At 45.7% G+C, this 70,628-nt stretch overlaps 5 protein-coding genes across 6 annotated transcripts; 2 read left to right on the top strand and 3 right to left on the bottom strand.

Annotated features, from left to right (window-relative positions):
- The first annotated feature begins 36,102 nt into the window (after positions 1-36,102).
- On the top strand, positions 36,103-40,416 carry LOC123147449 (pentatricopeptide repeat-containing protein At1g53600, mitochondrial-like). The gene has a single exon (XM_044566698.1). It carries the CDS (start codon positions 36,122-36,124, stop codon positions 38,174-38,176), a length of 2,055 nt encoding a protein of 684 aa, XP_044422633.1. The 5' UTR covers positions 36,103-36,121; the 3' UTR covers positions 38,177-40,416.
- A 1,259-nt stretch (positions 40,417-41,675) lies between these two features.
- On the top strand, positions 41,676-44,020 carry LOC123147446 (cytochrome P450 703A2). Its single transcript, XM_044566695.1, has 2 exons — positions 41,676-42,728; positions 43,219-44,020. Exons 1-2 carry the CDS (start codon positions 41,802-41,804, stop codon positions 43,885-43,887), a joined length of 1,596 nt encoding a protein of 531 aa, XP_044422630.1. The 5' UTR covers positions 41,676-41,801; the 3' UTR covers positions 43,888-44,020.
- Positions 44,021-44,871: 851 nt separating this feature from the next.
- On the bottom strand, positions 44,872-48,737 carry LOC123147447 (rRNA (cytosine-C(5))-methyltransferase NOP2C). Of its 2 annotated transcripts, none has more exons than XR_006473205.1 (9): positions 48,175-48,737; positions 47,921-48,068; positions 47,386-47,476; positions 46,681-46,878; positions 46,349-46,584; positions 45,851-45,982; positions 45,641-45,668; positions 45,449-45,510; positions 44,872-45,362 (listed from the first exon to the last, which is right to left on the bottom strand). XR_006473205.1 is itself a non-coding variant. In XM_044566696.1 (9 exons), the coding sequence occupies exons 1-9, from the start codon at positions 48,324-48,326 to the stop codon at positions 45,235-45,237; spliced, it is 1,215 nt and encodes a 404-aa protein (XP_044422631.1). In that variant the 5' UTR covers positions 48,327-48,720; the 3' UTR covers positions 44,872-45,234. The 2 variants fall into 2 exon arrangements, 1 of the variants encoding a protein (XP_044422631.1); XM_044566696.1 differs by having other exon boundaries at positions 45,641-45,708; positions 48,175-48,720.
- A 292-nt stretch (positions 48,738-49,029) lies between these two features.
- Positions 49,030-53,139, bottom strand: LOC123147448 (probable sugar phosphate/phosphate translocator At3g14410). Its single transcript, XM_044566697.1, has 8 exons — positions 52,896-53,139; positions 51,552-51,659; positions 51,370-51,404; positions 50,610-50,722; positions 50,251-50,512; positions 49,902-50,170; positions 49,497-49,679; positions 49,030-49,411 (listed from the first exon to the last, which is right to left on the bottom strand). Exons 1-7 carry the CDS (start codon positions 53,049-53,051, stop codon positions 49,540-49,542), a joined length of 1,083 nt encoding a protein of 360 aa, XP_044422632.1. The 5' UTR covers positions 53,052-53,139; the 3' UTR covers positions 49,030-49,411; positions 49,497-49,539.
- Positions 53,140-56,270: 3,131 nt separating this feature from the next.
- Positions 56,271-62,626, bottom strand: LOC123147445 (uncharacterized). Its single transcript, XM_044566693.1, has 16 exons — positions 62,076-62,626; positions 61,909-61,991; positions 61,183-61,339; positions 60,963-61,101; positions 60,503-60,596; positions 60,208-60,342; positions 59,985-60,085; positions 59,775-59,888; positions 59,273-59,511; positions 58,645-58,703; positions 58,383-58,568; positions 58,177-58,300; positions 57,990-58,045; positions 57,346-57,491; positions 57,047-57,217; positions 56,271-56,797 (listed from the first exon to the last, which is right to left on the bottom strand). The coding sequence occupies exons 1-16, from the start codon at positions 62,348-62,350 to the stop codon at positions 56,516-56,518; spliced, it is 2,361 nt and encodes a 786-aa protein (XP_044422628.1). The 5' UTR covers positions 62,351-62,626; the 3' UTR covers positions 56,271-56,515.
- Positions 62,627-70,628: the final 8,002 nt, after the last annotated feature.

Raw genomic sequence — 70,628 nt, 5'->3', positions numbered from 1 at the left:
TTCCAGGAAGAAAGTGGTTAAGAAGGAATATAGCACTGCTGCTGCCACCAAGCCAGGCATGAAGCAAAAGGTTCCTGCAAAGAGAATTCCAATGTCTAAGGCCAGAGCATCTACTCAAGTCCATTTGGAATCTGAACCCAAAGAGGCTGCTGCAGAAGGGAAAAAGAGGAAGGAGAGGGTCAAAAAGACCACTGCTAGAGCGCTTGGAAGATCCTCAATCATGAGAGATTCTGAAGAGGAAGAGGAAGAAGATGCTGCAGCAGCACCCAAAGCTCAGAAGCTTATGGGTGATGCCATCAGGGCAGGGGTTGTTCCATCTAAGCCTAAGACTGCTCCAAAGGCTGCTGCTCCAGCTCCAAAGCCAAAACTGAAGAGGAGCACCAGGAACATCCCTTCTGAGGAAAAGAACAAGGCCCCAGTGCCTGCAGCTGAAATGGAAGAAGAAGATGATGAGTCGCATGTATTGAGGAAGCAGAAGCCAAAAATCCCAGATCACAATGATGCTCATCCAGTAGCTGAGAACATGAAGATAAGGAAGGACTCAGGTCTGAGTCTATGGAGAGAATCTGATCCATATGCCACCAGGAGGAGGACTATTGTGGATTACAGGTTCCATACAAAGGAACAGCAGGACTTCTATGAGACAGTGTTGCTCGACAAGAAGCCCATAGTGTGTGACATGAGATTGGTCGAGTGGGACTACATCAAGGAGAATGAGGATCACTATCCAGGTGTACATGATAGTTTCAAGGCTTGTGGAGTCGATGAGTTTGTGGCTCAGAAGCTCACAAAATGGAATGATGAGCTCATCATGCAGTTCTACTCCACAGCTCATTTCTACCCAGATGGAAGGATTGTCTGGATGTCTGAAGGTACGAGATACCAGTCCACGGTTGCTGAATGGGCGAAATTGATCAATGCCCCAAAAGAGAGTGAAGATGACTTGGACGTCCATGCCAATAGGAAGAAGGAACACAACACAATGGCACACATGTACAAGGAGATCCCAGATGCTGCTCTTGAGACACATAAGTTTGGATCTGTACATTACCTTCTGTCAGGCTTGCCAACCATCAACTGGATCCTCAGGCACACTCTCTTGACAAAGTCAGGTCATCACAAGATGATCAGAGGCCATGCAATTAACTTGCTTCACATCTTTGATGTCCCACAGAAGCTCAAAGTCATGAGCCTAATAGTTGAAACTATCAAGAGGACAGCTGCAGATCAGAAGAGGAGTTGTGGGTATGCCCCACAGATCCAGGAGCTAATCAACTCCAAGATGGGCACTGGTACATATCTGTTGGACAAGGAGCACATGCCTATCTATCCAGACTTCGAGGACAACACTATGGTTATGAATGAGGATGAACCATCTTCTGTGCACGCATAAGCCAAGAAGGAGAAGGCAAAAGCTGAAAAGGCTGCAAGGATGCCAACTACTGAAGAAGCATCTCAGTATCTCCTGAAGAGCAAGCAAGATCAGCTTGGCTACCTGATTGCATCCACTCTGAGGATTAAGAAGGGACTGGCCACCCTGACTCAAAACCAGGAGAGCTTGGAAAGAATCATGGAGCAAAAATTCTATGACTTGGATGTGAAGGTAACTGAGATTCAGTCTGTTGTGGAGCAACTTCAAGATGATATGCAGGAGAGGAAGGGCAAGACAACCACTGATGCATTTGCCAGAGTGCCTAGAGCTTAGAGGTCTGCTGCAGTGCCTGTTCCAGACACCAGAGCCATGTCATCTGCACCAGCTGCAGCTTCAGTGCCACTAGCTCCATCACCTACTCCATCAGCTCCATCTACTTCGACTGAAGCCTTCGTTCTTGGAGTTATCCGGACACCACCACCTGAAGACCAAGCCTGGGAGATGATTTAATGCTATGCATTTTCTAGGAACTTTTTGGTAACTTGTTGCCAAAGGGGGAGAAAAATGTATAGATCATAGGCTTCGAGAGAGAGCGTTGCTTTTTATTCTCTCTTGCTTTGGTGGTTACACTTTATTTGCTTTGCTTGTTTGAGATACCTTTTGTCTATGTGATACTTGGATGATCATGTGTTTGATCATATGCTACATTAATGCTTGTTGGATGACATTATCTCTTTATCCCTATATAATCATTCACTTTGCTTGGTGATGAGTGCATGCATTTAATTATTATCATTTTGAGCGCTCCACCAAGATGTATGTGACATGGAAGAGTAACCCATGAGCCTAACTCTTTGTGCATTTGCAGTCCAAAGCAAACCATAAACTACGCACAAATTTAGGGGGAGCTCTTGCCTTCCATATACTTCTCAAAGCGACAATGTTTTTCACTCTTATTATCATTTGTCGAAGCTTTGATCTATATGTTGTCATCAATTACCAAAAAGGGGGAGATTGAAAGTCCAACTATCCCTAGGTGGTTTTGGTAATTCCTAACAACATATAGCTCATTGAGTTAATGCTATTACAAGATTAATATTTGAGGAAAAGCTCAATGAATGGCATGGCATGAATGAGGAATGTGGACCCCTCAAAATATTAAGGACAAAAATATTGGCTCAAACTCAAAGCTCAAGAGTCTATATTTTATATTTTAGTGATCCAAGATCACATTGAGTCTATAGGAAAAGCCAATACTATCAAGGAGGGATGAGGTGTTGCTTAATGAGGTTCTTGCTTCATAGTGCTTAGTGATATGCTCCAAAACCCTCAACTACCTTCCCACATTCACATATGACCTAAACCAAAAGTCAAAGTCGTCCCTACCGATTATTTCTATCTGGCGCCACCGAGTTTCAAATGTCATAGCCACTGCCACAAACCCTAGGCAAATCGGTCTCACTGATAGGGATTTTGGTCACACCGAGATGGGATTGTAATCTCTCTGTTTCCCTTCATAACGTTTCGGTCCTACCGAGATGAGCAATCGGTCCCACCGAGATTGCAATGTAAACTCTTTGTTTCTCTTTCGTAACATTTCGGTCCCACCGAAATGAGCGATCGGTCCCACCGAGTTTACCTGACCAACTCTCTGGTTAGCTTATTACCAAAATCGGTCCCACCAAGTTTGTGTAATCGGTCGCACCGAGATTACGTTATGCCCTAACCCTAACCATATCAGTCCTACCGAGTTGCATCTCAGTCCCACCGAAAATCCTAACGGTCACTAGGTTTGCTAAATCGGTCCGCCGAGTTTTTCACTTCGGTCTCATCAAGATTGGTAAATTTTGTGTAATGGTTAGTTTTTGTGTGGAGGCTATATATACCCCTCCACCCACTCTTCATTCGAAGAGAGAGCCATCAGAACATACCTACACTTCCAATACACATTTTCTGAGAGAGAACCACCTACTCATGTGTTGAGCCCAAGATATTCCATTCCTACCATATGAATCTTGATCTCTAGCCTTCCCCAAGTTTCTTTCCACTCAAACCTTCTTTCCACCAAATCCATATCCTGTGAGAGAGAGTTGAGTGTTGGGGAGACTATCATTTGAAGCACAAGAGCAAGGAGTTCATCATCAACACACCATTTGTTACTTCTTGGATTCATCATCAACACACCATTTGTTACTTCTTGGAGAGTGGTGTCTCCTAGATTGGCTAGGTGTCACTTGGGAGCCTCCGACAAAGATTGTGGAGTTGAACCAAGGAGTTTGTAAGGGCAAGGAGATCGCCTACTTCGTGAAGATCTACCGCTAGTGAGGCAAGTCCTTCGTGGGCGATGGCCATGATGGGATAGACAAGGTTGCTTCTTCGTGGACCCTTCGTGGGTGGAGCCCTCCGTGGACTCGCCCAACCGTTTCCCTCCGTGGGTTGAAGTCTCCATCAACATGGATGTACGATAGCACCACCTATCGGAACCACAAAAAAAACATCCGTGTCTCCAATTGCGTTTGAATTCTCCAAACCCTTCCCTTTACATTCTTGCAAGTTGCATGCTTTACTTTCTGCTGCTGATAGACTATTTGCATGCTTGCTTGAATTGTGTTAAGAGTGCGTGACTTGTGGTAAGATAGGTAAAATCTGCCAAAGACTAAAATTGGGAAAAGGATAGATTTTTATTTGGTCAAGTAGTCTAATCACCCCCCCCCCATTTCGATCCTACAGCACGTGCTGGCGAGATTGGGAACGCCGACGCGTCCACCTCGACGCGTCGCGGCGAGGAGCGGAACGCCGACGCGTCCTCCTCGACTAGTGGCGGCAAGGAACGGAACGGCGACGCGTCGCGTCGCGGCAAGGAGCGGAACGCCGATGCGTCCTCCTCAACTAGTGGCGGCGAGGAACGGGACGGCGACGCGTCCGTAGCAGCGAGGAGCGGAACACCGACGCGTCCTCCTCGACTAGTGGCGGCGAGGAACGAACGGCGACGTGTGACCGTCCACGCGGTGTAGCGAGGGGCTCCTAGGGCTTGGGAGGGGCGATGCCATGGTGGTCGACATGAGAGGGAGGGGGAGGAGATAGCGATGAACGTGAACGTGAGGGGGAGGAGATAGCGATGTCGTGGGAGGCGCAGTATTTATAGCGAGCAATGGCACACCTACGTAAGATATGGAGTGAGCTGCACTGACTTAACTGCAGGTCCAGTTGCATAACTGACATGTGGGCCAGACCCCTGTTGGGCCCATATGTCAGTGACCCAATGCACCTGCAGCTAAGTAACAGCTACGTGGGCATATTTGTTGGAGTAAATAATGGGGGAGCGAAGGGGTGGAAATATTGCTGGTCACAACGGATTGGACGAGCGTGGGGGAGGAGAGTCATGCATGCAAATTAAATTAACCCCGCTAAAAAACGATATTTTAAACGTGGCTACTCGATTTGTGGCAACTGGCGAGCCACCGCACTCCAAGTCGTTCACCTGTGGTCCCGACCATCAACTCCTACGGATCAAATTATCACGCGAGCTGACTATTCATACAAAGGTGCTCCACCACATACCAGGTACCCGCGAATGCAGCAATCGTGCACCTAGGGTTTTAGGGTTTATTTGTTAATGTCGCCTTTACGTAACACTCATGTGTGCGAGACAGTGAGAGGCCGATTGCGTGCGTGCGCCTCTTCTCTTCGTATATGTACTCCACCGTTTGTCTGGTGTCCAAAAAATTATGATAACTACTAGCAATGTGCCAATGCGTTGCCACACGATCAAAGTAGATTAATACATATTCACTGATTTGATAGGAAAAAAAAGTCTAGTTTTGAAATACGTATATCACTAAAAATATGTTATGTTTCACTCAAAATATATTCCTTTGGCGGTTTTGATGAGATAAGGGAGGAATGTTGTTGGTTTCAAGATTCGAGAAGTGGCATATGTCTAATTTCTACTCTTACTAGCAAGATGTCCATGCGTTGCACGGAACATCAAGATCTTGTGGGAGAAAAGGATGAACGAGGGAAGGCCTTATCTGCAAATGTGGTGAAGAGTGCGGGTAAATTGCCATATTTTCCTTCCTATCCGTCAGATATAAATCGGGCGACCTACATTGCAGGATGGCAGGCCCACCATCATCACCAACTCTATTTTTTATCCCTACTCTTATAAAAAGAATTGTCGGTGATGATCGTGTGCCCGCCATCCTGCAATATAGGCCATCCGATCTATATCTGACAGATAGGAAGGAAACTATGGCAATTTTGCAAAAAGATACCCACACCCCTCTCCACATTTGCAAATAAGGCCTTCCCTCATTCATCCTTTTCCCCCACAAGATAAACTACTCATACAAATGCATCTTGATGTTCCATGCAATGCATGGGCATCTTGCTAGTTGTTGCAAAAAGCCCATGTGTGTGTGAGAGAGAGGGAGAGTGGAGGAGGACGGAGTGCATGTGTGACAAAGACACAAGGAGTGTGTGTGCGATAGGTATCAGCTTAAAATGAGGCGATAGTGTGTGTGTGCACGATCGAGAGGGCGTGCCTCAAGAAGGTAAGAAAATCTACATAGATACAAGGAGCGGGAGAGAGACATGTATGCGATGGTGGAAGCACAAGTGTGCGGGTGTATAAACCTATCTAGAGGCTAGCTAGTAGATAAATGTTTGTGAGAGAAATACGAGTCGGGATGCGAAAGCGAGAGTTTTGTGTGTGAGAGAGAGAGACGGTAGTCGGGAAGGGGAGTGGAAGTGGGAGTTGTGTGTGTGTGTGTGTGTGTGTGTGTGAGAGAGAGAGAGAGGAGACGGTAGTCGGGGTTGTCTGATCAGTAAACAAATGAATAATGTCAGTCTGGGATGGAGATGAAAAAGAGACCGCAACAAATGTTGTGTCTACAGGAGAGGGAGAGAGAGAGAGAGTAATTTTAGTGGTATGAGTGATATGTAGAGACATATAGGGTGTGTGAGAGAATCCCATAGAGAGAAAGACAAAGTGAAAGACGAGTGGAGACTGTGTGTGTGGCGGTGAAAAAGAAAGCTTAGGTACCGAGTGATACCAGAGAACAGTAGAGACGTGAGAGATAATGAAAACCGTGTAATGTATAATGATAGGGAGAGTGTGTCTCAAGGGAGACGTCGAGAGACCATGTTTGCGAGGATAGGAGAAACATGAAGTGAGCGTGCGGGTGAGCTGGAGAAAAGAGAGTGATAGCTACCTGAAGGAGCATGCATGCGAGAGAGATGGGAGTGAAAGGAGTGAACAAAAAAGGGATTCAAATATTTGAATTCGAGATGATGATGATACATGTAATCCATACTCGAACCAAAATTGATCTATCAAACATGCATACTCATATGAATTCACACACATCTATGTTATTTAATATGTAGATATTAATGATCCATACATTTTAGTAGAACATAATTTGGTTAAATTTTTTCAAGTTCAACCTTAAGGTTTCGAGATCGTTGTATTTGTAAATCATATTATACATATAAAGGAGCAGATTTCTTTGTTGTGCTTTTGAAAGTATATATAAAAAATGATGTATATAGAATGTAATTCCAATTGAAAATGGATCCCGCCCGAAAAAAATAGAATACAAATGGGATTCGAATTGAGTTGGCACTGTAAACGTGCACTCTGCAAAATTTGAATGAAGTGGGGAAAGTCGCAGTAACCACCCGAAACCAAAATCTGCGAGATGGAAATCACTACTGCCTATCCCTGCCACGCAAAGCCTATCTGCTGGATTTCTATAGGTTTCGATAGGAGTAGGTTTGTAATTTCACCCAAACGTGATGTAACCGCCTCTCACACGGATTCATACATGGTGGGCGCCAAAACACAGTGTGTCCTCGGCCGAAATTGACTCCCTCCCCGATTCATATTCATACATGGTGGGCGCCAAAAACAAACTCTCGTCGGCAAATATTCGGTGTATGCGAGATTATCGTCCTATCCCCAACCGACTAATGTTGTTTTGATGTAGTAGAAATTTGAAACGGGGGCTAAGTTTGTAAATTTCCTCGCATTTGAGACAAGCGCGCCCTGAATACATGGTTCCCCCCTTCCTCTCTACCTCCCTTTTTCCCATTCATACTCCGTGGGTGCTAAAACACCCTCTCCACCCCACCCTCCTCCGTCCGCCGCCGTCCGCCACCCCATCCACCGCCGTCCTCCTCCACCATGTCGGAGCTAATACCCCGACGCCGCCTTCCATTGCAAGAGATCGACCTCTCTCATCCATGGCTTCGAACCGGGATCCTTGCATCCCGTCCTCTCGCTTCATCCCCGCCGTCGTCCACCTTGTTGGCGCCGCTCCTACGACCGTCTCATCCACCACGCCCTGTCACCACTGTCTACCCTCCTAGATCTGCTTCCACGCTGCCGACGGCCATCGCTACCGCAGCACCGTCAAATTCTCAGCAGATGCGTACACGGCGCCACACCAGAGGCAGTACTCTTTCGTATCTGCTCAACTTATTTATCACAGCAAGAAAATAGATCGCCACTGCTTTACTCTGATTTCTTGTCTTGGTTGTGAAGTTGCCTTTGTCCGGTTTGCGCCTTCATATCCTCCATGGCACGCTCAACACTATACTCCCAATGCTTATGGTTTTCCCCTTTTATATTCCACACTAGTTAAATCACAATAGACTAAATTTCAAAATTGGGTCAATCGATTTTTCAGAGCTTGCCGGAGTTTGCCGATGCGATTGAAGGGGCTCGGGCGGTTGTGGGGCCTCGCCGAACAAAGAAAACTCGACGCGGGTGGGGTTGGGGTGGGGTGGGGGTGGGGGTGGCGGAGGAACACAGGCGATAGGGGCGGTGGTCCGGCCGGTGGCCCGTGCGGTGTTCTGTATGGGAAGAATCAGAGACGAGGAAGAAGAAGGGTTAGGAGACGTAGGATCTTCATCCAACCGCCTGAAATGGTCGAGAGACAGTTGGGAGTTGCATTCTTAATGTGCTCTGGTTCATCATGTGTGGGCACTGCGGAACCAACATTTTATAATCCAAAATCTGCTTGCTCTTCTTTACCATGTTCCTCTTCTGTTCTTCTTTAATATGTACTCTCTTCATTCCTAAATACAAGTCTTTGTATAGATTCCACCATGGACTACATATGGAGCAAAATGAGTGAATCTACACTCTAAAATGTATCTGGATACATCTATATGTGATCCATAGTGGAAATCTCTACCAAGACTTATATTTTGGAATGGAGGGAGTATGATAGTAGTACAATATGTTCCTTGTACTGAAGATGAGCAGGGAAATTTGTAGTGTAGAGGTCTATATGGTCGGTTGTGATGGACACTTTGAGCCTCTTTGATTCGTAGGATCTTGTAAACATAGGAATAGGATTTGTAGTGGCCTGCCCACTTGAATCCTATAAGAATAGCAAGGAAATGCGGGGAGCTGTGTCGCCTTTGAGAGTTACACTGATATTAACAGTACCGCACCTTCACTAGAAGAGAGCTGGCATCCAAAGCCTTTCTAGCCGTACCGGCAATACTAGCACATATATTCTAGCAAGTTCCACTTTGCTGATTTTACTCTGATGCTTAAGGTTTTCCCGTTATATCTACACTATGATCTGTGTAGCTGCTTTGTGTCGCACTAGCAGCAGTCCACTCTTGAAGCTAAACACTGCAATGACTTACAAAATTGGCACCAAGGCATTGAGTGCCATTCTGGATGCAATGAAACTCATACGCTCACCACCTGTTGAATCTTGTTCAGAATATGATCCTAATGACTATTCTAACCTCGAGGAGTCAAAGGCAGATGGCCTGTCCTGTTCACCCATCAAGGTGCCTGTTCTAATTTGGCAATGTTTTATTGATTGTGGGTATCTTGCACATATTGTATTGCATTTCTTCTACTTTGTTGCACCGCCATCTGCTTAATTTACTCATCATATATGTCGAGATGCCATGCCCATCCATTATCAATACATATTCCATCTGTCATCGTACCATGTTTTTCCACTCAAATGTTGTTCTTGTGCATCAGACATCAAAAAGGAAGAGGGTGATTGCCGAACCTGAAGGAGCACCAGCAAAGTCCTTAAAAAACGTGGTGGTGCCGGAGAAATCAGATAGCACCCCACTTATATTGGCTATACAACAAGTGACACAAAACGTAGGACCGACTCCAGTAGACTGTACCCATACTTCACTGGCCACACCACTAGCCCCACCACACAGGACCTGCACTCCAGCAAAAGGTATACCGATTTCATTTGCCATAGCACCAGCTGTACCACAGAAAAATCCCACTCCAGCAAAAAGTACAGCAAGTCCACCGGCCGAAGACCTATCCCAACTGCAGAGACGGCCAATTCATGTAGATTGGAACCCCATTCCATTTATTCCCAGTTTAAAAGACAATGCTTTCAATGTTGTTAGGGACTACGTGCATATATTCCCATCATGGGAAGATTATTGTGAAGACAAACACCATTTTCACATCTTCCTGTCCAACTTACGTGTAAGTGCTATTATTCATGGTTATTATTTTCTTGTTTTCTGCTGATTGAACACATCAATGATTTACATTATATTGTTGTAACTAGGCGAGGGTCAATCTGGATAGTCATGACGAGCAAAGCTTGCTTGTGCTTTTCAAGGAAGCATTGCAACAGTATCGGTGTTACCTGAGGAAATCACACTTTGATGGCAAGTCTATAAATGAATTTCCGGTGAAGTCTCATGTGCTAAATTTAGAATACATTGAATGGAAAAACCTTGTTATGCACTGGTCTTGTTCCCAGGATGAGGTACTGTCTATGAAATCACATGACAATTTGAACTTCTATTTTTCCGCATGTGCCTTACGGATCTTTTTGCAGGAAATCTGCTCGAAGAAGAATTCCGGTTTGACAAGAACGATAGGATATCGCAAATATGCTGCCCGCTGCTTTGCTCTTGTTAGTACATGTTGTCCTGTATCACTGTACTTGCATACATACCTGGTTCATTATGTGACAGCAGTATGCATGATAGCTTGCTTATCAATTGTTCGCTCCAAATTATCTGATCTGTATGAATGGTTACATTAGTGTAGAATATATCCAATGCAAATGTTTTTAGCCCTGCATTGTTCTTGTAAGTACATGATGTCCTTTATTAGTGTACTTATAATGACAGGTAGTTGTTCATGTACCATCACTCTGCAGCTTATTTTCCTTTGCCCTCCATTTTCTACACATCAGATCTATATTTACTCTTACCATAAGGTTGGTACTGAAGAAGTTTAGTTGTGCATTGCTCTTGGCTGTACCTTTTGCTTGTATCGCTGCACTTACATTTATAGCTACTTGGTTATGTAGCATCACTCTTCATCTTATCTTAAATATTCTCCATTTTTTTGTATATTATCACATCTATATTTACTCTTAACAAAATGTAGAATAAAGGCAATGCTTTTGAAGAAGATTCTATGGTAAACTTCTTGAATTGCCCCCCCCCCATCAGCATGGACAAGGCCTTTATAGAGCCTGTCTTCACCAATAATGTAAGTTTGTCCATCTCAAGCCTTCAAACTTTGTTGTATATATTTGGTTAGGCATGAATACAACAGCTGTTTATTTTTGGTGTTTGCATCAAATTGCTTGTTTAAAGTTTATTATGTCGTTCATAAACAAAAGTTTGTCCTTTCTCAATTTAAGTTTTCAGTTGTACAACCAAGTTCCTTCTTCATACCATGTAAATTAAACTATACAGAGCAAGTGATCTTCTTTTGCACTGCATGTATGCTTCTGTTCTTCATCCGTAATCCAGTGGTGTGGTGAACCTACCCACTATAGCACAATGTCATATTCTGCAATGTCTTAACTATGAACAATGTCATATCATTCTACTATTATTTAAACCGTCTCTTTATTTGCCAATATGAAATGGTATAAATTGACAGCACACTAACCATTGATACTTATGAGTTCTTGATATGTAATCAAGTGGTGTCGTGAAGCTGCCAACTCCTTCACAATGTCATTTCCTGCCATGTCTTGACCTGAACAATACCATATTGTGTTAATGCAATTTTAAACTGTGTCACTTTATTCGTCAGTAAGAAATGTGATGAATTGTCAACACTGATACTTTTGTGTGCAAAACCTGTCATCTGTCTGCTTGTTTATCTTTCAGAGTGAGGAAGATTTAAGTGTTGAACGAGCGAAGTCTCATCATCTTGCTTAGCTGCTTGCGCTGCAGCTCCCCAGCAGGGCTAACCTTTCTTGAACTCTATTGAAGTGCTGTCGGTTTTGTATATTATCTTGTCGGCGTGTTTATTTGCATTGCTGGCGATCTTTGATGCCCAGTGTATGTAATATGTTGTCTGCTTGTGCTTTATTATCATAGTGGCGAACTTTGATGCCCAGTGGATGTAATATGCTGTAATTTCTTTATTGCATAGTCTAGGTCTTTTCTTATTCACGATGTTGCAGTTATTTTACTGTATATATATCCTATCTTCGTAGTAAACCAGCCAAACCGTAAAATTACGGTACATAATCGGGCCGTCATGTAGTCACGGTGTAGGTTGGGCCTGAAACGTGCCGAACAGCTCACGGGCTGGCAGCAGCCCGAAATGAACCCCGGCGCATGATTATGCGAATCAAATCATGGGCTTTTAACAGGCCAAAATTGTCTCGGTCCTTGTTGGGGATATTACTACTGGGCATAAACCGGCCTACCTGGGTCGAATTAACTTCATCAGTAGTTCAAAGGTGTTAAAGCCCAAAGAGGCAGATAAAGGCCCAGGGCCCGTAGTCGGTTTACAACCTGTAGCCGTACACCGGCGTTTGTGCATATACTTGTACTGTAAGTTAGGAACAAGGAGGGACCAACCCGGATACGAATATGAACCAGTGTTGGGATTCTCTGAACCGGCAGGCGTCACCCGTGTATATAAGGGGGCGACCCAGCGGCGGTTCAGGGGACAACAGACAACAACTCGAGACTTAGGTGACGCTTGTTGGCTCCTTAGTCATCGAAACCCCATCAATTCCATCACAACTAGACGTAGGCTTTTACCTTCATCGAAGGGGCCGAACTAGTATAAACTCTCTCGCGTCCCTGTGTCCGCTTTAACCCCTTCAAGCTAACCCGTTGCGATGGCTCCACGACTAAGTCCTTTCTCTAGGACATCTGCCGTGACAAAACCATGACAGTTGGCGCCCACCGTGGGGCTATCGCACAATGGTTTCTAGTTCTTGGAGGGCCGCTTTGAAGGACTCGAGGGCTACGATGTAGGTCGGATGACTAAGAGTCGTCGCGGCAGGCTCTACATCGACAACGCAGGCTGGGGCCCCGAGGCCGGCTCAATTGAGTACGGGTACCGGGTCCCCTTTGGTAGCATTCACGTTTTCATTGGCAAGATCGGTGAACCGGGCCCTGAGCCGGACATCTGCACCGACCTCGTCGAGACGGCTCAGCGTGCGCAATCTGCACGGGTTAAACCGGCCATGAAGCGTGCCTACGTGGGAGTCATCCATGGAGGAAGTTATGAGAACGGATCGGAATTTCGCGGGGCGACTGTCGTTTGTTCCGGTGACGAATCTTCGACCGGAGAAACCAAATCTCTTTATCAGCTACAAGATGGCCGGATTGGGAGCTGTTCCGATGGCGACAGTATTCCGGACCCCTCTGATCTGCCCAACCGGGTTGGAGTATTCATGGCCGGAACACAAGCAGCGCTTCATTCTTCGACAGTTGCGGCAACGATTTCCGGTTCAGCAGCAGCGACGGCTGCCGGGGCAGGAGGCCCTGTGCGCCCGCCGGCTCAGGTTCTATCAGAACTATTTGATGCGTTGGCTGTGCTTATGGCGAAAATTAATCTGCCAGATCAGGATGTTCACAATACGGAGATTGCAAAGGTAAAGGAACAGATCACCCAGGCCAAGGCGGATCTGGCGGCTGAGGACACCAGGATGGCCGCAGAGCGGGCCGCTTTAGATGCACAAGCCTACAGGCTTATGTTGGACCAGAGCGCGTCGCATGAAGTCATGAGGAGGAAGCACCGATCCCGCTTACCTCCGGTTTTCAAGGCCAGAGACCTTTTCAACACCCCAGGGCCAAGAGCCGGCAATCCGCTGGAGGGGAACCGGGCAGAAGCCCCTGGGACCAGTGCACCGGTTCAGCCTCGTCAGATGGACCCGCCTCGTCAAAACACCGTTGTACCTCAGGCTGCTTTAACACCCTCGGGTCACTATTCCAACCCAATGGACAATCTTGTTGCCGCTGCTGCACGGCTGGAGGCCATTCCGATCGAAGGTGACTCGCCGCAGGCAGTAGAGACACGACAGGTCAAGGAACTTCTGAGGACAGCTTTGGCCCAATAGGAAGCGTACTCGTACAGCCGCGACCGGATCCACTCGACCCCTCATCCAAGCCGGAGCTATAGCAGACATATGGATGAACCGGCAGTATCGAGTAATCAATGACGTGGGGCACCCCGGGACAACAACCCGGCGGGTGGTGCTGATGACGCTCAGGGAGTGGTGGACCGGGCCCGCGCGCGCAGGGAGGCCGAGTTAGCCGCACAGCATCAGGCTCGGCAGCTCACGCCAGTTCGTCCAACCACCTTGACTGAACCTGGTATTACTTCTAGTTCTTTAGGGGTGCCTTGCCTTATCCCCGCTTTGCGCAACGTGCGCCTGCCCAAGGATTTCAAAGGCCCGCGCAAGGTACCAAATTACACGGTGGATCAACCTCCAGAGACATGGGTGGAGAGCTATGAGATGGCCATGGAGATGCTCGATGTGGATGACGCAGCGTGTGCAAAATACTTCACCATGATGCTCGAAGGAACGGCCCGTACTGGGTTAAAAAGCTTGCCGGCTAATTCTATCAGTTCATGGGCCCAATTACAGGCCTGGTTTATCAGCAATTTCAAAGATACCTGTAAACAGCCTATGTCGATAGTGGACTTAGCGGCATGCGTCCAAGAGGAAGGAGAATCAACGACTCATTGGGTGCGCCGGGTTTCACAAGTGTTGCACTCCTCAGACCGCATCAACGCTGACACCGCAGTATTAACCCTAGAGGGCAATTGCCGGTTTGGACCCCTGAAGCTGAAGTTGGGACGGATGAAGCGTCATTGCACCGACATGGGGACCCTCATGGCCACTTTGGTGAAATATGCTGATTCTGATAGTACCAAGGATCCCGAATCTGATGATGACAAGACAGGGAAAGGAAAGAGGAACAGCAGCTCCAAAGGTCAGCAGCATCACTGGGTAGGCAATGGCGGAGGAAGCAAGCGTAAAGCGGATGGTAACATGGACTTGGTGGCTAATACCAACGCACAGAACAATGGCCAGCGACGCAAAGGTAGGCCGAAAAATCGTAGTGGGGCACCCAACCCTAACCCAAACCGCCTAAACTATCTGCTAAGCCAGCCCTGTCCAAGACATGGGATGAAGGAGGAACCAGCAAACCACCTTTGGAAGGATTGCTTTATTATGCAGGAGTTCAAGAATTCTAATAATTTCCGGTATGATCACGAATCTGGCGATGGCTAAGGGTCCGGGCCGGGTTACGGTGGAGGAAGTTCCGGTTCAGGATTTAATGGTAATCTGGGCGGAAATAATGGTCAAAATAATCGGAACAACCAGGGTGGTTACAACCAACAGCAGCAACAGTCAGGTTACCAGAGCAACCCAAAGCAGTTGAGTGGTGGGCAGTACCATGTCTTTACCACTAGCTTGGACAAGCGAGACCGGAAGGTTCAGAGGCGGGCGGTCAACTCTGTTGAACCGGCCATACCCCGTTATCTACGTTGGTCTGAACAGCCAATCATATGGAGCAGAGAGGATCACCCACCCCAGGTCGATAATCCGGGTCAGTTGGCTCTGGTGGTGGCGCCTCAGGTGGGAGTTTATAAGTTCACCAAGGTGCTCATGGATGGAGGGAGCAGTATTAACATCCTGTACTATGAGACCTTCCGTCGTATGGGGCTAACAGATAAGAATCTCAAACCGTCTAATACAGTATTCCACGGTGTAGTGCCTGGCAGATCAGCATATCCCGTTGGTAAGATAGCTCTGGAAGTGGCCTTTGGGGATGATCATGATTCCAGGTCGGAGACATTAACGTTTGAGGTGGTGAAAATCCAAAGTCCATATCATGCCCTGTTTGGGCGACCGACATACGCCAAGTTTATGGCTCGGCCCTGTTATGTGTATTTGCAGCTCAAGATGCCGGGTCACAAGGGGACAATAACGGTTCACGGAAGCCGCAAAATTGCTTTGGAATGCGAGGAAGGAGATGCGGCTTATGCAGAGTCGGTTTGTGCCACCGAGGAGTTGAAGCACTATAAAGACAATGTTGATCCGGCGGACATGACTCCGTTGAAGAAGCCAACTACGGAGCATGATCCAGCCCTGAAGTTCAAATCGGCAGCAGAGACTAAGCTTGTTGACTTCGTACCTGGCGATTCGTCCAAGCAGTTCAGCATCAATGCCAACTTGGATCCGAAATAGGAAAGCGCGCTCATCGAGTTCATCTGTGAGAATCGGGACATTTTTGCATGGAAACCCTCTGACATGCCAGGTGTACCGAGGAAACTCGCTGAGCACACACTTAATGTGGATCCTAAATATAAACCGGTGAAACAATTCCTCCGCCGGTTTAACGAAGAAAGACGCAAGGCGATTGGAGAAGAGGTAGCCAGGCTCTTAGTAGCTGGCTTTATTGTTGAAGTTTTTCACCCTGAGTGGCTTGCCAATCCGGTGCTGGTCCTCAAGAAAAACGGCACCTGGCGCATGTGTGTGGATTATACGGATCTTAATAAAGCTTGTCCAGCAGATCCTTTTGCTCTCCCCGTATTGATCAAATTATTGATGCTACGGCGGGTTGTGAGCGTTTAAGTTTTTTGAATGCGTACTCTGGCTATCATCAGATCAAAATGGCAGTTAAGGACCAGGAGAAGACAGCATTTATAACTCCCTTTGGAGCCTTCTGCTATGTGTCTATGCCCTTCGGGCTCAAGAGTGCCCAGGCAACTTACCAACGGTGTGTACAAAATTGTCTTCACAAGCAGATTGGCCGTAATGTACATGCTTACGTGGATGATATCGTGGTTAAATCCAGGGAGAAGGAGACTCTGATTGATGATTTGAAAGAAACCTTTGATAACCTGAGAACATACATGATGATGCTTAATCCGGACAAGTGTGTCTTTGGTGTACCAGCGGGCAAGCTATTGGGTTTTCTAGTGTCCAACAGGGGAATTGAGGCTAATCCGGAGAAGATCACGGCTATCACCTCCCTGGCTAAACCGAAGTGTATCAACGATTTTCAACGCCTGGCAGGCCGGATTGCTGTGCTAAGTCGGTTTATCAGTCGCCTGGGTGAGAAGGCAATCCCTTTGTATCAGATGTTGAAAAAGACGGATTAGTTTGTCTGGAGTTCTGCTGCTAATGAAGCATTTGAGGACCTAAAGCGGCAATTGGCCAATCCGCCTGTGCTCGCCGCTCCCGTTGACAAGGAGCCGTTACTGCTATATGTTGCTGCTAATGTTCGGGCGGTCAGCGTAGCTATTGTGGTGGAGCGAAAGGAGGCAGGTAAGGAGCATCCGGTTCAACGTCCGGTCTATTATATCAGCGAGGTGCTCATTGATTCCAAGCAAAGGTATCCGCATTGGCAGAAGCTGGTGTATGGAGTTTTTATGGCAAGCCGGAAGCTTAAACAATATTTCTAGGGGCACTCAATTATGGTGGTCAGTTCTGCTCCTTTGGGAGATATCATCCAGAACCGGGAAGCAACTGGCCGGATTGCAAAGTGGGCCATAGAGCTGGGGCCGTACGGTTTGAAGTATGTGCCTCAGACAGCGGTTAAGTCTCAAGCACTTGTTGATTTCATCAATGATTGGACGGAAATGCAAGCACCTGAGGAAAGGCCGGATCATACGTATTGGACCATCCATTTTGACGGATCCAGGCAGTTGGAAGGCTCGGGGGCTGGAGTCGTATTAACTTCCCCAAGAGGTGATAAGTTTTGTTATGTTCTCTGTTTAATGTTCCCTTGTACTAACAATGCAGTTGAGTATGAAGCCTTGCTCCATGGTCTCCGGATGGCTAAGGAGATGAATCTAAATCGAGTTAAGTGCTTCGGTGACTCGGACCTTATGGCTCAGCAAGTGTCTGGCACTTGGGACTCCAAGGACCCACTCATGGCAGCATATCGTCGCGAGGTGGATACTGTCGCAGGTTATTTCAAGGGCTATCAGATGGACCATGTGGACCGACGGAAAAATGAAGCGGCAGATGCTTTAAGCCGGCTGGGCTCTTAGCGCAAACCGGTCCCACCCAATGTTTTTCTGGATGTGCTGCACAACCCGTCGGTCAAGATCCCTGGTGAAGAGGATTTGGCTATTCCTGATCCGGAGGCTCAATTGGTGGCGGCTCTTCATGTTATTCCGGATTGGACGCTTCCTTACCTGGCGTACAAAAACCGGGGTGAGTTGCCAGAGGATGAAATTCTAGCCCGGCAGATAATCCGGCGATCCAAGTCCATGGCTATCATCAACGGCGAGTTGCATCATTGCAGTATATCAGGGGGTTTTCGACGCTGCGTGTCTCCTGAACAAGGCCGTGAAATCTTGCGTGAGATCCACGAAGGAGATTGTGGTCACCACGCCGGTTCAAAGTCTCTGGTGGCTAAAGCGTTTCGCCATGGTTTTTATTGGTTAACTGCTCATGCTGATGCGGAGGATCTGGTCAAACGATGTGATGGGTGCCAAAGGTTTTCAAGGTGTGCTCATGTACCGGCTCAAGAATTGAGAATGATTCTGATTACTTGGCCGTTTGCAACTTGGTGGCTGGATATGGTTGGGCCTTTCAAAAGGTCCAAAGATAAGAAGACCCACCTCCTGGTGGCGGTTGACAAGTTTACAAAGTGGGTGGAGGCAGAACCTGTTAGCAAGTGTGATGCGGCCATGGCGGTTCAGTTCATCAAAAAGGTGATTTTCCAGTTTGGCTTTCCGCATAGTATTATCATAGATAATGGTACCAATTTATCCAAAGGTGCTATGAAGGAGTTCTGCGAGCGGGAGCACATCCGGCTCGACGTTTCATCAGTGGCACATCCACAGTCCAATGGTCAAGCAGAAAGAGCTAATCAAGAGATCTTGAGAGGCATCAAGCCCCGGCTCATGGTTCCTTTGCAGAGAACGCCGGGTTGTTGGGTAGAAGAATTACCATCTGTGCTATGGAGCATCAATACAACACCCAACAGATCAACAGGATACACACCATTCTTCATGGTTTATGGAGCGGAGGCGGTTCTCCCCAGTGATATCCGCCATGATTCACCTCGTGTCACGGCTTATATTGAAGCGGACAACGAGACAGCACAGCAAGATGCTTTGGACCGGTTGGATGAAGAGCGTGACATCACAGCCGCCCGATCGGCGATTTACCAACAGGATCTTCGTCGTTATCACAGTCGCCGGGTCAGAACCAGAACCTTTCAGGAAGGAGATTTGGTGCTTCGGCTCATCCAAGATCAGACTAATATGCATAAGCTATCCCCACCTTGGGAGGGGCCTTTCGTGGTCAGCAAGAATCTGCATAACGGGTCGTACTATCTGATCGATATTCGAGAGCATAAGGACTCACGTACATTAGAGGAGGAGACTAACAGGCCGTGGAATATAGCTCATCTTCGGCCTTACTATACTTGAGCCATTGGCTATACTTATGTACATATTGCGACAATGTATATGTTATGATAATAAACCGGACCCTCAGCTAAAGCGGGGTATCTGTTCTTTTACATCATGTGAGGTTACACAGACTTGCTCTAAAGCGGCCCCTGGTTTACCCCTTGAGTTCGCTTTGCTAAAAGCATCGCGTTATATCACTTGGAGGATTGGTCGTGTCTGAACCAATACCATGCCTCTTGATAGGCGAAAGCCACCAGATCACTTGGGGACTAGGTCATGTCTGAACCAGTCACGCCTCTTAATCGGCCTAAGGCCACAGAATCACTTGGGGGCTTGGTCGAACCCGAACCATGACCACGCCATTTAGTCGGCATAAATGCCACGGTTTCATTTGGGGACCTGGCTGACTAGAACCATAGTTACACCTAATGGGAGCTTGGTCGTGTTTGGCCATGGTAACGCCATTTGATCAGTTTAAATAAAACTTTTCTTTTGCTTCACACTTTTCTTTAAAGGGGGGTTTTTGCTTTTCATTGTGCATTTTTTAAACCGACAATTTTTTTTTCAATTGACGGAACACAGTTCACGTCAATCCGGAGACTATTTGATCGGTTTGATCCGTGTTGTTAACATCCTCTTATGGAGTAACACGGTCTTTATTATAACCCGGCACGGTTTACAATGGTAAACCAGCATCATATATATATATATATATATATATATATATATACAGGAGCTGTTATCTCCTCCGACAAGTGTGGGTTTGCAAAACTCCGCTTCAAGATTGGCCAAGCCAACTTCACGCTCAATGACGACAGGTATTATGTATCTCAAAAATTTGGTCATATACTTAAAAATTTGTTTGGCCCAATCAGATATTGGCTGCGAGCAGTCCGGATGCAAATTGGGCCGTAGTTAGGCCCAACTATATGATGGGCTTTTAACAATCCGAAATTAATATAGGGCCGAAATGTTAAACGGGCCCTTAACAGGCCAAAACTAATATCAGGCCGAATTACTAAGTGGGCCTTTAGCAAGTGGGCCCAAAAGCATAGTGTCCAGTTGACGGGCCGAATCTGATATGGGCCATAATTGAGCCCAAAGCCTCTTAAAGGGCCGGACCTGATCTGGGCCGTAATTTGGCCCAGAACGTGGTAGGCTTTTAACAGGCCGGATCTCATATGGGCCACTATTAGGCCCGGAGCGTGACAGGCCATTAATGGACCGGATCATATATGGGCCCACATTTGGCTCAAAACATGGCAGCCAGTTAATGGGCCGGCCTACTAGGGTCCTCAAAATCTTGTGGGCCTACAGCTGGGCCGGCCCATTAATGTCGGCAAAATCTCGTGGGCCTTTAGCTGGGCCGACCCATTATGATCCGCAAGAATCTTGTGGGCCTTTACCTGGGCCGGCCCATTATGGCACACAAAAATCTTGTGGGCCTTTACCTGGGCCGGCCCATTATGGCCCGCAAAATCTTGTGGGCCTTTAGCTGGGCTAGCCCATTATGGTCCGCAAAATCTCGTGGGCCTTTAGCTGGGCCGGCCCATAATGGTCCGCAAAATCTTGCGGGCCTTCAGTTGGGCCGGCCCATTTAAACTTGATGGGCCAGTTCACGTGTCAACATATCATAGGTGTGTCTCGCCCATTGGATGAGTGACACCTGTGCCAACGCGAACCTGACACGTGTCTCCTCCAGCCAATGATGATTTTACACATGGAAAATCCCCATTGGTCGGGGCTGTTAACGGGTTATCGGATCCAAAACCCGACCCGATAGCTTAACGGTGTTCTGTTACGGTGGATGCCACGTGTCGGTCACCCTTAACGAAAGCACTTCTGTGACCTGCGATTTATCATCATGGAAGTGGACACTTTCGTGATGATAATTTTGGTAATGTCATGGAACACTTCTACGACAACACAGGTATGACTATCTTGATTCTGTCATAAAATCGTCATGGATGTACATGCATGACAGAAAATGCGACCTACTGTGACAAACACGTATCATCATGGAAGTGTATTTTTTTTGTAGTGATGGATTCAACTTGACTAAGATATTTCTCGTGGATAAGTTGCTTCACGCTCTTGCTCCGTATCATCATCAAATGGTGTGGGACATAAGACAACACCATGACATCATATCCACCTTCCAACTATTTGAAGAGTCAAAGGCAAATGCTACAAAACATCTTGCCATGCATGGTACCCCAACATCAAAAATCAATCTTGCATTGAAGGCCAAGCATGTATGTGAAGAAGAGCAAAGTGAAGAAGAAGAAGATGAAGATGATGAAGATGGTGATGAGACTGAATCTTATGAGGGCCCTTCATATGAAGACATGGCTCTCTTTGTCAAGAAGTTTAGCGCAGGAAAATTCAAAGGAAGATTCCAGAAGAAGAAAGTGAGAAAATGCTACCACTGTGAAGAAACCAACCACTTCTCCAACGAATGCCCTTATGAGAAGAGAGAAGATAAACCAAGGTTTCCCAAGACCTTTCCCAAGAAGAAGTTGCTAAATCCTTTGAACTCCAAGCTCAAGAAGAGAGATGGGAAAGCAATGGTTGCTCAAGAAGAATCCGATGATATTAGTGGCGTTGCCGGAGTTGCTCAAGATTCTCAAAACACGTTGAGGCTAGTCAACAAGAGTGGTGATGTTGTCACCTACAACTACATGAAGGACTGCAAGGGCAACACTCACAATTGCCTAATGGCAAAGGCCGTGATAGAAGATGAAGAGGACCAAAGCTTTCCTGACAAGGTCAAGGTAACCCCATGATCAAACCCTCCTCTTTTCACTCCTCTTACTCCTAGTGATGAGTATCTTGATGCGAAGGATAGTTATGAGGAAGATGATATAGATGATCCTATGCTTGCTAAACTAAACAAGTTCATGTGCTCCCTCAAAGGAAATAAGTTCACTATGTTTCGTATGCTTATGGAAATGGTGAGTAAGCACACCATCACCATTAAGGAACTCGAAACCCTCGTCACCGAGGAAAAGTAAAAATGTGAAATCCTTGAGCAGAAAGTCCAATATGAGGAAGCACGAAATGATGAACTATGCTTGAAAATTGGTGCAAACATTGATGTTCATACTAAAGATCTTGCCTCCTTGAAAAATGCTATTGACTCTTGTGAAGAATTGATGAATGATAAATGTAAGCTTGTAAAGTCTAATGCTTCACTCTCTAAGGATTGTGAGCTTCTATCCGTGTCCCTCAAGACTAAGGAAGAAGAGATCACCCTTCTTACAAAGAATTTTGAGACGCTCAAGCTTACTTATCTTGAAACTCTAGCCAAGGCTTACTCTTCTCCTATTATCAATGTTGATGCTTGTACTACTAACTCTAGTAGTGATCTAGCATCTATTCTTGAGGAGAATCGCTTTCTCAAGGCTCAAATTGAGAAAGGTCTCATGACATGTGCTCAAGGGCAAAAGAACCGTAATGAGGTATTGAGCCAACACAATGAGGTGTTTGCCAAAGAGGGACTCGGGTTTGACCCAAGCACAAGCAAGAAGAAGATGTCCTCTCAAAAGTGCACCACTCCGCTAAAAGAAACTTTTGTATGAGAAGGGCACAAGGAGAAAGGTAAGGTTGTTAGTGGGAAGGCCACAAGGGGCATGCCCACTCTCAACAAGCCAAAAGAGTTCATGCCTCCATCCTATGTACTTCGTAAGACTAAGGATGGAGAATTTTATGCTAAGTTTGTTGGTCCTCGAAATGCATTCCGGTTTTATGCTATTTGGCTCCCTAAGACCCTTGTGACTAACTTGAGAGGTCCCATTGCAAAATGGGTGCCTCTAACCAAGTCATAATTGTGTGTAGGTTGCCTTCTCCAGTGGAGTAAAATGGGTGATTGATAGTGGATGTACCAATCATATCAACGGAGATAGCACATTGCTTTACGATTTCATGGAAGCTATTCAACCATTTATGAGCATTATGTTTGGTGGAGGATCAAAATGACAGGTACTAGGGTTGGGCAAAGTGGCTATCACAAATGACATGTCTCTTGCAAATGTCATGCTTGTCCAATCCCTTAAATACCATTTGCTTTATGTTCGCCAATTGGCTTCTGTTGGCTATGATACACTCTTTGGACTAATGGATGTGAAAGTCTTTAAGAGAGATACTCTCGAAGTGGCCTTTGTTGGAGAGTTGGATGGCAACCTTTACACGGTTGATTTCTCAAAAGAGAGCACATTCCATGCAACTTGTCTAATGGCCAAGGCCGACAAGGGGTGGCTATGGCATCGCCGGCTAGCCCATGTCGGCATGAGAAATCTTCAAGATCTCTTAAAGGGTAATCACATCCTTGGACTAACAAATGTCTCTTTTGAGAAAGATCGTGTGTGTAGTGCATGCATAGCCGGGAAGCAACATCAATCAAAGCACCCACCCAAGAATATTGTGTCTACTTCAAGGCCTTTTGAGCTCCTTCATGTGGATCTTTTTGGGCCTCCTTCATGGGATAGTCTTGGTGGGAAAAAGTATGGGCTTGTCATTGTTGATGATTACTTAAGATATACATGGGTCTTCTTCCTCAAGTCCAAGGACGAGACAAAGATCACCTTCATTTATTTTGCCAAGCAAGCTCAACGCAAGTTTGACAAAGAAATCATAGCAATAAGAAGTGATAATGGCTCCGAGTTCAAGAACTACACCTTGGAAGAATTTCTTAGTGATGAAGGGATTGAGCATCAATATTCAGCTCCATACACTCCCCAACAAAATGGTGTAGCAGAAAGGAAGAACCGCACACTTGTGGAGATGGCAAGGTCCATGTTGGATGAATACAGGTCGCCACATAGTTTTTGGGCTGAAGTTGTCAACACCGCATGACATGCTTCAAACCGGCTCTTTCTCCACACTATATTGGAAAAGACTCCATATGAGCTCTTAACTGGGAACAAGCCAAATGTCAAGTACTTTCATGTATTTGGGTGCAAATGTTTCATCCTCAACAAAAGAGAATGGTTAGGAAAAACCATTGAGGGCATATTTGTTGGCTATGGATCAAACTCTCACGCCTATAGAGTCTACAACAAATCCAATGGATGTGTTGTAGAAACTTGTGACGTGGTGTTTGATGAATTTAATGGCACCCATGGGGAGCAAGTTGATCTAAGTTATGCAGGTGAAGAAGATTCTTCTCAAGATATCTTGACCATGGGTGTTGGTGCACTTCTTCCGATGGAACAAGAACCTCATGATGATGAATAAGAAGATGGAAGCTTCACGCATCATCAAACTACCTCAACACCCATACCACCAGAAGCTCCGATTGCTCAACCAATGCCCATAGACCAAGTACAAGATGATGATCAAGTTCCTCTTCATGATAATCAACAAGAACAAGATCATCCTCAAGGTCAAGAACAAGAAAGTACAATCATTGACGATGAACCTCAACAAATGCAAGATGAAGAAGAAGATCTTCCACCACACATCACTAATCCATATGTTGAGGATGTGGATGATGGACATGAAGTTGAACCTCGTGAAACTCTTACCTCCATCATGCCTCGTGTGGCCAGTCGTGTTGATGTTGACAAAATTCTCACCGGCATATCGGAAGGTAGAGTCACTCGTAAACACTTGACAGACTTTTGTGCACACTTCTCTTTTGTGTCTAGTGTTGAGCCTCTCAAGGTACAAGATGCATTGAAGGACAACGATTGGCTCGTTGCTATGCAAGAAGAGTTGAATAGTTTTGAATGCAACCAAGTGTGGTCATTAGTCAAGAGGACAACTACCATACACAACGTCATTGGAACAAAGTGGATTTTCAAGAAAAAGCAGGATGAGAATGGTGTAATCATCCGTAACAAGGCAGGGTTAGTGGCACAAGGGTACTCACAAGTTGAAGGTTTGGACTTTGGTGAGACCTTTGCCCCTGTTGCCCGTCTTGAATCCATTCGCATCTTACTTGCTTATGTTGCTTTCAATGGTTTTACATTACATCAAATGGATGTGAAGAGTGCTTTCCTTAACGGTCCTCTACAAGAAGAAGTATATGTATCACAACCACCTGGGTTCGTTGATCCCGATCACAAAGACTATGTGTATAAACTTCATAAGGCCTTGTATGGCCTCAAACAAGCACCTCGTGCCTGGTATGATCATCTTAAGAAGTTTTTACCTGATGATGGTTTGTGAGAGGGGTGATTGATCCCACTCTTTTTACTAAGAGGGACAAGGGTGATTTGATCTTATGCCAAATCTATGTAGATGATATCATTTTGGTTCTCCTAACATTCATTTGTGCAAGAATTTTGCGGCTTCCATGACCAAGAATTTTGAAATGCCACTCAATGCGGATTTGAAGTTCTTCCTCGGATTTAAAATTCAACAATTTCAAGAAGGATTTTTCTTGTCTCAAGCCAAATACCTCAAGGATATCCTAGAGAAGTTTGGCATGTCTGATGCTAGTCCATGTAAGACACCCATGCCAACCAAAATTGTACTCACTGAAGACACAAATGGTATTCCTTTCGACCCATCTATTTACCGCTCTATGATTGGTTCACTGATTTATCTTTGTGCATCTAGACCAGACATCATGTTTAGTGTATGCATGTGTGCTAGATTCCAAGCTTCCCCTAGGGAAAGCCATCATAAGGCAGTTAAGCACATTCTTAGATACCTTGTTCACACCCAAAAGTTGGGTCTATGGTACCCCAAGGATGCTAAGTTTGATCTCATTGGTACACGGATGCGGATTGGGCTGGTGACAAAGTGGATCGTAAGTCCACCTCCGGCGCATGTCAGTTTCTTGGACGCTCCTTGGTAAGTTGGTCCTCGAAGAAACAAATTGTGTTGCCCTCTCCACCACAGAAGCTAAATACATTGCAACCGCCAGTTGTGCCACTCAATTTCTATGGATGAGGCAAACTTTGAAGGATTACGGTATCACCTATAGACATGTGCCTCTTATATGTGATAATGTAAGTGCCATCAATATTACCGAGAACCCCAAAGATCATACATGCACCAAGCATATTGATATTAGGTATCACTTCTTGAGAGATCATGTGGAGAAGGGTGATATTGACATTGCTCATGTTGGCACAGATATGCAACTTGCAGATATTTTCACCAAGCCATTGGACGAAGCAAGGTTTTGTCAACTAAGGCGTGAACTTGGTATCTTGGAGCTTGACAATATTATGTGAAATATAGTACCCATTCATGCATGAACTTAATGTCTTGTCTTGATGTAGGCATATATTTAGGGGGAGACATTCAATTCATGAGTATTCTCACCCTACATAATGCATAAATAGAACAAACACTCTCAAAGTTATCATGGCTCAAACTATGGTGCTTTAACATGATGGAGTCGAGAATATGTGCCCAAAGTCTACATCTTTGCGGTACTATGTTCCATATGCTCAAACATGGTGACCTCGGTCACCGCTTGTGCATTGCTTATGTGGACCTTTCGTTGCTTATTTTGGTTGGGTTGTTATTACATCTTAGTGTGGCCTTAGATTACTTAGGTTTTCACCCCTATAATTCTCTCAAAACTCCTTGGCGGAGTCTATATCAAATCATATTTGTTGGCCCCTTCCAAATCTCTCCCTCCTGCCTGGTCTTGTTGTCCAGTGGCCGGACATCCGGCTCCTCAGCCGGACATCCGGGCCCTGGAGCAAATTCTTCTGTTGCTCTAACTGCAATCATGCACGTTCAGTGGCCAGACATCCGGGCCCTGAACCTCTTGCTCCTTGACCCCCACACGCCGGATATCCGGGCTTATCCCCGGATGTCTGGCCCGTTGGCCCTTGTTTCTCTGATCTCTGACCTCCGCTCGCCGAATATCCAGTCCAGGCCCCGGATGTCCGGCCCGTAGCCCACAGCTACATATAACAGGGGCGAGGCTTGGGATTTGGGGGCAGTTCCTCCCGTTCATATCCCCATCTCACCACATAGCCGCTGCCACCGGGTCGTGCTCCGGTGCTGCCCCAGCTCTCTCCTCCGACCTCCGGCCCCGATCTCCTACCCACAGATTATCCTCCTCCCGATCTACGGTTCTATCCAATCCATTTCTTGGGTTGTGGTGTGAATCTCTCGGGAGGGACCGGTGTACTGTGGGATTCACCACCGGAGTTCTTCATGGCACGTACCAAGAACTGCGGCCCCCAGCGCCCCGAGCCTTCTTCTCGGGGTATGGATGCTATCTCTCTTGCATCTTTCTCTTGTTGTGACCAAATTATATTAGGGTTTCATTTTCTCTCATGTATATCTTGGCATATCTCTCTCTCTAGAGTTTTGGTATCTATTCCCTAAGCTTAATCATCTCTCTATGCACTCGGCTAATCAACTTAATCATGGGAATGCCAAATTTTTGATCTACCACTTGGACTTGTCCTATGGTCATGATCGAAAATGTTCATCTCGCTGTTTAATTTGCTTTATCCTTGTTCATACTCTTTGGCTCCTTCTCATGGGGACCTATTATTATCGGTTTTTAGTCGCTCGCCGGCAAGGCTCGACTGACTCCGATGAACATGCTCAGCCTAAGAATAAGAAGACCACCACCAAGGTGAAGAAGCAGGCACCATCCACAAGTCCGTCAGCCTTAGATACGAATGATGAGGACTATGTTGGGGAGGAAGAGGATGACTTTGCTCCAAGACATTCTATCGGCCAGTCCAAGCCTGGCACTAGGAGGGCACCGGTGCCTCAAGTCTGTGGTTCTGCAATGCCTGTTGTCCATGGTCATCGCATCTCCATGGAGCTTCCTGACAGTGGGGATTGCCCCATTCACAACTTCACAACTGTGGGGGCGGGTCAATATCTTGTGTTCCGTCGGGATGTCAATCAATATGAGATGGTGGCTGATGCCGAGGATCCTCGGTTCCATACTCGTATGCAGCAGGATCTCTATTCCAGTTTCGTCCATGGGCGAGGACTTGCTCGTCACAAATTCATGGATCTCAAATTCCAGCGTGACCATCCTGCCATGTTCCCTAATAACCCGGTCAAGATCATTGATGATATGACTCTAGGTCCTGCAATGACCTTCACATGTGATTGGAATGAAGCTGCCATTATTCAGTTCTACGCCACTTGTTTCTTTGGTCTGGACAACACTCTCACATGGCGGACTGATGACACTACACTGAGTATCACCTATGATTGGTTTGTTCAGATTTTGGGCTTCTCTGGCATTGGACATTGCATTCACAGTATGGATCCAGATTATAAGCCCAAAGGGATTGATGCTTGCTTGCCTCTTGTGAAGCCTCCCTCTCAGCTCACTGACGAGGAACATGGATATCCACTCAATGAAGTATCCATCTTTCGTGCTCCTTACTACATCCTCTATCAGTATGTGCTTCGCACCCTCTATCCTACGAAGGGATATCGCTCAAGAGCTCGCAACTACTATATTGATCTGATGGTATGTATGCATGATGCACCTACTGAGCCTCTTGACACCGCTCACTATATTTGGCATGAGATTCGTCTCGCCAGCTTCATTCAGACGCGTTAGTTCCCATGTGCTCCATTCATTCAGGCCATCATTAATCACACTGCTCCGTTTGAGGTTGTGAAGACCGTCGGGCATTCCATTTGGACGCTGCCTGTTCACATGCGCATGGCTGCTCCTGAACCGGCTGCTACACCTCGACCACCTAGGAAGACTACTAGTGGGTCTCGACCCACTGCTTCCTCCGTGCCCTCTTCCTCGTCTGCCCCTCAGGGACGTCTTGCCTCTTTCTTTGGCAAGGCTCAGTCTGCTATCATGAAGGAAATCACTTTCATCTGTCAGCGGAATCATGATGTTCAGAAGCGCCTCATCATCTCCAAGAATCATCTCAAGCAGCGCCTCCGTGACCGTGGGAGTCCCGTGAGCGATGATGATCCTCTTCACGTGGCTCCGTCCTCGTCCACCTTCGGATTCCCATCTCATGTCGAGTATCCCGAGTTCTTTGATGATGATGATGACATCTACCAGGAGTGATAGAGTCCAATTAGTTCTTCGCCCTTTTTACTTGTTGCTATAAAAGGGGGAGAAGTAGTATCTTAGTACCTTAGGTCATGCTATGTTATGTTGACTATTTGTGTTAACTACTATTTGAACTTATTATGTTGCTACCTATGGTACCTGATCATGTGAGACTATGATATTATCTTGTGGCTATGAAATGTTTTTAAGTCCATATGTTATTGTGGTTTCATATGTGCTTGTCTCTCACATTTACATCTCTTTGAGCTACATATGCTACCATATGAAGATTGTGTTGTACATCCTAACATATTCATCCCATGCACACATTGAGGGGGGGGGGGCTAAAAGCAAATAGAAACATAAACTTATTCTGTACTTTTGCTCTCATGATTGTCAATGCTATGATTATTTATTGCATCTATGATACTACATGTATGGTTGTCATCAACAAACAAAAAGGGGGAGATTGAAAGAGCAATCATGCCCTTACATCATGTTTTGATGTTGATGACAATATACATGTAGGGGACTAACAATGGTTGTCAAGTAAATCTCAGGTGTTAGCCCCCGGTTCATCGAAGTGTGTGGATCAAGAACATACAAAGTGATTTTAGTCAAGGATGAAGCATAAAAATTGATTTCATATTTGTTTTCTTGAGTATAGGATCCCGAACTATTAAGAGGGGATTAATAGGGTTAGTTAAAGGCTTGCTCTTGCCACAAACCTCCTTGCCATATATGCGCATGCTAAACCTTCATGTTTTCTGTCTCTAGGCTGCCGGATGTCCGGGATTCAAGTCGGATGTCCGGGCCTCACGCCGAATATCCGGCCTACTCGCTGGATATCCGGGCCTAACCATCCAGAAAGCACTTTTGTGTTGTGCTGCTTGCCGGATGTCCGGCCCTCTACACCGGATGTCCGGGCTCCCAGTGCACCCTAGATTTCCGAGCTTCCCTACCGGATGTCCGGGATGAGCTATACAGAGGCTGTTTTTTGATTCAGTAAAATTGCCGGATGTCCGGGCGTGTGCCGGATGTCCGGGGTTTCCTGACTTGCTGGATGTCCGGGTTTGGGCCCGGATGTCCGGCCCCTCTGGTTTTTGCTCTGTTTTTGCCTTGTTCTTCGAGTGGCTCGTCAGGCCGGATGTCCAGTCCCTAGCCTGGATGTCCGTCCTGCCCGTTCATTTGCACTACAACGGCCATATTTGTGCTCACACTATATATAGCCCCTCTTCCCCACAGGAGAGGGTTGACCATTCACTTTAAACAAACCCTAGAACACATTTCACTCTCTCTCTCTCACTCACCCCTCCACACCAAATCTTAGATCCCCAAGGGATTCGAGAGCATTTGAGAGGAGTTATCTGATCAAGTGATAGATCCACTCCTTCCCCTTCTTTGCACCAAAGGAATTCGTGATTTGAGCAAGTCTTGAGCTTTTCCCCATCGTTCTTGTTACTCTTGGAGGTTGGAGACTCCTAGGCCGTAGGAGTCTTTCGGAGAGGAATCGACCCTTGTGATTACCCCCGGAAAAGTTTGTGAGGGTTCGGAGACCACCCCAAGGTCTACCACTAGTGGTTGAGAAACGCCTCTGTGGTGTTGTCTCAAAGGGAGAATAGGGTGAGCCTTTGTGGCGTTGGTGTGCCTTCGTGGTAACATCCACCTCTCTAACGGTGGCGTAGCTTCCTTCCAAGGAAGTGAACATCGGCATACATCCTCATCTCCCGGAGTTGCGGTTATCCCTAACCCTAACTCTCAACTTGTGGTTGCTTGTCTCTTAGCTCTTACTCATTTCATATTGTGCTTGCTTACTTACATACTTGTGTTACTTGTTTATCTTGCTTAGCCCTTAGCACCACACTTGCAATTGTTAGGCTCACTTTCATATTCCTCATTATTTCCTAAAATTGCTAAGTAATAATTAAAATTTGTAATTGTACCTATTCACCCTCCCCCCCCCCCTCTAGGTCCATCTTGATACTTTTCAATGATGAGGATAGGACCCTCTCCTGGATGACCAATGGACGACGCTTGTCTGCTTCTCGGCCGAACTTTATGGCCTTGTTGTCGTATGAGGATAAGGGCGCCCAAACCCCAATTCGGTTTCACCCTCGCTGAGAGGCCGCTGCTACTCACAAGGAGGCTCTGTGGCAGTTTTCCACTAGGAAGGTTTCTGATACTGGACATGTCTCCTATGAGCTTTGGCCGTTTCTGGATATCATGCATAGGATCTTCAGGAACACTTTGTTCCCTCGTATTGTCAATCAGGACATGGTGCATTCCTATCTGGTGGATCTTCTTCTCTTTTGCCAGAAGGAGAAGGGTTCTCGGGAATACCTGGACGTGCCTCATGTCATGTGGTCAGAGCTCCGGTGTGCGATCTTGGAGTGCAAATGCATCATATATGGCCCTTACCTGATGCAGCTCATTGAGGAGACATGGGCATCTACGTTTCCGGATGAGGAGCTTCTCACTGGAGACCTAGTGTCTCATGATGTTGTTCAGTTGCGGCAGAAGGAGAAGCGGGGAACAAAAACTCCTACCCCACAAGTGCAGTCTGAGGATGATGAGGATGATGAGCCTGACTATGAGCCGTCGGAGGAGCCATCTTGGGCTAAGAAGCTCAAGCAGAAGATGAAGAAGCTCTTTTGTCTGCAGGCCAAGGGTCAGTATAAGGCCCATGTTGCTGCAAAGAAGGCCCGTTGTCATGACAAGGCCATTATGAGGCAGGTTGGCCTCACCGTGTCTGATGGCTCTGAGGAGAGGATCACTAATGAGGAGGCTTGGGTTCATGTGCACTACCCGTGGATTGATTTAGATGATGGTACTGCAGGCCCTTCAGCTGCTGCCGCGGAGTCTGGCGAGGAGGAGGAACATGATTGGTGATGTTCTGTAGTATTGCTACCACCGTCGTGTTTAGGTGTCCTCTCTACCCTTTTGGTGTCTCGATGCCAAAGGGGGAGAGGGTGTAGAGATTTGCGTGTGTCATCAGTTGAGCGTGTTTCTCCATTGCAGTTGGCTTTCGCTCGAACTCGTTTGCTTTGGTTTGTGTTCGTCATGTGTGTTCGAGACCATATGGTGTGAGACATATGAGCTATCCTATCCTTATCTATCTATGTCTAGTACTTTATGTCAGTTATAACTTGTGAGATATATCTTGTCTATGTTCTTATTCATATGCTCACATAGTATCACTTGCTTGCTTTCTTCTTACTATCCTTGCAAGTATGGTTTGGTCTATAAAACATAGGGGGAGTGTGGATCCTACATGTGTGCATTTTGCATTCCAAAAGCATATCGAAAATAGTGCACATATCTAGGGGAGCATGTCTATATTTTGTAGATTATGGGGTTGCACACCTCTTTTGCCTTATCCTTTGTGCAAATCCTATGTTTTCACCAATCCACCAAAAAGGGGGAGATTGTTAGGGCATATTTCTCCCTAAGTGGTTTTGGTGATTGATGACAACATGTTTACGGACTAATCGTGTGCATTGAGCCTTTCAGACTATCAAGCATATGGCACAAGACGATTCGTTGCCCTTAGAGTTTCAAGAGAAGACGGTTTTCTTTCTCGCGGTTCTTTTCTAGTGGACTTGAGTCGTAGGGAAAACGTACTATCAAGAAGGGGTCCGTATTGGAAAGGTTTGGGTAGAATCAACACGTACACACTCATATTGCACCCATCAACCACTTCCGTTTCTTTGGAGTTGTCCTCCGTGTTGCATCGGAGGAGGGGAGAAGAGCCACAATGGTAGTACCGCTGTGACCACCGCTCGCACTACCGCTCGTGGCCGGGGATCTCGATTTTTTGTGTCGGTATCTACGGTGGCTCCTCTGGGTTACTGTTGTGCCTCTCTTTTGTCCCTAGAAGATGGACGGATGTAGCAGCGGTAGTTTGGGCGGTAGTACCTCCCCTACTACCACGGATACCACCGCCCGGCCCTCTGCTTTTCCCTTGTTCTTCTTTATTCCTTGCATCATGTATATGTGCGGTAGTACCGCTCGTAGAATGGTAGTACCGCTCCTGGAGCGGTAGTACCGCTCGTCTGTGGGCTGTGAGATGGATAACGGTTGGATTTGTTCCCCCCACTATAAAAGGGGGTCTTCTTCCCCAAGAAGACTTCACCTCTTCCCCCCAAGCTTCATTGTTGCTCCAAAGCTCATTTTCGCCCAATCTCTCTCCCTAGCCAATCAAACTTGTTGATTTTTTTAGGGATTGGTTAAGAAGGCCTGGATCTACACTTCCACTAAGAGAAATTTGATTTTCCCCACTAATCCCTTGCGGATCTTATTACTCTTGGGTGTTTGAGCATCCTAGACGGTTGAGGTCACCTCGGAGCCACATTCCATTGTGGTGAAGCTCCGTGGTATAGTTGGGAGCCTCCAATCAAGTTGTGGAGATAGCCTCAACCTTGTCTGTAAAGGTTCGGTCGCTGCCTTCAAGGGAACCACTAGTGGAATCACGACATCTCGCATTGTGTGAGGGCGTGAGGAGAATACGGTGGCGCTAGTGGCTTCTTGGGGAGCATTGTGCCTCCACACCGCTCCAACGGAGACGTACTTCCCCCAAAGGGAAGGAATTTCGGTAACACATCCTTGTCTCCACAGGCTCCACTTGTGGTTATCTTTCCCTTTACTTTGTGCAAGATATTATTGTGTTGTATCATTTGCTTGCACTTGTTGTTGTTGTTAACATCATATAGGTTGCTCACCTAGTTGCACATCTAGACAACCTATATGTTGCTAAACCTAATTTATTAAGAAAAGTTAAAAATTGGTAGTTGCATATTCACCCCCGCCCCCTCTAGTCAACCATATCGATCCTTTCAACAAGGAACACACACGGAGAAAAGTTAAAAATTGGTAAACCTAATTGCACATCTAGACAACCTAGACAACCTATTTGTTGCTAAACCTAATTTATTAAGAAAAGTTAAAACTGGTAGTTGCCTATTCACCCCCCCCCCCTCTAGTCAACCATATCGATCCTTATCTATCTATGTCTAGTACTTTATGTTAGTTATAACTTGTGAGATATATCTTGTATATGCTCTTATTCATATGCTCACATAGTATCACTTTCTTGCTTTCTTCTTACTATCCTTGCAAGTATGGTTTGGTCTATAAAATATAGGAGGAGTGTGGATCCTACATGTGTGCATTTTGCATTCCAAAAGCATATCAAAAATAGTGCACATATCTAGGGGGGCCTATCTATATTTTGTAGATTATGGGGTTGCACACCTCTTTTGCCTTATCCTTTGTGCAAATCCTATGTTGTCACCAATCCACCAAAAAGGAGGAGATTGTTAGGACATATTTCTCCCTAAGTGGTTTTGGTGATTGATGACAACATGTTTACGGACTAATCGTGTGCATTGAGCCTTTCAGACTATCAAGCATATGGCATAAGATGATTCATTGCCCTCAGAGTTTCAAGAGAAGACGGTTTTCTTTCTCGCGGTTCTTTTTTGGTGGACTTAAGTCGTAGGGAAAACGTACTATCAAGAAGGGGCCCGTAACGAAAAGGTTTGGGTAGAATCAACACGTACACACTCATATTGCACCCATCAACCACTTCTGTTTCTTTGGAGTTGTCCTCCGTGTTGCATCGAAGGATGGGAGAAGAGCCACAACGGTAGTACCCCTGGCCACAACGGTAGTACCGCCTATAGGCGGTAGTACCGCTGTGACCACCGCTCGCACTACCGCTCGTGGCCGGGGATCTCGATTTTTTGTGTCGGGATCTACGGTGGTTCCTCTGGGTTACTGCTGTGCCTCTTGTTTGTCCCCAGGAGATGGACGGGTGTAGCAACGGTAGTTTGGGCGGTAGTACCGGCCCTAACACCGCGGCTACCACCGCCCGGCCCTCTGCTTTTCCCTTGTTCTTCTTTATTCCTTGCATCATGTATATGTGCGGTAGTACCGCTCATGCGAGCGGTAGTACCACTCGTAGAATGGTAGTACCGCTCGTCTGCGGGCTGTGAGATGGATAACAGTTGGATTTGTTCCCCCCACTATAAAAGGGGGTCTTCTTCCCAAGAAGACTTCACCTCTTTCCCCCCAAGCTTCATTGTTGCTCCAAAGCTCATTTTCGCCCGATCTCTCTCCCTAGCCAATCAAACTTATTATTTTTTTAGGGATTGGTTAAGAAGGCCCGGATCTACACTTCCACCAAGAGAAATTTGATTTTCCCCACTAATCCCTTGCGGATCTTGTTACTCTTGGGTGTTTGAGCATCCTAGACGGTTGAGATCACCTCGAAGCCACATTCCATTGCGGTGAAGCTCCGTGGTATCATTGGGAGCCTCCAATCAAGTTGTGGAGATAGCCCCAACCTTGTTTGTAAAGGTTTGGTTGCCGCCTTCAAGGGCACCGCTAGTGAAATCACGACATCTCGCATTGTGTGATGGCGTGGGGAGAATACAGTGGCCGTAGTGGCTTCTTGGGGAGCATTGTGCCTCCACACCGCTTCAACAGAGACGTACTTCCCCCAAAGGGAAGGAATTTCGGTAACACATCCTCGTCTCCACAGACTCCACTTGTGGTTATCTTTTCCCTTTACTTTGTGCAAGATATTATTGTGTTGTATCATTTGCTTGCACTTGTTGTTGTTGTTGTTGTTAACATCATATATGTTGCTCACCTAGTTGCACAACTAAACAACCTATTTGTTGCTAAACCTAATTTATTAAGAAAAGTTAAAAATTGATAGTTGCCTATTCACCCCTCCTCCCCCTCACCCCTCTAGTTAACCATATCGATCATTTCAACAAGGAACACACACGGAGAACCGAGTAAGTGAGCGATAGAGGGGAACGAGGGACGTCTCCTGTGTGTACCGATTCAATTTTACACGACCGCGTCTAAAGGCGTCTTCACGTCAGTAAGTAGCGGGTCCTACATGTCGAAAATAGCCTCACGCGCTAATTTACCGATTAGTGGTTTATGCAAAAAGTAGACGTGGTGTTCTTTTACCAAAATCTTAAAAAATTGTGTTTTGTGCTACCCACAGTTTTGAAAGAGTGTGAAAAATGTGGACAGTAGATTCGTTAACTCTTCGACCAGATGTGCGCACTGGCACATACAGTGGTTTCATTCAATGACAACGGCCGCGTTGCGACTGCGACTGCCAAGAGCTCCGGCCACCGCCACTCTCACCGTGGTGCCCCGTCAGTACGCACTCCCGGAGGAGGAGCCCCCGCCGCGCCGCCCCAACACGGCCCACCACAATGCGCAGCTCACGTCGTACGGCCGCCGCGGCCGCCTCCGCGACGCCCAGCAGCTGTTCGACCAAATGCCCCGCCGGGACGTCATCTCCTGGACCGCTCTCCTCACCGCCTACGCCGACAACGGCGACCTCGCCTCGGCGCGCCTCGTCTTCGACGACATGCCCCGCCGCAACGCCCCCTCCTGGAACGCCCTGCTCTCCGTCTACCTCCGCGCGGGGCAACCAGCCGCCGCGCACGCGCTCTTCTCCAAGATGCCGGTCAGGAACGCGGTGTCCTATGGCGCCATGATCACGGGGCTCACCAGGGCAGGGATGCTTCGTGAGGCTGAGGCTGTGTATGCGGAGATGCCACGGCAGTGGCGTGACCCAGTAGGGTCAAATGCGTTGATGGCCGGGTACTTGAGGGCTGGGAAGCTTGGCATGGTGTTGAGGGTGTTTGACGGAATGGCGGTGAGGGATGTCATATCCTGGAGCGCGGTCGTCGATGGGCTCTGCAAACACGGAAGCGTGTCGGAGGCGAGGAAGGTGTTTGAGACCATGCCAGAGCGGAATGTGGTCTCGTGGACCTCGATGATTCGTGGATATGTGAAACTTAGGATGTACACAGATGCTCTGTTGCTGTTCCTGGACATGAGAAGGGCAGGTGTTCAGGTTAATACAACGACACTCTCAGTTGTGCTAGATGCTTGTGCTGAGGCTTGCCTTGCCAGAGAAGGAGTTCAGATTCACAGTTTGATTGTAGCAATGGGTTTTGAAATGGATGTTTTCTTGGATGATTCAATAATCATCTTGTATTCCCGATTTGGTTGGATGGTTGATGCTAGAAGGGCATTTGCTTGCATGAAGTGGAAAGACATAGTATCATGGAACTCGTTGATCACAGGCTATGTCCAGCATAACTTGGTTGAAGAAGCACATGTCCTGTTCAAGTTAATGCCTGAGAAGGATGCTGTTTCTTGGACATCGATGGTTGTTGGATTCGCTAACAGGGGTTGGATGAGGGAGTCTGTTGACCTGTTTGAGCAAATGCCAGGAAAAGATGAGGTTGCTTGGACTGCAGTCATTTCTAGTCTTGCTACAAATGGAGACTATTTAAGTGCAGTGCGGTGGTTTTGTCGCATGGCACGAGAAGGGTGCAAACCTAATACAGTAGCTTTTAGTTGTCTACTTAGTGCTTTGACTAGCTTGACAACGTTGAATCAGGGAATGCAAGCTCATGCATATGCAATCAACATGGGATGGGTATTTGACTCTTCTGTTCACACTTCTCTGGTATCAATGTACGCAAAATGCGGAAGGTTGGCTGAGGCTTATCGCGTTTTCTCAGCCATTAGCAGTCCAAGTCTTATTGCTACTAATTCTATGATTACAGCATTTGCTCAACATAATTTTGCTGAAGATGCATTCAAGCTTTTTACCAAAATGCAAATTGATGGCCACAAGCCTAACCATGCGACATTCGTGGGAATTCTGACTGGCTGTGCACGTGCTGGTCTGGTTCAAGAAGGTTACAACTACTTTAAGTCAATGAGATCAGTCTATGGCATTGAACCAAACCCTGACCATTATACATGTATGGTTGATCTTTTAGGTCGTGCTGGCCTCCTTGCGGAAGCACTGGAAATGATTAACTCGATGCCCCAGAATGATCATTCTGATGCATGGGCAGCTTTGCTCAGTGCTAGTAGTCTCCATTCTAATCTTGCTTATGCAAAAATAGCAGCGCAGAAGCTTCTTGAGTTGGATCCTTATGACGCAGCAGCTTATACCGTCCTGTCAAATATGCTCTCATCTGCGGGGATGAAGGATGACGGAGACATGCTAAAAGTTCTACAGTTGTCCAACATGGCCAGTAAAACCCCTGGCTATAGCCTTATTATACAGGATAAGGCTGCAGAAAACAGAATACATAGTGAACACTTCTAGACTTGTAGTTCTAGATAACTGGCAAGCCAAAACCCAAAATAATAAAATTCGTACCACAACTGTTGTAATGCCGAGAGTTGATGTTGATTTTATTGATCATGTTGAGACAAGAAAATTGGTAGAGGATTTCAGAAAGAGCTCGCATGATCGTGTGCAGTCCCTGTTTTAATGCAATGGAAAAGTTGAGGATTCTATGCACACAACTACTCTGCTACAGAGAAGAGCCAAAGAACAAGGAACTCTTGGCCATGTTCTCAATTGATACAGGAGTATGTTCTGCACTGAGTGAAGCATAATGCTGATTCTAAGGAGACAACCATGGCCAAGGTAAGTTTAGTGTTTTGTTTCTTACTAGCACAAATGCCCGTGCGTTGCAACGGGAGAAACAAACTCAAGCCCCTCCCTGCGCCGACTTCTAATTCCTCATGCGTTGCAACAACCGTCACATTCACTTCACGTGGTTCAACATAAATCATGTCTTTACATATCATGTGGTGCATTTCCTTATTTATCGCACACAATAATGATTCTTAATGCAAATTATGTTAAGGTATGAGGCTCTTGACTGAACATAAGCTACACACACTTCACTGTCGCCAATGAGCTTGGGCATTTTTCAGGCAGTAAACTATGTCGTCATGTTCTTCGACCATGGCCATCGAATCATAGTACAAAAAGACAAACCGACGAGAGTAAAATTATTGTTGTAATCATCAAGTATAAAAGAGACAAAAATTAATATTCATGAAGTTCATTCCCATTAGTTGGAAATCAATCAATTGTTAACTTTACATTCACACTTCAGGCAAAAAACCTGACTTCCACACTGCTCTAAATAATTCATAATTCATATAAAATTATAAACATGGAGATTGAAAACTGATTTATATATAGCACAGGAAGTTGAAAACAACATTATCAAGAAGTGGAGTAACAACATTAGCGTGTGCCCATTTATTAATGGGCATCTCTCCCATTAGATAGAACACGAAATTTATTTCTTCTTCTAATTCCTTTCTTTCTGCCGAATTTATTTCCTCTTTTAATTTCAAATCTGAGTTCCCAACTGCTCGTAATAGCGGATTACTTCTTCTTTTAATTATTTTAAATCCGTGCCGAGTCTTCGCATGCACCGCGGAGTTCTTGTTCCAGCCTTCCCAATTTAATGAGAATGAACCCACCATGTCACCAGCCAATCAGAGCAGTCATGCATGCATCCATCATATATTTAGAGCTCACAATCAGTCCGCGCATCCCCGTCCTCCCTTTCCTTTTCTCGATTTGTTCCTTCATTCTCTTTGTTTTTTGGGCTCTCGAGGCTTGCTGCTAGGTAACTTGTAAACGTATATAAACTGATGAAACTTAGAGAAAAGGACCGAGGTGGGACTATTAGATAGTGAAACCAGATTTTGTAGCAAAAGCGTACATACTCGGTTGGTTGTCCAGCGCCGCACCTGCTGCTGCCCTATGCAGCTCGTTGCTGCTGTGCCCACCACCACACGCCACTCCCTGCACCCACTGCGGCACCCCTGCTTGCGCTGCAGCCTCCTAGCGTCCGCTGCCGCCGCTCCCTGCTAGCGCTGCTAGCTGCTTGCCGCGCATGGCCTTACCCCTGCTGGTGCGTGCTGTGCTAGCTGCTATTGCTTCTTCTTGCTGTGCTTCCGCCGCTGCTGCTTAGTACTTCTGCCGCTAGGTGCTGCTGCCGCTAGCTACCACTACCTCCTGCTGCTGGCTGCGGCTGCTTTGCTAGCTGCTGCCAGCGCCGTACCTCTGCCTGCTGCCGCGCCTAGCCGCCGCATCAAACGCCCAGCCACCGCCGCCTAGCGCCGCCGCGCCTGCCTTTGCCCGCCGGGCGCCGAGCCACTTCCGCCGGGGCCGCTGCTGGCCGGGGCCTCGCCCTGCTCTGCCATCCCCTGCGCTGGGCGCTGAGGCCGCCGACGCCTCCTGTGTCGTGCGTGCCGGCCAGTGGGAAGCCCAGTCGTGGCCACTGCAAAACGTGGCTGCTGGCCCATTAGAAATCTTAGCGAGAACCCGTGGCTAAGGCCGCCGCCTCCAAAAACCCTAGCTTTCTGCTTCCCACCGGCGCCGGCGCCAGCGCCGGTCCATCCCGTCTACGGTGGCCCTATGGCCATGGAGGCGGAGTGGATCTCGGCCCTTGCCGGTGGGAGGGCTCCGTTTTTAGATCTTTTTTCGAGCTTTGTTAGGGTTTGTGTCCTGCTCAGGAAGACGAGACGGTGGCAGCTCCCTGAAGATGGAATAAAGGTCTCCCCGCCTAGCCCCCGTTCCGGTGATGCGTCTTGCATCGTTGGTGGGCGTGTGGAGTTGTGTCTCCGGCGGATCTGCCTTTGGTGGATTTGCTTGGATCTGTTCGTCGTTCGTCTTCGTTCGTGTGTTTTCAGATTGGATCCTTTTGATCTACACTCTTCATCCGCGGCGGTTGCTATTCTGGTGCGTTGGTTCTACGGGGCCTTAGCACGACGACTTCCCGACTGTCTACTACAACAAGGTTTGCCCGGCTCCGGCGATGGAGGGGCGATGACAACGGCGCGCCTTCGGCTCGCTTCAGTGCTTGTAGTCGTCGCTAGGTGGTCTACGGATCTGGATGTAATTTTTATTATTTCTAGTGTTCGTTGTACTACCATGATTGAAGATGAATAGACTGAAAGTTTTTCCAGCAAAAAAAAAAGAGAAATCTTAGCGATGCGGGCCAAGGCAGAGGTCCAGCTGAGCAACCTACGATCAACAACGTACGGAAAATGAATCAGGTCGGACGGACGGACGAACATGCTATTAATACTACCTCGTTTACATTACGATTTTGTCTATACGAATCGTAAAAGCGTATTACGACTGGGTGGAAGCGTATTGTGACGGTGAACCCACGGAGTCAATCCGTGCTTTATTATTAGGGAAAGATTAATCTTTTCTTTCAGCAATATAAGTTTCTTACTCTTAAGATAGACTTACGGGGAGAAGGGGGAACAAGCACACATGGAACATTGCTGTACAGCAGGGAGTTAGATGTGGTATTTGAGAAGGAATAAGGATGTATTTCTCCATGTTATCTACAACAGATTTAGGATTTTTCTCTCTTTGTATATTATCAATGTGGTAGATGTTGGAGTAAGATTTGCACGCTAAATATATTATGCCTTCATAATGATAGACAGATGCAGAACACCTGTTATCAAAACTATAACCTAACTCCTAGATGGCGGTCCACCGTTTGTGCCTGATTCAATGAAAAAATGGTTTTGTAGAAATAGAATTTGTGCCGAGTGAGTTGCTGGATAGCAGTGGGGAAGAGCTATATATTTTGTGAATACATGATCTGTGGTCAGGTTTGATGGCCTTTATTTTATCCTGGTTCTTTTCTATATATCCCCAGGCATTTTTCAGTTTTTGCATCACTCCCTTAGTCATGTCAAGATCATGACATTTGTTATAAGATGTTAGGTGAGATGTTTAACCATACAGAACAGCACAAGAATCATGACCACTCTAATACTCTAACCAATTCGCTTCAACTTCATCACTTAAGTTTCTTTCATAAGCAAGCTTGACGGGATCCCATAAATAGAACAACATTTGCAATTTGGCTATAATTGCCATTAGCTTGTGACCTATGGATCCATTTCTTCTTTCCATCATCTTATGCTCATGCATCTTTGCTGCAGTGTCTTGGAAAAAACTCAATGGAATGAGGCTAAGGCTTCCACCGGGACCTCCAAGATGGCCAATCTTTGGGAACCTTCTCCAGTTGAGTCCTCTTCCCCACAAGGACTTTGCTCGATTTTGCACCAAGTATGGCCCCCTTGTCTATCTTCGTCTTGGAACCATTGATGCCATCACCACTGATGACCCTGAAGTCATCCGTGAAATACTTATCCGGCAAGACGAGGTCTTCGCTTCACGGCCTCGGACATTGGCTGCTGTCCACCTTGCCTATGGCTGTGGCGATGTGGCTCTTGCTCCACTGGGGCCAAACTGGAAGAGGATGAGGAGGGTTTGCATGGAGCACCTGCTTACCACCAGGCGGCTTGAATCTTTCGCTGCTCACCGAGCTGAGGAAGCTGAGCACCTCTGTGAGTTTGTATGGGCTAAATCCCAGTCAGGTAAGCCTGTGAATCTCAGAGAGGTTCTCGGGGCATTCTCGATGAACAACGTGACGAGAATGTTACTTGGAAAGCAGTACTTTGGGCTGCAGTCAGCAGGCCCTGGTGAAGCGATGGAGTTCATGCACATCACCCATGAGTTGTTCTTTCTGCTGGGCCTGATCTATCTTGGGGATTACTTGCCTGCCTGGAGGTGGCTTGATCCATATGGGTGCGAGAAGAAGATGAGAGAGGTTGAGAAGAAGGTGGATGATTTTCACCAGAAGATAATTGATGAGCACAGGAAGGCAAGGGATGTCAGGAAGAGTGGTGCATCCCTTGATGATGATGGTGATGATAGCAAAGAAGGCATGGACTTTGTTGATGTGCTGCTCTCCTTGCCTGGTGAGAATGGGAATGAGCACATGGATGATGTGGAGATCAAAGCCTTAATGCAGGTATCCTTACTGTTACAGACCCTCCAGTTCATTTTCTTTATGCTAGCTTGGTCTTTTAACCATGTTTTGTGCTCTGTCACCATTGCATGTGTTAGTCTTGAAATTGATTTGGCTTCATAGTTGTTGTGCAATTATATTTTTATTAAAGACCTGACCACCAAGAAGTTATTTTGTACTCCCCCCTTTTGAGAATTTGGTAAATAGAGTAGATGGTAAAAAGAGAGTAGGGAGTTCACTGTTTGATTTCACAGCAGAGTTTGTAATTTGCTCTTTTCCCCAGAAGTTTGGGTTTTGTTATAATAAGTACTAGTAGTTGTTCTCGCTTGTAATACTAAATAAACCACCATGTTATTTTGTTTGTAGATCATCTTCATTTAGGTTTGTACTGTAGATGTTTGGTATTACAAATGAACACTGCTGCTGCTGCTGTTAAAAGAGAAAGTGCATATGAACATGCATACATGATCATTCTGAATGTGTGTATACGCAGGACATGATCGCCGCTGCTACTGACACTTCATCAGTGACCAACGAGTGGGTGATGGCCGAGGTGATCAAGAACCCGCGCGTCCTCCGCAAGATCCAGGAGGAGCTCGACGCCGTCGTCGGCACCAGCCGCATGGTGGTGGAGGCGGACCTCCCCCACCTGACGTACCTCCGCTGCGTCGTCCGGGAGTCCTTCCGGATGCACCCGGCGGGGCCATTCCTGATCCCGCACGAGTCACTCAAGGCGACGACCATCATGGGCTACGACATCCCGGCGCAGACGAGGATCTTCATCAACACCCACGCGCTGGGCCGGAACCCGCGCATCTGGGACGACGTCGACGAGTTCCGCCCCGAGAGGCACCTCCCGGCGGACGGCGGGCGCGTGGAGATCAGCCACCTGCCGGACTTCAAGATCCTGCCCTTCAGCGCCGGCAAGCGCAAGTGCCCCGGGGCGCCGCTGGGCGTGATCCTGGTGCTCATGGCGCTCGCCAGGCTCTTCCACTGCTTCGACTGGTCCCCGCCCGACGGCCTCCGCCCCGAGGACATCGACACCGACGAGGTCTACGGGATGACCATGCCCAAGGCCAAGCCGCTCATCGCCGCCGCTCAACCGCGCCTGCCGCTGCAGATGTACGGCTCCTGTCCTAGCCATGGCATGCAGATGCAGTAAAACTCGAGCAAAACATGCAGGGATCTTATTACAAGAATGGTGAAAGAATACATACATACATACATACGTTGATACATATATACTCTGAGATATATCAACGTAGAACACGATGAATTGAATCATTTCCAGAGCATTACTTGTCTCCTCTCTGTTCTTGCGTTCATAGGTGTGCTAATCAATTAGATCCTGTTCATGCATGAACAGAGATAGTAGCTTTGTAGTACTAGATGCACGGGCGGAGCTAGATGCAGACTACGCCTGGGGCTATGCTATGTTGAGTGATAAAGTTCTATGATTTTCTATGCTTTGCATGAAGAAATTACAAAAGAAGTTGTTTTTAGGCCTGGGGCTATAGCCCTAGCTGCCCCAGGCCTGTCTCCGCCACTGACTAGATGGATGCATGGTGTACTCAACTATTGAGTAGATATATATGTGGGCATGTGGCGGGCAACCATGACAAAACGGTTGCTGCAGGCTAAGAAATAATCATCTTCTGTTGCAGAAGCTGTTGTGAGCTTCATCCATAGCATCATCTGCTGACATTTCTTTCTTTCTTTGGAAACGGATTTGCTGCCATATTGTTGTAACCATCTCGTCCATTCTTCGCATCGATCACTATGTACTCCCACGCCATAAAATGCACAAACCACTAGAGCTCCATGATCACGAGCTCCTGGTCTAGCGAGAAGGAGAAAACACGAGCAAGCGGTGGCTATAGAAAGATGAAGGGCAGCGGCTGCGATCTGCGGCGACGTGGACGCTAACCTGCACCCTTGAGTCAGGTACGTGACCAGCAAGGAGGCCGCGCCGCCCACCGAGTGCTGCGTAGGCGTGAGACACCTCAGGGCCTTGCCGACAGCTGCGGACGCATAGTAATTGCTGTATTTTGTGGTAGTGCAAACATATTTTTGTGCATGCCACATATATAAAATGTTTTGTACAACCTTCATAAAGAAATATAAGAGCATTTAGATCACTACATAAGGACTGAAATGAGCGAACAAACACACTAAAACATGTCTATACATCTGATTCACAAAAAGGTTAGAACATCTTATACTCCCTCCCATAATACAAGACGTTTTTGCGGAGGGAGTATTTGTGACTCAGGGATTTTTATTTTTTTGAGAATAGATGGGAGTGTTTTCCAACAACCCTTTCTACACACCTAAAGCCAAGGAGGCTAATTTTACCAAGAAGCCTACTTAAAACTTGAGTACATAAACAAGCAGACTCCGACCACCTGTTGTTAAAGAACTAGAGTAAAACCTAGCAAAATTTACTCACAACAACCTGGTTTCATATGAAATTAACTTATACGAAGTTGTGAGTATCTCATAAAGAACATCACAACTTGATGAACTTGGCGATGAAAAGTCCACTAGTTTGTGACGTCGCGGGATCGAACCGCAAGGTTTTCTGGATGCCACCGCTTCTGCAGGGCCAGCTATCAGCTGGATCGATCTTTAGCAGCTCTGCAGGTTGCAAAACCAACAACCCTTTTATAGAAGTGATAATCAACATATATATTAGATGAAGGCAGGTAGCAGGACGTTTGTACCTGCTGAAGGATGTTTTGAAAGGAATTGCTGAACCACATTCTCGTTTTGTGCAACAGTCAAGCTATTCCAAGACAAACTGTTAGTCATGCGACGGTATGAACTATAAATTGTACCGAAATTCTAAACACGGTAAAGGCTAGACTACTGAGACGCAATTGAGGATTAGATTTGCATGTGAAGAGATTACGCACCTGCAAGTACTATAGACAAGTGATCCACCTGTTTTCAATAATTTAAAACCATTTGTGAGAAGCCCTAACTGCATACGAAAGGAAGATCATCAAAATTCAGTAAACATCAAACATAAGATTCTCATGTAGCTAATTGTGGGGTTAGATTTAAGATATATAGATTGCTCGATGAAGTGCCATTCAAGCTAACATCAAGAACAGAAGTAGTACCTGAAGTTGAAGTAGGTTGCCAGTTCTTTCTACGTTGAGTACACGGCGGTCTAATGTTTTCCATCCCCAGAACTCAAACTTCTGAATGTGTTTTATCGATCCATCGTGAGTACACTCTGCATCCACTAGGACCTGCATGCATTTCATCCAAAGGAACAAAGGAGATGTTACAAGTAGCCGAATAAGTTGCAATAGAATATTCCAACCAGTAAAATAAGCTGTGTGTGTTCTATATAGAAGTGCTTCAGCACTCTTTCAGAAGATGAAAAGTGTTCCCTCAACAGAATGAGAGAAAGGTACACTTTTTAGAGCTAATTGACAGTCTGATTTGCAACTACATGTGGAGTCAGCTGAGATGGCTTAAGAAAAATCAATGGCACCAAAGTAGATCATGCATATTTCCACTTCTTCTTTTTACTAATCAAAGTCACAGAGTACTTGTGTAGTTCAGTAACGATAACATTAGCAGTTTACAAAATAACACAAGCAAAGGAATACCTTATCATACCCAGATGTACAGGCAGCAGCATCAGTTGATGGACGAAGAACATAACGTTTTTGCAATCCAACTAATCCTGAATCTTTGCCATAGTATATCAGTTCAGGTTCGGAAGTTGATGGTGGATGAGGTGAACCGGCTGCTTTTGCCTTTTTAGACTTCTGTCTGTCTTTCCATGATCTCTTTGAAGTCCATTCTGAGAATATGCTTCCATTATCCTCAATTCCAACAAAAGCTGTGACAAAGAGCATGAACTCAAGACAAGCTAAATCATACATACATACAGAAGAAGTAAAGCAAAAACGGGACTGGATTCTTCTGATGAATATACCTTCCATGCTCCCCAGATTGGAGTTCACAGGCAATATGGAAAATGAAGTCCCATCAGCAACAAAGAGTCGACTACGATCTCCAAGAGAATACTTCTGCAACATCGTACGACAGGCTGCAAGACGGTGCTTTGCAACATCAACACCAGTCAAAGAACCTGTGCTACCAAGCATATCTGCAAGCATGCAAAGCTTTGCACCTTGCATGTCATATAGATGAAAGGTTAGTATATCTCTGAATAAAAATCCAACAGATAGCAGAGGTCTAACACAAGCTACGGGATCCATAGCAAACTAAACAACATCATCATCACAAGTTTCTAAACAACATCATCACAAGGATGGGGAAATATGTGTTGAACTAACACTACTATATTGGACATGTCGGAGAATAAAATTCAACATATGAACCAAACTAGACACCGAACCGGTCCATCAAACCACAGGAATGTAAAACCCCACTCTCCTAGATGCAACATACCTGCCATACTTGAAACTGTATTTTTGTATGATATCTAAAGATCAACAATCAGGAAAGGCTTTCCATGTTTTTATGCCCTTGAGAAAACTAGGTCTTGCCATATTGGTGAATACATGTCGCCCACACAAATATTCGGTAGGGGTGCTCGTTTATGATTGTAGGGTAGACATTGTCTCTAAGAAAACATTGGTCCAGTGTGTACTTGAAGTATATTAAAAACAGTTACCTGGTGCAGCACAGAGGTCAAGAACATGGTCTCCTGGTTGAACATCGAGTGCTAAGATGGCAGCTCCAGAAGCTGCATCAATCCCATAGATCTGAAATGTTTTTAAAGATGCCTAGGTGAAGCAAAATGTCACGCACAGAAGAGTGCATGATAAGAACATGACAACACGGTACTTTTTACTGGGAAATTTCAGCTTCTCCTACAATTAACAACAAGTGTGTCACTTTGGCTTGATGAGAGAATCCGTTACAAATCAGGTGACAACCACAAAAGTGCCATGAGATTGAACAGCTTCAGTTTAACTTGTACCATGATAGCATCACCAAACTGTTACCGGCTCGAGGCATTTGGTCTCTTAATAAACAATAAAACATAATGTTATTCGATTGCTATCTAGGATAAATAAATTGCCTCAGAGAACACTTGACAAAAATCTAATAACATGCACACTAACATCATATAGCCGCATACAAGTAGACTAGGCTGAGCAACATGGGTCAGCTTCAAACCAATCATGACAAAAGTTTCTCCTCACCTTCCCTTGCTGATAAGCCATGGATCCAGCAATCTGAATTTCAGGCGGGATCGCATAGAAGTCCGGCAGCCACGACACCTTCATGAGATCACACTTGAGCTCGCTTTCGATCTCTGTCACCACCATGGGCTCCGTGCCTGGTTTTAACCTAGGGATTTCAGAAACAAGTCAGGCTACTCTCATTCGCACCCTTTCATGTGACGAATTGCCGGTGGATGGTAGCCTTGGCGAGTGTCAGTCAAGGCTTGCCTCACCTGATGTAGCGCGGGATGGTGTCCGCCTTGGAGTATAGCGCGGGGTCCAGGCCGTTCTCGCCGAGGAACTCGAGAAAGGCCGCCGGCAGCGGCAGCGACGCCGGCGGCTGCTCTTCTCTGCGGTCAGAGGGCGGAATTTCTGAAGAATCCATCGCTCTCCAGAGTAAAGACCCTGGACTCCTCCTCGGGTCCGAAGGGGTGCGAGGTCTCCGGCAGTGGTCGCGACGCCCACGATGGTGGCGGCGGCCTCCCGCCCAAAGCACGCAGAGGCGGCGGCGCCGGGGAGGACTGGACTCGGGGCGCAACACACGGTGTGGAACTTGGTTGATCTGGGCCCTATGTTTCAGATCAGACGCTCGCAAAGCACACTGGACTCAAACAAACCAGAGAGTCCGTTTCGCTGGTTTAGTCATGTATAAATTCGTTTGTCGAATGTCGCCGCACTGTCTCTTGATCAATAAAGCACGATATTTCTCAAAAAAGAAGAGACAAATCAGATTGCTTGAATTATCTTGAGCAGCACACACCAGAGGCAACGCAAACAATTCCTGCTGAGGAGAAACATATGGCCAAAATTTCTGCATGAACACATCATGTGTGCCTGGCGGGCAAGTACATCTCCACCAACTTCCCGCACAAGTAACACCACCACCACATAGGCCCTGTCTGGAGGCAAGAATTTCACCTGAACTTTACAGGGAACAGTTCAATTTCCTCGCGAGCCAAGAAATATATCCGCCTTCGAAACAGGATCTTAACAACTTCATTCGCAGAAAGAACATTCCACATATCATATGGATCTTTAAAACGGAATAGCTTCCTGAGCCAATAAACGGACATGGAAAACGTGCAAGCTAAAAAAAAGTTCACATATGGTATTCTTTTATATTTGAAGTAATGGTATTCTTTTATGTTTGAAGTACAATGTGCATACAGACAGGTCCATCTTGTTGGCAGGACCCTCCAAAGTAACGAAGTATACCAACAGAACCAGGTTGCATCTTTGGGAGCACCTGATGGATTTCTACAGCACCTTAAAGACAACAAACACATCTACACAACCTAATTGACCTTTATGATGTGCCCGCCCTGCTCCGGGCAACAATAATACAAATCAGTATGCTATCGTATCTTACATATCATTGTACAAAATTTCCGGTCTTCCTGTTGATTTGTAGGAAGAATGTATCCCATGGAGAGCTGGCCAACTCGTAGCAAAATCAAGAGCTCAATTCTCCTGCATCAACAGTAAATGCACCAACCGTCAGTATGTTCCATGCATGACAGGTGCATGAATTAGAAAGTTTTCGAATTTATATTACCTTCCCCCAAAAAATTCTGTCCAAGATCTCACTACCTTCGGTGTTATGAAGATTCTTTTGTAGAGTTCAATGGTATCTCAACATGTCGAGGGCTTCCTGGGCTGACTTTGCTGTCAGCGCCCTGCTGCTGGTTCGCTTGGGGTTTAAGCTTATGATTGTTATATGCAACAACACCTACTATGGCTGTACATTGCAGAAAAATGGAGTCACCATCTAATCCACTTCTAAATGCAGTTCTTTGAAAAAAAAATGTTCAAAAAAATGGCTCAAACCTAAAGTATTCAAAAAAAATATAATCCAGAAAATATCAGGTGCAGGTAATTCTTTAGCCAAAAATGTGCCCAAAGATATCACAGAAATTATGAAGTTAAATAAGTCAGATTACGAGATTAATCAGTTGAATACCTATGGCATAGCCAACTATGTTTATGAAGGTAAGCTTTGTATCAGCAAAAATAGCAGCTGACAGCAGCACCACACTCCAATCTCTCACAACTCCAGTAACACGAGCTGTCAGTGCACTTGTCCGGGAGATGACAAGGAAAACTGACAGATTAAGTACGAATGTGCACATGCAGTTTAAGAACAATGTAATTGGTGGGAAGTTCCATGAAATACTTGCATCCATCTTTGGCTTCTCTAAGAACAACCAGGGAATGAACAGGCAAAAGGCACTGCAGGAAAATCACAGATTAAATTACGAGAACAAACAGTAGGTTCAAGAATTAATCTGGGGAGCTGGTGGACAAGATACCTGCAAGGGCTAACATAGTACATCATGGATATCAAGTTCAGTCTAACACCCTTCTTCTTCAAAAATATCTCGATAAAGATAAGTCTAAGGGCTTCCGCTACAACTCCACCCATCTGATACACCACTCCAACCCAGCTGATTGTAATTTCACCAACAGAGGCCACAATAACTCCCACGCTGATGATAGACATGATAGCAAGCATTTTACAGTTCATTTCTTCAAGGCCAAATGCTGTTCCAAGGAGAAACACGGCTACAGGCACTGTAATGCTCAAGCAAAGAGTATATTAACATCAGTTCCAAAACTGATTACAACCTACGCTTTACCTTCTCAATCTAAAAACAGAGAGTGCACATACTTATTGCCTTCAACATCTGTGCAAATGCAACAGATATGTAGAGGTATGCACTGTTCCCTAGCCAAAGTGTCATTGCAAACATTGCTCCAATTGGAATGACTGAACTCACGTATCTGAAATTTCAGGTGAGCTAGTTAGAGAAATAATACAGTCCCAGTACTTTATTATGAATTGAACAAAGAATCTAATACAGGATGGGAAAGCAATAACGGCTGCAGGTCCGTGCTTCAGAAAAAGACCAGCATATTTCTTCTCACTAAGAGTGGTATCGAGTATTGACTTATGACAGGAATAGTGCAGAGCTTCTTAGTGTGTGCCAGATGCAAATTTAATTAACGTAAATATCTACCGATGACCATCATGCTAGACTTCTAAGCCTGACTTGGCATTTAATCTTAACAATATGGTAAAACTCGCTCACTAATCCTGACAGCTAAAGCAGGCTAATGTACTTACACAACAAACAGCAGAGCCCCCTGTTACTGTACTTGCTATCCACATATAGTCTGATGAAAACCAACCTCAATATTTAAAATGAAGGGGTGGTGTTTGTGCAGCATCTTACGAACATGCTAGAATATGCTAATGTTATGGAAAATTCACAAATTATTCATATCGGTTCATGCATGGAGAGACAGGCATTATGGATGTCTTAATCATGAGGTGATACGTCATGGAACATAATATACTGACAGAGAACAATTGAGAGAGTAAGAAACTACAATACAGCCTTATGAATTTTGTATTATCCAAGACTCACACATCTGTAGTCATTCCTTCATCAATCTTTATGACCTATAAAATATTATCAAAGTAAAAAAATAGTAAGATTACGGATTTCTTGAACTTCAAGTAACTTGAATTCCAAACAGTATGAAGTCTTAGTTATTACACAGATTAGAGATAGATACAGCAACCATGTAAAAATTTGATGCTAGGTACCTTGAAAATCTTTGTAGCAGCAAAGCATACTACAGATGAGAAGAGCATATGTAGCAAAGTTAGTGCCACTGGATAGGGGAAGTTGATCTCTTTTGAGGATAGCACCCACTGCAAATCAGGACAAACAAAGTACTTAACAATGTTACAAAAAATATGAAAGGATATTTGCCACAGAAAAAGAATCCATCAGTACTTCTAACCACATGAATGAAATTATGAAAGCACTCCAGAACTAATCATCCCAAATAGAAGTGTGTTACAAAGTGGGTTTTCAATCTTCTGAAGCAAGGGTTATCGATGTTTACACTTGAATTTGTACATACAGAAATGTCAGCATCACTATTTCTATTTGCACCACAATCTCTTGGAGTGTTGTTAATCTTGTTAGTATTGAGTTGGGCCAAAGAAATAAGGAGAGAGAATAGAACAAAAGATAGTGCTTATTGCTCAATTTCCATGAATCATTATAGTGGAAGAAGATGTTATCCAGTTGGTCCAAAAAGATAGGCATCTTGAGAAGTGTCAATGAATTGATTTATATGAGGTTCCACTTAAAGCTAATGGAACTTGGTGCAAAAGACCTCCATGAGCCTCACGTATCAGTGTACCAAACTAAACTAACAATATAGTAATAGCAAAAGGGAGTCCAGTTACTTGTTATGGAAGGGATATGAGTTATGACAAGAGAACCTGGGTCAACCCTTCTCATGAAAAAGGGGTCCAAGTTGAGTGAACAACCCAAGCAAGCAACGGACTATTCCCAGATCTCAAGCTACTGGAGTCAGAGGCAGAAAAATGTACCCAAACGCCCACGAATTTTGGACATAATCTGGCTATTCAGGTGGGCGATCGGCTTTAGAAAACTGATAGTAGTCACGAATGAGACTCATTTTGATGAATTATGGGATCAACGCTTGATATCGCAAGTATGAGAACAGCCGAAGCTCAAAATCGCCTCCCTGTGCGTTTACAATCACACCCTCTTTAAACTGAAAACGCTTACGCTGCAGCAGAGACAGAGATCCGATCCATCACAAAAGCCCCCCTGACTCGCACGCATTCGAATCCAGCGCCAGAAACTGGAAACACATCCGTCTCGTCTCCATCGCAAGGGGAGAGCAGCAATCGGATCAGCCTACGAATTTGCGGTGGACTGCACGCTAAAACCCTAGAAACCCAGGACGGCGCGGAGTCGCCTGACGCGGCCAGGCCAGACGCGAGAGAGACCGCATCCGTGTCGCGCAACCAGGAATGAGCAACCGCAGCGACGAAACTTGCCGCGGCTGGCAGGATCGCGGGGCGGTGGGCCGGAGACGCGGGGCGAGGAGGATGAGAGGGGCTTGCCTTGTTGAAGAAGATCTGGCCGCCGGAGATGGCGATGTAGAAGAGGAGGTGGAAGTAGGTGACGGCGCCGTCCCGCCACGCGCCCTTCCTCGGCGCTGGCGCCGGCGCCGCCGTCTCCGGCTGCTGCTGCTGCTGCTTCCCGCCATTTCTCTCCATGGCTGGCTGCTGTGGGGGAATGGAGACGGAGAGTCTGTCTCGCCGTCGGTCGGGGCGAGTGCGTCTCGAGCCGTTTTGCGGTTTTGCGACGGTGGTGGACTTAAAAACAAAACAAAAGGAGAGTGCCTCGCGATTCGCACGTGGTTCAGACCGGCCCCCGTCTGCGCGCGGGCAGGCCTACGCGCCGTGCACGATCTGGGGCCCACCAGTCAGTGTCTTTAACGATATCAAAAGGTTTGGCGAGGCGAAGTCAGAACTTGGGCGAGTCAAACGAAAACGAAAGATGATTTCGGAGGTCAAATTTTAGGCGGAGCCTGCCAGATATCAGGACACACAGGATCGGCAATTTTTACTACAAGTGCCAAATTTGGATTATTTGGACATCAAAAACGGCCTTCCCTCGCCGCCGCCGGAGCTCCGCTGGGCAAAGCCCAGGGAGGGGATGATGGCGGCGGCGGGGCCTTCCTCCACCGTAGCTCCGGGATTCAGTTGCGGTGGAGATCCGTGCGGGTGTCTTTGACGTGTGTGTTGTCCGGCGTCGGCGGTGCATCGCTGATGGCCCTTCACGGTCTATGGGCGGGCTGGCAGTTCCGGGTTGCGGTGCGGCTCCGGTCATGCGATTTTCTGGCGGCAGACGTCAGCCATGGGCGTGCTCGATGATGGAGGAGTTTGATCTGGTGGTCCAGCCGGGGATGGGTACGAATTTGCCAGCTAATGCTTGGTTCGGCCTCGGCCAGAACCGTCAATGGCGACACCCGCATGGGTCTTTACCTCGTTGGAGTCATTGTGGGGCAATTCGTGTTCTGTGTGTGCCCCGGAGGAAACCCCAGATTCGGGCTTTTCGGATCAGATGATGACGAAGTTCCTGCGTTGTCACCCCATGGGGCATCATCTTTAGGGGTGTACACCAACTAGACGGACAAGTGTTTGGGGTGGTGGCTAGGCGCAGGTCTCTGCTTCTCATGCGGTGACCAAGGTGGAGCGGCGTGCCATCTACAATGTTGACAACGAGTCATGGCGGCAAGGTGCAGCGGAGTCTCGAAGCTAGATACCGGTCGATGGACGCATGCAGAAGGTAGGCGCTATTCGGCGTTGTGGTGGCGTCGACGGCAGAAGGGTCTAGCAAGATCATTGCATTAATTGCTCCTAAAGATGAGATTGTGCAGAAGGCAACAACGGATTCTTGCTGAGGGTCTATTGGACCGGTTGGTGCTCCTGGCTAGCCGACGGACGGCTTGGTGAGGCCATCAGATTTCTTGGAGCGTGTGGCGCACGATAAAGGCACATCATCAATCTTGTAAGTAGGGCGATAATTTTCGCTAAAAAGGTGGCTTTGGTACGATCTATGTATTTATTTTGCAAGAACTTGTTGAATAATGCAATAAAGATGACTGAGTGCATCGCTCGATGCAAAGGCCGGAGTTAATCCTCTTTATAAAAAGAAAATAGATTCAATTTTTTTCTTCAAAAAAGTTGGAATCTTTATCTCTACTACTTAAACAAATGTAATATTTTTCATTTATGTGATGCAAAACGCTTAATCCAACCTTACTGCACCCCCCCCCCCTCTCCATTTTTTTTCTATTATCTCTATCCTTTTACATCTTAATTGTCTCATATTTCATTGACTTACTAAATAAAACTATTTTTATTCAGTATAAGTCATAAGTTCTTTCCAAATAAGTGATTATTAAATAAAATCTTAAAAATTATTTAGGTAGGTAATTACATGTAGCATTTGATAAATATTTATTTATAAAATCATATTAATATGCATAGGTAAATCACGGGCTAACGAATTAGAATATTTGTGACCACAATGTTTGAGGAACGTTCACTACGAGTAAAATTGCCAACGAACACTCAAGTTGCCATGTGAAAACAACTAAAAATGGCATGCATTTGTTAGAGCATTTACAATCACAAGTATCAAAATCTACCCCCAAACGCCCGCAGACGCGCTCGGACGGATCCGCGGACAGTGATCGGACATCACACAAAAACATCTACTGCATTCCTGTACCTCAATTTAAAACCTCAAATCCATACAAGACATGCAGATTAAAACATGCGTACTAGGTAGGTATTCTATCTACTCATTGTCGAAGATGTCCACGATCTTTGTGCCCGGCTCAGGGTAGATGGGCAACCGCGGCAACTCCGGCTCGTCGTCAGACAAACTAGGCGAAGAGCTCGTGGATCTCCGCTCTCTGGTGTCGGATGAAGCGCTAGTTGGCCCTCACAATGGACTCCTCTATGGTGAAGCGCGCAGCCGGCTCCCCCTCCTCCTCCTTCATGGGTTGGGGGTCCTGCTCCGCCTCGGGCAACTGCTACCCCTCCTCCGGTGAATCCGAAGGCAGACGGACAACGAAACGATTAGCACGCCTGGCCCGAATCTCCTCCAGCAGCCGCAGCCGCCGCTCCGGAGTGAGTGTGGCGTAGGTAGTGATCCGGGGCCTCGGCATCGCTAGCGGCAAACAGATCGAAAGTAGCGGCGACGAAGAGGAGAAAGGGAAAGAAATGGTGCGAGGTAGGGTTGGGCGCCGTCGTCCGGCTAAAATAGACGACCTTGCTCCCTCGGGCGACATTCCAGAGCGGCGCCACGCGGCATGGAGCGAAGGAGGCGCTCATCGGACCAACGGTCTATTTGTGTGACCGCATGGGCCATTGCGGTCAGTCTAATGTGAAGCCCGCGTCCGGGCATCCTCATATCCGCCCTAGATATGGACCGGGTATGAAGAGTGCCGGTCAGCCCAGGCGTTTGGGGTAGATGTGGGGAGCCCGGTTGGGTGGCCGAAAATCATCTAAGCAATGGCCGGGCAGCCCGCCCGAACGTTTGAGACAAGTATGGGAGGTCCGGTTGTAGATGCTCTCAAGGACTTGCCGTGGCAAATAGGAAAACTTGCCGTGTGTACAGATAAATTTGCCAGCAAACACATTTTTTTTTCAAATGCCATCCGTTTGATTCCCATCACATGGTTGTGCAGGCTGGACCTCCCTCCAGCGAACATTCGCTAGTTAACATTTCTCAATATTTATACCCCATTGCAACACAGAGACAATTATCTAGTCAATGAAAAAAATTCCTACCAGATATAGTTCAAATGAATATCTTAGGAAAAATCATATGGATCAAAATTATGTGAATCAAACAACCCATGTGTCTTAATTTTAAAAAATACCACGGATAAAATCATCCAAAATTTCTTTGAAAATCCCTTGAATAAGAGGACCTCCTCGATTCTCAGACAAGTATCTGCAATGTTTCATTAATCCTCGCTATGTCTGAAGCTCTGTTCATCTCCAAGCCATGTGTTTCTGAAGACAGGGCAACTAAAAGACTGCCTGAAATGGGTTGAACATCTTTGTCTAGTGACAAAATACCCAGGATTAGGTCGCTTACGAACAAATCATTCTACCCTACGCATGTAGTGTGCACTGAGTCCTGAATGGAATTGAAATGGCTACTCTAAAGTGATGCTGATCTCGAGACTGGACTCGGTGCTGATGGTCTCCTTGTTGGTGGTTCCAGCAGGGTGATCGGCGCACTCCATTCTCAGCCTGAGATGAACCGGCTTCATGATGACTAGATCCCTCGCGTCTATGTGATTCTCCGTCAGGAGCTCGACACCCACGTGCTCCTCATGCCCCTGGCACTGGAGGATCCTCTTGATCACTGCTTTCTGGTCCTCATGGTCCGCTTTCGTTCGGTCGACCTTTAGGTACAATGCAGCAGAGGCCACCAGCTGCAGGAGCAATAACAGTGTCATGGTCTTTGATTCTTTCTTTCAGGCCTTGTTCGGTTGCGGGTGAATCCGAGTGGATTGAAGGGGTTTGAGGGGGATTTAAACCTCTTCTAAATCAAAATATGAACCAATCCCTGCCAATCCCCTCCAATCCTCTTGGGGAGAGGATTAACCGAACAAAGCCTCAAGTGATTTCGCTCCATATAACACAGGAAGATTGTCTTGTTTTAAGAGAGGGAAGAATCGCACCTCGCATGTCCCAGGGCTGACGTTAACTGCACAGGTGAAATGCACGCTTTTCTGGTCTTGGTGGCTTTCATCTGCGGGTTTATCATCACCTTTGTGCACAGCAGGTTCCTCAGCAGCTTCAGAAAACGCTAGGTTGTCTATTTCATCATACCATTGCTGTGCTATACCAACCTGATAGCATGTGCATTAGCAATTCAGACTCGAGCAGCTAGCATATCGCCAACTAGGTTTGAAGTAACTTCAATACTCAAAATTCACAATGCATAAAGATGTTGCGAACCGGACAAGAAGTGCTTTACCTTCTCAGATGTTGTGTCTTGTGCGTCAGATTCAGAAATCTCAGCACCAGATCCCCTTACTTGGCGCCAAATACAGCTCTCAACCAAAGGTGTGGCAAGCTCAGTATCAACTGGGATGTCTACAGAGACCTTGATGTTGCATCTTCCTGTTAAGTTGAATCCACCAGTTAAACAGCTATCTTAAACCGAATCTCATATGGCAGTGCCCCTTCAATTTATTAACGGACTCACTTCAGTAATCCACATGGTTATCTGAACCGTAAAGTTAATTTCAAATTTGGAGCTTAAGTATTGTGCAGATGCACTACAGGATTCGACACTCCTTTTTTAACCTGTGCTGTCAACTCAAAATCATTTGAAACTGAAGGCACAGCTAGTTACAAGGAATATGGAAAGCAGAGGTAATGAATATAAAAATTGATACCCTTCTTCGGCGGTAATAAGTTTTATGTGCTGCAGTATTTAAGACCACACAGTATCATAGTTACCCAGAGCCAAAAGTGGGGGAAACAGTAGTGTCGTGCATCAAACTAAGCTATAATTTTCAATTAAAGGCTTCAAAATTGCAGGGGAAGTCACCCATGGTCATATATGGCACAGATGCAAAAACTACTATCATGACAAAACAGCTTCTGTTAAATTACCAGGGAGCACATTTACTTTCCGGTTGTGATCTTGAAATTGTCCAGCTGAATGTCCCCTGCCAATTCATTGCAAAACAGTGAGAAAGGAATAATGAATCCATGCAGCACGCAAACTTTTGTCAGCAGCAGATAAATTTCTATGCTCACTGCAAAAATGATGAAGATAAATGGAGAACCAAAAGCTCACCAGGTAGATACTTTCTCAAGACGGCAAACAAACCAATATGGTAACCCAAGAACCCCAACATTTGTAAAATGAATATTCGAGGTTTCTTTGGTATCCAAGTCATGCTTCTGAACCCTTTGACCATCTTCAAGACAAAGAAAAGGAATTCAAATTATTTGTGGTACGGTCTGACTCTAAATGAAAGCACTAACAGCTTATAGATCAACCTGTATCACAGAAGACAATGCATTTCCGGAATCTTGAAATTGACGATACAAGTTCATTGCAAGGGATCTTCTCCAGCAGATTAGAATGTCCTTTATCACCTGATGACCCATTGATGTGTATATCTTTAAGGAGAGCATGCCTCTCATCAATCATTTGCTGACACAACTCCATTGCTTCAGCTCTACCTTCGCATCACTTTAACTCCTCAATGAGCTGTAAATATTTAACTCCAACATGTGTAACAAAAGAATTTGTACTAACCTCTTACAATATTCTTTTTTTCACCAGTTGACATGCTCAGGATCCATGATGTTTCAAAGCTGGCAAGCAGCAACAGTATAAGAACTAAGAAGATTGCCAAACAGCTAGTTAGGTTTGTAATGTCCCAAAGTAAAGCCAGCCACAGTTGACCCACAGTACTTATGTGTATGCCGAAACAATAACAGAACATAGGATAGAATTAAGCAATATACATCGAATGACATTGATGGAAGAGTGGAACACACTTTTATTTCACTAATATCTAATGTTTTCTCACACATGCATCAAATTGACAGTTAAGCACACAATGACATGCAATTAGGTAAGTAAAAGAAAAGGGCAGCCCGGTGCACATAGCTCCCGCATGCAATTAGGTAAGTATACATAAATATCATTGAGCTTCAATGTCAAAATCAAACTGAACCTGAGAATCAGGTTGAGCTGTGCAGATTTACAACATGTAAAACCCAAAAATGAATTACAGCTACAACAGTGGAAAACAATTCATGAGATAAGTCAGATCTCAGGCGATGAAACCATCCAACTGAAGCATTATGCGAAAATCCACCACTAAATCAATTTGATATTGCGAAAGGACAAGATGGAGGAGATGAATAGAGGCACATACCTGCGATCTGCTACTAATAAATCGTCCTCGGAAATTTTGAGCAAATGCCATGGAAACACTACTGGTTCAGCGTCGAAATCTTGAATGTTTGAAGCATCATCTTTCTTTGAAGCGTCTTCCTTTGTCAAACCAAGCTTATCAATAATCCAACTCCAGACACCACTTCCTTTTTTATTGAAGACTGGATAAACTGTCTCCAGAAACCTTCTTCCAAAATCTGCTTTTCTAACTGCATGATTCTGCAAAAGAATAAGAAAAGCTAGTAAAAAATCTTTGATACATGATTGACGATTCATGATTGTTGTGGTTAGTTATAATTTTTTCCATGTACAAGACAAAGGAACAGCAGAAAAACTTTAATTGACACCTAAAACTTGTGACAACCACCTTATGGCCTTATGGGTTATTATAGCTCTATTACCTGTATGAAATCTCAGCAGCCAGTGAAAAGGACATACTTGTCAAACCGAGTAAACTGAGGCAAGCCACTATGGATAATTACCTCCGAATCTACTATATATAGACAATCTTCAGCGGCATGATAAAATGATGCAGCAGGGTGCAATAACTTGGCAGATTCAAATTCACCATCCTCAAAACCTGGGGAGGATCCAATCTGTAAAGTAAATATCAATTCATTACACTGAATTTGCAGGCCTTCAAACCATATGAGTAAACGTAGAACCCAAGGGAAACAGCAACTCATGCTTACACAGTCTAAAATCACCCCATCGCAGTTGCTAATGATGATTCTATGGTGGTTACTATCAGAGATAAAAATGCGATCACCGTCCTCATCAACTGATAGGCCACCTGTAGAACATTAGATTTTACAAAACATTGTATTTAGTTCCAGTGTTAGATTTTCTGGTTGGGCTGCAAAATTGATGTTTAGTAAAATAAGTTGCACGAGGGAAGAAGCATCAACCAAGTACCTGGATGATAAAGTAACAAGTTTCTGAGAGAACCTACATATGGCTCTTTGACAACCTCTTCTTTCTGCCACGGAACTCCTGATTCTACAACATTTTCAATAGGTTCTGCACTCAATGCACTAAATCCTTCCATGCCTGCATTTAATAACAAATAGGAGGTTTTAGAAAATTAGCACATGTGAGGAGCATCCAATTTGCCGAGCAACATTCTAGAGAATCTTAGGTGCAACAAATGTGCACAAGCAAGCTAACAATAATAGCATAAAATAAATAGCTAATGCTGTCTAGAGCTTACCCCTGATCATGAGGTCAGGGTCCCCATCCAATTTTGTGAAGATTATATGATCCTTAGAACCTTCAAATAGCAAGTAGCAAGCACCATTTGTCATCTGAAAACTCATCAAACAGACAAACCATGTTTTAATCAAGCATGCATTAATTAAATCCATATAGATCTACAAAATTTGTTTGACACATATTCCATTGTGCTTGGCATTGCATTGTATTCCCATTGTATGAAGTTGTGTTTCGCTTCTTTAATGTGATAAATTAAACATGTCTAACGATATCAAAATGGACCATCTCAATGTATATCCATAGAGTATCTGAAAAATATACTGGTACTTGGATTCTCCCAGTGAAGACATAATAAAAAGATAGTGTATGCATCGTATATATGAACTGCATGGCCAATGATCACAAAACATTTCTGAACTTCTCTAGTGGAAGGAAAATTGCAAGGATATTTGCCTCACATTGGTAAAGTCTTTGTTTGACAACAAGATAGGAAATGTAATGTATTCCTCCATTATTGTACGAACTGCTTGGCTTTGAGTAGCTAAGGAACTAATACCACTCCCATATTGCATAGCAAAAACATTTAGATGCGGGTACCTACAATGAACAGATAATAAGACAATAGAGAAATTTAAGACTTTTGTCAGATCACAAAGCAGCCAGATTTTACACAACTACCTCTGATGAAGATATTTCAATTTTCTAAAAGCAGCTGAATGTTTGCAGTCCCCGTCTAATGTTTCATGTGACTGATACAACAGAACAAGATACATTCCTTCTTGATTAAAAGTTTTCCAAATGCCATTCACGGCATTCAACCAACAATGATTTTTTCCTGCATCACAATAGTTAAGCAAGAATTAACAGACAGCAATAACACCTGAAGAAAGGGACCGTGCATTACACATTTACGTTAATTACTTACATCTAGGAATAGCCAAAATTATCCTTGTTATGTCATTTGTATCGCATGCAAGTCCATGTCATCTTTCAGAAAAAGTTAAAAAAATCACTGCAATCATATCCTTGCAAAACTATTTGTAACTGTGTACAGTACTTCTTGTGGCTTTCGTCCTATGTAGTTTTGTCACACAGATGTAATGAACAAATGATGATACCACAAGACTCCTGGAGTTTTGCACAATAGTGAAAACTCAAGAGCATCATTTTCATCAAGCATTACAAAATTTATTGAAAATAACCATCCCCATTGTGGGTTTGTAAATGGCAGATGAAAATTAAGAAGAGCATGCTTCTCCACCATAACCAGCAAAGCTGTGTGGGCAGACACAATAACGAGAGCACCCAAACTATCAACAAGAACATATAGTTCCACAAAATGGCACGGCATGGGATATGATATTGCAGTATGTTACGACTTGCGATTGAAATGCGTGATATTACCTTCGAGTGTCCCAAATGTGGATTTGATGAAATGTAGGAGTTGAGACTGCGAGGTGGGTGTACTCTCACTTGAGCCGTCAGAGCTGCGAGACAGAAGAGGGCGGCTTTGTTAGGACAGTCAATGGCTAAGAGAAAACTAGAGAGGCGCGTGACGCGAGAACTTCTACCTCGGAGCGTGGTGCAGGGCTCTCGTCGTAGTCGCAGCCGCCGCAGACTGCCGCCGGTGGGAGTCGAACCAACTGCACGTGCTGCTGCTGCAGGCACTGCTGGTGATGGAAGAGCTGGCCCCGGATAGCGGCTTCGGCCCGTGCAGCGCTACCGGAGAGCAAGCGGAGGTGGATGAGAGGAAGCAAGAATGTAAGAGCGAGGAGAGGAATGTCGTGGATGGATCGCGGGGACGCCGCAAGCGGCGCAGCGCCGCCGCGGCCGAAGCCTGCGCCATCAGACCTCGATGGCGTTTAGCAGTGGGGTTCAGTTATTCAGGACGTCCCACTCGGTGCTCGCCAGTAGAAATGGACGAGACGGCAAGGCTGCTCGTGCTCGGAGGGCGCTAAGTTCCGACTCAGGCGCCGCCGCGGGCCGCGGCCGTGCGAGAGTTAGGACGGCTGAACGGGGGGCGGGGGCTGGGAAGCAAGGGGAGGACGACTGGCGAGGCGGGGCAGGCTGACGGCGCCGGGGGAGTCGTGGGGGCGGGGGGCAGGAGGCGGGGCGCCGGACGGCTAGGCCAGTCGTGGAGGCAGCGGCCGGCGGCGGCGTTTGCTTCAGTCCGATGCCTCAATGGGGGAACGGCGAACAGGACCGGGACCGATGCCTACAGGGTGGGCCGGCCCAATAACTTCTGGACACCTTTTTCTCTGTTTCTTTTTTTCTCTCTTTTCGGTTTTTCTTTCTTCTTTTATGTTTGTTGTGTGTTTCCTTCTTCTTTTTCTATTTTGTGTTTTTTTTGCGAAATTCTATTTTTGTGTTTTTAATAATACGTAACACTTATTTTAAAAAATTACTTGACAAATATTCTAGCACACATGAACAACTATTATCAAATGCAAGATTTGTTTTAAAAAAATGCATCTGGTGAACAGTTTTAAATATGAAATGCATTTTCTATATGAACGTTATTTTTAGACCCTGCAAAAGAAACACATGTTTTTAGGTACATAATCATTTTTAATGTATTAACTTGTTTCTTTGGAAATACTTTCAAAATTTATTAAAATAAACACATGTTTTTGGGACAAGTTTTTTTTGTACGAATTGGGTTGGTTGATTTTACGTGGGCCAAAGTTTGGGGCTTCACCCACCTCACTTAGAAATGAGCTTGCATGATTGGACCTCTTTGCGTTGCGGCCTTCGTATAGGTTGAGTGAAAGGGCTTGTTATAATCGTGGGGTATTTTTTATGGTGATGAATATGCAAGTATTAAACTTAACTTTCTTAGTTAATTCCTTAGATTCGGGAATTGTATGTTCCCCAAGGTGCAACAAGATTGTTGACACCAGATTTTGGCATGGTCAAAAGCATAATTAAGAAGACCTCAAATGGAAAAGTGCTCAATGTGAGAAAGTTCCGTATCGTCAAAAGAAGAAACTTTAATATTTGGTCCATAGCCATCCGGTCTCATCTCTAAGTCCGAAATTATGTTCGAAGTTCTGAGATTTTGTATCCAGAACACTATTCGGCTAATTACGCCCTCAAGACTGCCTCGTATGAAAAAAATTATATACACAGATTGTCTTCATTTTGTCGAAACGATTGATTTTGATATAAAAATCATCCCAATCTGAGTTCGTATGCAAAAGTTAGAGTTATCGGAATACAACCCTGTCAGGAGGCGAAATATGGCACGCCCCACCAAACGCCATGTCTGATAGGTACCGCGAGCAAACAGATGTTTCGCACGAGCTATTTGACCCTCAAGATGACATCTGATAAAAAAACGTTTAACATGAAAGTTGTTCGTATCGTCGAAACGGCCAAGATTGCGTTTGGACTCGTTTTCATCCGAGGTCGTGTACCACCACAAAAAATACCCACAAGGTGCAGCCAGTTTAAACCGAACAGTTTTGGAAAGTTCGAACAAAACCAATCCGAATTTTACTAGGGTTTTGGACATGAATCCAAGCCTTTTCCTTGCACGGCAAGTCCAACCGCCTCTTATATACCTAAGGGGTGACGACCGACGACACACAATCGATCAACTCATCTACCACTTTTTATCTTTTATCTTTTCTCCTTAACCCTAGTTCTTCTTCTTCCTCGTTCTTCTCTGTTCTTCTTGTTGCAGGGCGGCGAACCTCGAGGCCCTAGGGGCGATCAAGTCGACCTAGGGAAGTTCATAGCCGCGGTGCGCCCTGACGGGGTCCCTCCCAAGCGTGTGGGGTTTCGGGTCCTCAAAAGCACACGTCGGAGTGCCTGTGTACCGCGCTTCCGGCCGGGTCTCCTTCGACGTGAGGTACGGTGCATCACCCCCGGCGTCGAGGGTACACGATGACGTGTTCGTGTGTGAACAAAGATACTTCAACCTATATGACAAAATACAACGAACAAGCAATATAAATAATATTAACAAGTTGGTAAAGAGCTAAGCAAGAAGTAAGCCGAGAATGAAGTAGCCACAAGGCACAAAATTGAAGTAATGTATCCTGAAGTTCAATCCATGTGTCTGCAGGGGAAGGGAGCTCTAATCTCATGTGGAGAGGTCTAGGACAACAAGTTTCACATCCACAATGAATGACTAGATTCCTCCTTGAGCTTCAAGAGCTCAATCACTAAGGGTAGACCTCGACGGGGACTAAAACATTCACAAAATTCCCGGAGCTAATCAGCAAATTCAGAAGCTTCCGGATGACTACGACCATCTATGGTTCCTTAGAAACTAAATAGTAACAAGTGGAACGAAGAAGTCAAAGGGGATTCAAGATTGCCTTGGTCGAGTCACAAATGTTTGGTTCCTCTCTGTTTTCTCTTATTCAAATCAAATAATGGTTGGAGGAAAAGAATGGGAGCTCAAGGTGGTCATCAAGGGTAAAGAGGCATATCAAGTCAATGCCCTCCCTACATAAGAAATGTCCCCCCAAATTATGCTCGTTGTGTTCCCGTATTGGACCACACAAAAATTCCAGTGCCAGAGCTCCAATGTTTATCCGGAAAATACTCATGTTAAACAAAATGGTTCAAGCTGGACCTGAAGGCCGCCCCGGACTAATCTTGAGAACTCCGGGTTGATTTTCCAGCAACATGCATGGTTCGGCACAAATTTATGTTATTTTATTGTACTAACCTATTAATCTAGTGTCAGATACCGTTTTCTGCATTATTGAAGTTCTAAAGAAAACACCATCTCAGGACAGAAAAATCAATTTTTAGGTAGGTTTTCTAATCTCTCAAGTTCCATATGCCACTTACGCAACTGTTGTGCACTTAACTTTTACTGTGTCTAGACTCTAGAACCAAAGATATACTGCAAGAAGATAAGTGAAGTACTTTTTTAGGGTGATAACTAAAGTACGTAACATGAGAAAAAAAAATGTAGGTGCTGGTAATAAAAGATTACAAGAACAAAAAATAGCTTGCATGTGTGGTGATTGTAATGAATATAGCGGTATCAAGTGGGAGCAATTGTTCTTGGCAATAGGCTATTTTTTATATTCATGGTTGATATTTTTTTGAACAGGTAGGCTATTTTAGGATCAGTCCATTGGTCTTCTCTTGATGAGGGCGACTGGACGGGCGACTGGGCGGGCGAACATGCACCCGACCGCGACGGCGCCGTCCGCCGCCGGTGATCGCCGACGCGTCGGCGGGCGGTTCTGGGCTCTCGCCGAGTCCGACGAGGAAGACACAGACGGCGATGGGGATGCATCCCCGACGGAGTCGCCCCCTCACCGACACCTTCGGATCTCATTTGCGATTTATTCCATGCAGGTTATAGCGAAGATGAAGTGGCCATGACGATCGATCAGGTTCTGCCACCGGACGATCCGGCGCGTATTGGTCTTCACGCGAGCGAGAAGAATGAGATGATCCGACGCATTGTTCATCGGAAGACGGCGACGTCGGCGCTCAGACCTTGGAAGGGTCCCCTACCTAAGGTGAGTCTTCTGAATCTTACGTTATTCGATATGATTAGGCCAGAGTCATGGATTACTGTGAAGAAGAGGAAGAATGCGAGGCAGCTCACTGTTCGTCAGGCACCGGCGGTGCCCATGATGACCGCGTCGGCGACCGGGATCTCGAACGCGAGATCGTTGGGTTTGAAACACCTGCTGGGTTGTGCTGGGCTGGTTCGGAGGGAACCGGGTCCGCGAGGAGTTGGGCCAGGGTTAGATGATATGAGACCCATGATGTACCGTGAAGGAAATATGCCCTAGAGGCAATAATAAAGTTATTATTTATTTCCTTATAATCATGATAAATGTTTATTATTCATGCTAGAATTGTATTAATCGGAAACATAATACACGTGTGAATACATAGACAAATAAAGTGTCACTAGTATGCCTCTACTTGACTAGCTCGTTAATCAAAGATGGTTATGTTTCCTAACCATGAACAATGAGTTGTTATTTGATTAACGAGATCACATCATTAAGAGAATGATCTGATTGACATGACCCATTCCATTAGCTTAGCACCCGATCGTTTAGTATGTTGCTATTGCTTTCTTCATGACTTATACATGTTCCTATAACTATGAGATTATGCAACTCCCGTTTACCGGAGGAACACTTTGGGTACTATCAAACGTCACAACGTAACTGGGTGATTATAAAGGAGTACTACAGGTGTCTCCAAAGGTACATGTTGGGTTGGCGTATTTCGAGATTAGGTTTTGTCACTCCGATTGTCGGAGAGGTATCTCTGGGCCCTCTCGGTAATGCACATCACTTAAGCCTTGCAAGCATTGCAACTAATGAGTTAGTTGCGGGATGATGTATTACAGAACGAGTAAAGAGACTTACCGGCAACGAGATTGAACTAGGTATTGGAATACCGACGATCGAATCTTGGGCAAGTAACATACCGATGACAAAGGGAACGACGTATGTTGTTATGCGGTCTGACCGATAAAGATCTTCGTAGAATATGTAGGAGCCAATATGGACATCCAGGTCCCGCTATTGGTTATTGACCGGAGACGTGTCTCGGTCATGTCTACATTGTTCTCGAACCCGTAGGGTCCGCACGCTTAAGGTTACGATGACAATTATATTATGAGTTTATGCATTTTGATGTACCGAAGTTTGTTCGGAGTCCCGGATGTGACCACGGACATGACGAGGAGTCTCGAAATGGTCGAGACATAAAGATTGATATATTGGAAGCCTATGTTTGTGAAGGAAATATGCCCTAGAGGCAATAATAAAGTTATTATTTATTTCCTTATAATCATGATAAAAGGTTTATTATTAATGCTAGAATTGTATTAACCGGAAATATAATACATGTGTGAATACATAGACGAACAAAGTGTCACTAGTATGCCTCTACTTGACTAGCTCGTTAATCAAAGATGGTTATGTTTCCTAACCATGAACAATGAGTTGTTATTTGATTAATGGGATCACATCATTAAGAGAATGATCTGATTGACATGACCCATTCCATTAGCTTAGCACCCGATCGTTTAGTATGTTGCTATTGCTTTCTTCATGACTTATACATGTTCCTGTAACTATGAGATTATGCAACTCCCGTTTACCGGAGGAACACTTTGGGTACTACCAAACGTCACAATGCAACTGGGTGATTATAAAGAGTACTACATGTGTCTCCAAAGGTACATGTTGGGTTGGCGTATTTCAAGATTAGGTCTTGTCACTCCGATTGTCGGAGAGGTATCTCTGGGCCCTCTCGGTAATGCACATCACATAAGCCTTGCAAGCATTACAACTAATGAGTTAGTTGCGAGATGATGTATTACGGAACGAGTAAAGAGACTTGCCGGCAACGAGATTGAACTAGGTATGGGATACCGACGATCGAATCTCGGGCAAGTAACATACCGATGACAAAGGGAACAACGTATGTTGTTATGCGGTCTGACCGATAAAGATCTTCGTAGAATATGTAGGATCCAATATGGGCATCCAGGTCCCGCTATTGGTTATTGACCGGAGACATGTCTTAGTCATGTCTACATTGTTCTCGAACCCGTAGGGTCCGTACGCTTAAGGTTACGATGACAGTTATATTATGAGTTTAGGCATTTTGATGAATCGAAGGTTGTTCGGAGTCCCAGATGTGATCACGGACATGACGAGGAGTCTCGAAATGGTCGAGACGTAAAGATTGATATATTGGAAGCCTATGTTTGGATATCAGAAGTGTTCCGGGTGAAATCGGGATTTTACCGGAGTACCGGGAAGGTTACCGGAACCCCTCGGGAGCTAAATGGGCCATGATGGGCCTTGGTGGAAAAGAGAAGAGGCAGCCCTACATGGGCTGCACGCCACCCCCTTCCCCTAGTCCTATTAGGACTAGGAGAGGTGGCCGGCCCCCTCTCTCTCTTTTCCCCCTCCGCGAATCCTATTCCAACTAGGATTGGGGGGGGGGGAATCCTACTCCCAGAGGGAGTAGGACTCTCCTGGCGCGCCACACCTTGGCCGGCCAGCCTCCCCCCTCTAGTCCTTTATATACCAACACACAAGTTGATCCACGTGATCTATTCCTTAGCCGTGTGCGGTGCCCCAGCCACCATATTCCTCGATAATACTGTAGCGGAGTTTAGGCGAAGCCCTGCTGCTGTAGTGCATCAAGATCGTCACCACGCCGTCGTGCTGACGAAACTCTTCCCCGACACTTTGCTGGATCGGAGTCCGGGGATCGTCATCGAGCTGAACGTGTGCTCGAACTCAGAGGTGCCGTAGTTTCGGTGCTTGATCGGTTGGATCGCGAAGACGTACGACTACTTCCTCTACGTTGTGTCATCGCTTCCGCAGTCGGTCTGCGTGGGTACGTAGACAACACTCTCCCCTCTCGTTGCTATGCATCACCATGATCTTGCGTGTGCGTAGGATTTTTTTTTGAAATTACTACGAAACCCAACAGTGGCATCCGAGCCTAGGTTCTATGGTTTGATGTTATTTGCACGAGTAGAACACAAGTGAGTTGTGGGCGATATAAGTCATACTGCCTACCAGCATGTCATACTTGGTTCGGCGGTATTGTTGGACGAGACGACCCGGACCAACATTACACGTACGCTTACGCGAGACCGATTTCCCCGACGTGCTTTGCACACAGGTGGCTTGCGGGCGACTATCTCTCCAACTTTAGTTGAACCAAGTGTGGCTACGCCCGGTCCTTGCGAAGGTTAAAACGGAGTCTATTTGACAAACTATCGTTGTGGTTTTGATGCGTAGGTGAGATTGGTTCTTGCTTAAGCCCGTAGCAGCCACGTAAAACTTGCAACAACAAAGTAGAGGACGTCTAATTTGTTTTTGCAGGGCATGTTGTGATGTGATATGGTCAAGGCATGATGCTGAATTTTATTGTATGAGATGATCATGTTTTGTAACCGAGTTATCGGCAACTGGCAGGAGCCATATGGTTGTCGCTTTATTGTATGCAATGCAATCGCGATATAATGCTTTACTTTATTACTAAACGGTAGTGATAGTCGTGGAAGCATAAGATTGACGAGACGACAACGATGCTACGATGGAGATCAAGGTGTCGCGCCGGTGACGATGGTGATCATAACGGTGCTTCAGAGATGGAGATCACTAGCACAAGATGATGATGGCCATATCATATCACTTATATTGATTGCATGAGATGTTTATCCTTTTATGCATCTTATCTTGCTTTGATTGACGGTAGCATTATAAGATGATCTCTCACTAAATTATCAAGAAGTGTTCTCCCTGAGTATGCACCGTTGCCAAAGTTCGTCGTGCCCATATACCACGTGATGATCGGGTGTGATAAGCTCTACGTCCATCTACAACGGGTGCAAGCCAGTTTTGCACACGTAGAATACTCAGGTTAAACTTGACGAGCCTAGCATATGCAGATATGGCCTCGGAACACGGAGACCGAAAGGTCGAGCGTGGTCATATAGTAGATATGATCAACATAACGATGTTCACCATTGAAAACTACTCCATCTCACGTGATGATCGGTTATGGTTTAGTTGATTTGGATCACGTAATCACTTAGAAGATTAGAGGGATGTCTATCTAAGTGGGAGTTCTTAAGTAATTTGATTAATTGAACTTAAACTTATCATGAACTTAGTACCTGATAGTATCTTGCTTGTTTATGTTGATTGTAGATAGATGGCTCGTGTTGTTGTTCCGTTGAATTTTAATGCGTTCCTTGAGAAAGCAAAGTTGAAAGATGATGGTAGCAATTATACGGACTGGGTCCGTAACTTGAGGATTATCCTCATTGCTGCTCAGAAGAATTACGTCCTGGAAGCACCGCTGGGTGCCAGGCCTGCTGCTGGAGCAACACCAGATGTTATGAACGTCTGGCAGAGCAAAGCTGATGACTACTCGATAGTTCAGTGTGCCATGCTTTACGGCTTAGAATCGGGACTTCAACGACGTTTTGAACGTCATGGAGCATATGAGATGTTCCAGGAGTTGAAGTTAATATTTCAAGCAAATGCCCGGATTGAGAGATATGAAGTCTCCAATAAGTTCTATAGCTGCAAGATGGAGGAGAACAGTTCTGTCAGTGAGCATATACTCAAAATGTCTGGGTATAATAATCA

This window comes from Triticum aestivum, chromosome 7A, assembly GCF_018294505.1.
Source record: "Triticum aestivum cultivar Chinese Spring chromosome 7A, IWGSC CS RefSeq v2.1, whole genome shotgun sequence".
Classification (NCBI taxonomy): domain Eukaryota; kingdom Viridiplantae; phylum Streptophyta; class Magnoliopsida; order Poales; family Poaceae; genus Triticum; species Triticum aestivum.
Note: the sequence above shows the minus strand (reverse complement) of the source record. Positions and strands in the feature narration are given on the sequence as shown.

Bases quoted from the DNA above. Each gene is read 5' to 3' on its own strand.
- LOC123147446 (XM_044566695.1), top strand. From the start codon at position 41,802: ATGGATCCATTTCTTCTTTCCATCATCTTATGCTCATGCATCTTTGCT. The intron at 42,729-43,218 runs GTATCCTTACTG...GTGTATACGCAG, and splicing joins AGATCAAAGCCTTAATGCAG to GACATGATCGCCGCTGCTAC.
- LOC123147448 (XM_044566697.1), bottom strand. From the start codon at position 53,051: ATGGAGAGAAATGGCGGGAAGCAGCAGCAGCAGCAGCCGGAGACGGCG. The intron at 51,660-52,895 runs GCAAGCCCCTCT...CCTGATTTGCAG, and splicing joins GCCAGATCTTCTTCAACAAG to TGGGTGCTATCCTCAAAAGA. The intron at 50,723-51,369 runs GTGAGTCTTGGA...CTGAAATTTCAG, and splicing joins GAAGGAATGACTACAGATGT to ATACGTGAGTTCAGTCATTC.
- LOC123147445 (XM_044566693.1), bottom strand. From the start codon at position 62,350: ATGGCGCAGGCTTCGGCCGCGGCGGCGCTGCGCCGCTTGCGGCGTCCC. The intron at 59,889-59,984 runs GTAAGCATGAGT...TTTACTTTACAG, and splicing joins ATGGGGTGATTTTAGACTGT to ATTGGATCCTCCCCAGGTTT. The intron at 57,492-57,989 runs GTAATTTAACAG...TCAACTTAACAG, and splicing joins GAAAGTAAATGTGCTCCCTG to GAAGATGCAACATCAAGGTC.
- LOC123147449 (XM_044566698.1), top strand. From the start codon at position 36,122: ATGACAACGGCCGCGTTGCGACTGCGACTGCCAAGAGCTCCGGCCACC.
- LOC123147447 (XM_044566696.1), bottom strand. From the start codon at position 48,326: ATGGATTCTTCAGAAATTCCGCCCTCTGACCGCAGAGAAGAGCAGCCG. The intron at 47,477-47,920 runs GTGAGGAGAAAC...AAAACATTTCAG, and splicing joins TGGCTTATCAGCAAGGGAAG to ATCTATGGGATTGATGCAGC. The intron at 45,983-46,348 runs GTATTCCTTTGC...AAATGCATGCAG, and splicing joins GTACATCTGGGTATGATAAG to GTCCTAGTGGATGCAGAGTG.